General features: G+C 34.9%; 2 protein-coding genes across 3 annotated transcripts; one reads left to right on the forward strand and one right to left on the reverse strand.

Annotated features, from left to right (window-relative positions):
* Positions 1-15,648: 15,648 nt before the first annotated feature.
* LOC100372915 (patched domain-containing protein 3-like) lies at positions 15,649-19,025 on the forward strand. The gene is made up of 3 exons (XM_085498231.1): positions 15,649-16,645; positions 16,796-16,996; positions 17,614-19,025. Exons 1-3 carry the CDS (start codon positions 15,649-15,651, stop codon positions 19,023-19,025), a joined length of 2,610 nt encoding a protein of 869 aa, XP_085354357.1.
* A 3,252-nt stretch (positions 19,026-22,277) lies between these two features.
* Positions 22,278-53,581, reverse strand: LOC100374127 (ATP-dependent DNA helicase Q5-like). Of its 2 annotated transcripts, XM_085497733.1 has the most exons (17): positions 53,309-53,581; positions 52,044-52,684; positions 50,738-50,955; positions 48,412-48,598; positions 47,671-47,750; positions 46,041-46,256; positions 43,508-43,652; positions 43,319-43,414; positions 43,072-43,163; positions 39,551-39,647; positions 30,366-30,503; positions 29,491-29,978; positions 28,188-28,272; positions 26,086-26,277; positions 25,351-25,429; positions 24,461-24,561; positions 22,278-22,847 (listed from the first exon to the last, which is right to left on the reverse strand). In XM_085497733.1, the coding sequence occupies exons 1-16, from the start codon at positions 53,493-53,495 to the stop codon at positions 24,476-24,478; spliced, it is 3,027 nt and encodes a 1,008-aa protein (XP_085353859.1). In that variant the 5' UTR covers positions 53,496-53,581; the 3' UTR covers positions 22,278-22,847; positions 24,461-24,475. The 2 variants fall into 2 exon arrangements, with proteins under 2 accessions (XP_085353859.1, XP_085353858.1); XM_085497732.1 differs by lacking the exon at positions 22,278-22,847 and having other exon boundaries at positions 24,230-24,561.
* Between the last annotated feature and the right edge of the window lie 11,878 nt (positions 53,582-65,459).

Here is a 65,459-nt window from a genome sequence, read left to right on the forward strand (position 1 = left end):
AACATAGTTGAACTCCGGTGACTTGTCCTTTGTTATATAATATTATTGAACGTGGTCGATCGAAAAACCTGTGATATTTCTGATTTTTGGGGGTTATAACAATTCAAGTCAACGATACAACAACTAAAGACTTTATTAGATACACCAGTATAAAACAATGCTTTAATTTTTGTATATTGTCATTTCAAAACGTCGCCATTTGCATTTACAATCAAAAAGAGCATCCATAAAAATCGCCCAATTTAACATTAATAAAATGTGGTGTGTCAAATAACAAAACAGCCCACCAATTGTTAATGATATGTTTCGATCATAAAATGTCAAAATCGAAGACAAATATTGGCTGCACGCTTAGAAGAAGGGTAAATAAAATAGAGTTCAATTTAATTACACTAAAATCCGAACACGAACAATTTCTGGGTAAAGCTATGAACATTTGTTGCGAAAATGTGTCGCTGCTGGTAAAATAGATGAATTAAAGAACTACTCGCCGGCTAAAATATGACCTTATACAGATATCCTGATTAAAACATTATGTGAAAAAGCTCGAATTCTGGAATAAACAACTAAGTGGTAAAAACACATATAGCACTGACAATGTCAAAATCAAGAAAGCTTAGAAAGAACTCCCGTGTGTATTGGTGACACATTGCAAATTTATTTATAGTTACTTGTACTTGAGATATTGATGAAAAAGGTAATCAGGTAATTAATATAAACAAATTTGGGTGTAAAACTAATAAGGGCTGCGCAATGTAACAGAACATCTATGCACCAGGTTTCATTGAATCGTGATTAGAAGCAAAAAAATTATGAATTATTATGCTAATTAGGAAATTAATTTGAACAGATTTTAACCCACAATTAATCATGCCTCTCTATTGTCCTGGAGCAATTATGTACCAAGTTTTATTGAAATGTGATGATCAGTAATTGAAAGTAAGTGTGAAAGCCGAAAATTGCCTGATCATTATGAAAATTATGTGTGTGTGTGGTTCGTAATGAGCGTTCAGGCAGCAAATCTCTGCGCGTGCTGAGTTTCCTTCCCAAGCTTCTATCCGGAGATCGATTTTTTTCCCGGCACATGCCGACTAGGTCCTGAGTCTCGGCACGTACCAAAATCTCTAGCATGAACGTCGCTATTAATATTGTTAACTGCTATGTTCCAAGTACTAGTATGTTGCTAAGTTTATACGACAGCATTCTATCGGAGCCGAACTACTGCTCCTCCCACCGATTAACAGATTATCTCCAATGCGTTTACACGGTCGGACTGAACGAGAACTGAGATCCGCCCGAGGTCAATCCAATTCCTCAGAGCCGAAAGTAACAGCTTCCTCAATTAAAAAAAAACATGACGGAAAACGATTTTGGTATCTTGCTTGTGTGTCTTTTTTTTAAATAGCACGATGCATGTCAGAATATTAGCCTATTGAGCTGAAGGAAAAAAAGAAAACAGTCGCGAGTCTGAGACAATGCATTAGTGTTACGATTTAGGTATCTCAAATAAACAGGATACACGGCAGCTAAAATATGCTAAATGTGTTACAGCTTATGCACTTATTGTCATGCAAATTCACCTTCTTTTAATTATTCAACTGTTGTGATATGTGTTACAATTGTCAATTTAAACCTAGTCGGAAGTCATCGCCGTAATATGACCGCTTCCACGATTTTTATCCACGGTGTCTTTATAACAAATTTCTCCAATTTCCATTGGATCTGTTCAGACGTCCTTTCAAGATTTTGTCGCATAATTTCGTACACCATTTTTCTGTTTCCCATTGGGCTATCAATCTATCGCAGTATGTCTTTACTCTGCCAAATAAGTATTAGGGCATGTACCTCTTCGACAAACCAGATTATTACGCAACATTTACAAACGATGTTGTCTCCGACATAATTAAAATGAGAGGTTACTTGAGAATCGTAGGCTCCGATAAAATGCTGTCGTGTGAACGCAGCATGTGTACCTTGTGATCTAACCCCAAATCGTTGTTGATTTTTTGAAATAGTGATTCGTTCTGATTCCTATCTACAACCACAGTCCCGTGATAGAGGGACTGTGCTACGTACAACCAACTTCCAATCTGAACGGAAAGAAAACAATGTGCTGGTGGCAGCTTATTGTGATTCGTTAACACTAATGATTATTTTGGTCATGTTGACTAAAACCTGTACAGAACCAAAATGAGAGTAATATCACGGGGGAAAATTCTCTCTTCTGGGTTCTCTACACGTGTCAGGGGGAAATTCTTCCTCTCGTCTCTATGTCACGTCCCTTTGAGGTACGGGATCGGGAAAGTCACTTAACCTTTACAGTCAAATAATACACACACAACGAAATACGTTTCAACTTTCGTCTTTAGTCGGTCAATCGAGCACTCTATAAGACACAGCGCCCTGGGGAAAAGTCCCCAAGACTATCGCAAGGCTGACCCAAGACTGCCTCTAGACTGCGTCAAGACTCGCCCCAAGACTCTCCAGGACTGCTCTGTTCTGGTGTACTCGCCAAGACCAACTAAAACAACTTTATTCATTTTCAAAACCTTAACCAATTACAAAGAAGTTTAAAGACTCTAGGGCGTAACCTTCAATCATACAGTCAATCACACTAAGTACTGAACACGTCATATCTTTGATTAATCGTTCACTACATTAATAACTGCGAATACTAACTGTCAGAAATAGTAGTCTGAATAGCGACGGTTATATCGTAATTAGTTCCAAATCACTGAACCAAGTTCCGTCCAGAACATCAAATGGGCCAAAACGATGACAGACATAACACAGCCATTCGCTAGTAATCAGCTAATTAAGTCGATTAACAGATACGTGCAAATAATTTTATCATAGTACAAATAGAACTATTATTCATTCCGACACGTCGATATCACATCTTATATGTACGGTCGAGTTTGAGTGAGTGTGTGTGTGGGGGGGGGGGCATATCACACAATAAACAACGTAACACAATATCCGCAATGTTTCCAAAAGAACAGTCGTCATGGGTTTATGAAACATGGTAATAACAAAAATATTTCATTACAGTGGCGATTTATTTTGGCGTGTTTGGCCAACATAGAGACGAACACCTGTGCCATAGTACTGAGTTTATATTTATTGATATTCACATGTCATCGTCGCCATACATGCCATGTCTTCCATTATGTCGACAATTCCAAAGGGTAGTTTCAATCACAGTCTCTCTATAGAGGGACTGTGCCTCAATGTTTCTTGTTTTGTGTCACGGTGCATGCGCATAGTCCCATATGGTCCGTCTCAGAATCGCGAAGTGTTAAGTTAGTATACAACTATCTCATCGAAAAAGATCTATCTATGCAGAAAACAATCCAAGAAAAAATTAAAACTATGCAACTTTACTGGGCTTGGAATCTCACTAGCACGTTAAGTTAGTATCTAATCGCAGATGTGAATTCACATAACAGGCGATGAACTGAACTTTGCCTATCGATGTGTCGCATTCTAATCATGTTTTACAATAGAAATGAAATCCTACGAAACGATGAATTGTCTTAATTTAATTTAGTGATGTCATCATTTGTTTGTATATTATATTCATCGTAGCGAGCATGCCAGCAATCTAAGGGTGCCTGCATAAATTACTGGTCACCGCCGTGGCATCGTAATTGGCAAATGGATATGATACGTAACACGTTCTATATTAGCTTCGTTATTAGTGTTGTCGTTACGGAATGCCTATATAGCTCAGGTCAATGCTCTATGGAAGTGTTATTAGCATGTAAATAAACCTCGGAAGCAATCTTTGAACACAAAGATACACAGTCAATATTAGCAAGCTGGACGTGTACCCTAAAATTTAAGGGGAACTTCAGTACTCTTTTTGATTAAATTGCAGCTTAAAAACAAACAAAATACTATGTGTTAATGGGAGGATATAACATACAGTATATTACATACCGTTCTGGAAAATGCGAACAATTTGAATGAATTTTGCAACTATACATATCATAACATTATCGGTAGTCATCTTGTTACGTTATCAATTGAAAAAAAATCTATTACATTATCTGTCATTTTGTGTTACATTATCGGTTAATGATACATTATCAGGAATTTATTACATTATCGGGTCCAACATATATAGCTACGGTAATTGCAACCCAATCGATATTTGCAAGATTCCAGGAAACACGGTGACTAGTGAGAACCAAAACGACACAAACCGTTGTTAATTTTTATGGAGGACATGGATTCATTCTTATTACAGACTCCCGGGAACAATTCTTTATGGTGTAATTCACTCTGGTGTGGGAAAACGGAAAAGTCACAGTTAATTAAAAATAGTGACATTTACATTTTACATTTAAATGTAAATATATAATATACCAAAATTGTCATCTAAGCGTTAGGCCGTCGCTGATTGGCTGCTGTGCTGGAATGCCAATTTTTAGTTTCAAATACCCCGGCTTAGTGTTCTAGGTTCTTCGCGTAATTAGGTGTTCGTATGCAAGGGATTTTTCCACACAAAAACGACGAATTCGGCCGCATTTTGTTATCGGTTGGCTAAATATAACCCCAACGGACCGTATTTTTGTGAAAGATTGGTATTTTTGTCCTGATTTGTATGAATCTGAAAAACGCGTTTCACAACTTGTCTCTTATTTAGTTTTATGCGTCATTCAAGATAGCGGTCCCATATAGTAAATATCGTATTTATTTTATTATCACGTGTGCGCTAGCTGACTGTGACCAAAACAGGGTTGCTGTGCCCGCCCCCTCTTGCAACAACCACTTCCATACACCGCCCTAGTCCCCAGTAGCTTTTTTGAGTTTAATACACTCCACTTGAGTGCGAAAAACGGCAGAGAATGCTCGCAATAAGGGGTAGGATATTCTCAATATAAGATAGGATAGGATAAGATATTTTACTTGGAACGTACACAAAAACAGTGCTTGAGTAAAGTCCAATATAAGAAACATAAAGTAACACAACTAATCTAAAATAATTTTAAAATCTGAAAAACAAAATTAGCTAAAATACTACAAACATATTTGTCTACACTAGAGAAAACAGTAATTATTATAAACAATTCTCCATTTGGTAAGGTTTGATAATCAGATGAGTATTTGAACAGTGCATAGAGGAATTATTTCCTGTGTTCTGAAAAACTGTCACAATGAAAAAAGTAGTGTTTTTCATCACCCACACCATTAGAGTCACACTTGTTACATACCCTGTCAATTTTATTTATTCCCCTGTAACGGCCTATTTCAATTGGCAAGAAGTGGGCTGAAATACGGAATTTGGTTAATGTTACTGTTAATGTTTTGTTTTTATGTCATCCAAGTATTTTTCAAATTTATAATTATTTTTGAATGTTTTATAAGTACTTAGTTTATTATGACCACTTTTGTTCAACTGACTTTCCGCATTTATTGAGTAAATTTGGTTTAACCTTTCTTTAAACAGATTGCAAAAATTTGCCAGATTAGTATCCGTGTTTGTCATCTTTGTTTGTAGAAGTTTGTGGACAAATTTATACCAAGGATCGTATTTAAACCCACTACTTTCTTTAAAAGCAGCTTCGATAATTATAGTGTTTGTTTTCTTACATGACAACCTTTGATCAAATGTTATGACAGTAGTACAAACACCAAACACAAATGGGAAACGACCAAGTTCACCTCTACAAACAATATTTGATGCCTTCCTGTGTACTCCCAAAACTCTCTTACAAAACTTTATATGAAGTTTTTCTGGTAATATTTTGTCAGAGAATAGCTTTGATACAAAAAAAGTATTATCAATCTCTGATTTGCTATTGCCAGTTCCACTAAATAGATTAGTCAGAAAATTACCCCAAACCTCTGACCCATAAAGAATAACTGGTTTAATAACAGAATCAAACAGTTTACATGCTAGACTCACTGAATGGCATTCATTTGAATCACAAAGCATTTTATACATTTTAAATGATGCTTTGTGAGCTTTTACATACAACCTTGCTGTGGCTGCACTAAATTTCCCATTTGATTGAAAAGTGATGTCAAGTTATAAAAATTCACACATTCAAGTTGTGTTCCATTAATGTAGAATTGAAATTTGACTTCAAGGTTTTTACCAGTGCTGTTGAAAACTATAATTTTAGATTTGTTTATGTTAACCTTTAATTTCCATTTCTGGCAGTGATTTTGAATGGCATCAATGCCCCTATGTAGACCATCAAGACTAGTAGATAGCAACAGAAGATCATCTGCATATAAAATACAGTTAAATTTCACACCATTCAGGACCACTGGGTCAAAATTGTTAACAACATCACAGATACCATTGACATAAATAACCGGGGACTTGCTTTACACCTCTATTAGAATCAAAGTATGGTGTAATTCCACTATTCATTTTTATGCTATAGTGTGTATTTTTATAGATTGAGTCAAAGGCTTTGGAGAAGTTAATAAAGCATGAAAATCAATAGTTTTCTGTCTTTTTACGTTTGTTGTTCACATATTTTGTAATCAAGGATCTCAAAATATGGATGTTATATGTTGTCCTATGATTTAAAGCCAAACTGGTTATCCCTGCTTTGATTGTTTTCATACAGATAGTTTGTTAGCCACTTAACCTGCTGTTTAATACCATGGTATAAAGTTTGGATAAACAGCTGGAGATGGCAATGCTATAATTATTGCAATCCCCTGGGTCTCCTGATTTAAAAATGCAGGAAATTTGCCTGACTTTAGCACTGAACAAAATAATTTGGCAATTGAATTAATGAGATATGGTGCACCATGTTTTACCATTTTATTTGATATCATCTCATTACCTGAGGTTTCACCTAATTTGAGTAATTTAATATGTTTTGTTACTTTCTCACTTGGAATTTCATAATCAAGATTAGTTTTATTTACATTCTCCCTCTCCAGTGTACTGATACTATAATCCTAACTGTAATGGTAAAACTACTCTCATCAACATTAGATTCACTGTTTAGACTTTTAAAGTGATCTAACCAATCGTTTACATTAATGTTGTCATTGTTACTATTTATTTTGTCAACATTTCCAAGTTCTTCTAACAGTTTCCAGAATAATTTAGGATTTGTTTGTTTAAGTGCCATAATTTTGTCACACAGCTTATCTTTATATTCTCTTTTTTTAATTTTAATTAATTTTTTGTACTTTTTGTTGATGCTGTATCTTTCCTGTCTAATAAGGTTATCTCTTGGAAATTTGTCAACTTGACAAATTACTTGAAGTAAGCGCGAGCAATGAATTATTTTTTAACGCATTGAGGTAATATCGTTATCAAAGCATTTTTATTTTGGGGTTTATTATTTTCTTTAGCCTAGGATGAATTAGCTTTAATGAACTTTTGGCTGCACTGGTTATACTATCATTAAAATGACTAACAGCTTCATCCATGTTTTCATAATCATGAGACTGGAAGGCATCAATTTTCTTTTTCACAGTGTTATTTGAGATAGCTTTGACAACATTTTTACGCCCATTTTCATCCCAGATAAATTTGCCTGGTAATGGGGAAATGTTGCTATAGGTATTTTTAATGTCATGATTGAAGTTTGCAGCGAGAGGCAAGGCAGTGGTCTGAAAGGTGGTTAAGTGGCCAAACTTTGACATACTGTACATCTCTAAATATGCTAATTACTCCATAGTCAACAAGACTACTCCCCCATATTGGTGACTAGTAAATTTTCCCAAGGAGTCACCTGGAACTCTTCCATTCAAAATGAGACAGTTACTATTACGACATAACTCTACCAGTGCTTTACCATGGCAGTTTATATGGTTGTCCATATTGTTCTTTTTATACACATCATCTATGGGAAAATGGTCTGGTAATGGCAAGTTATTATTACTATCATTACAAAAGTCCTTCAGCAAGCCACTCATTGCATTCAGCCACCAATTAACACAATATCTCCAACTTTGTTAAATTTAGCAATATCCTTTTCTAAAATATCATGAATGTCAAGACCCGAGATTGTAGATGTGTTATAAACACTTGGCCCCTCTGGGGAAATATAACATGCATACAAGTCATTTTTTAGCCCAAAAAATATTTTTTGCATTTTTATCCATAAGAAATCGCTACGAGAACTGTTAATTTTAGTGATTCCTTTTTGCAGTTCTGATTTAAAGATGATTACAACTCCACCTGAATGTCTACCTCTACATCTACATATATACGCTTTGATCTATCACTACGGAAAAAGTTAAATCCTGGGAAATCTGTTCTACAATCCTTATCTAACCATGACTCAACGAATCCTATACATTCATCAATAGGGGGTGCTTTTTCTTAAATATTTCTGCTCTAGGGGGTACTAAATTTATGTTGCGTTCGCAATAGGGGTTTATTATTTTCGGGCAAACCGTTAGGTATTCGTAAATGAAGTCAATTTGTGTAATTTTCTTGATTTATTCTGCAGATATAGGTAGAATATAGGTAAGGCTTTGGCGAAATTTCAAAGAGCAACTAATAATCTTCAACCTGGTATTTTTTATAGATTTTATTTTTCATTCTGTTCGTCTGTTTTTTCGAGTTTAAAAAATGTGAGCTGGCTGAAGCCTTCATCCCTTGTCTATTTCTTACACTAGATACCAGCCAATACCCCCCTCCTCCCCACGCTCATAGGGAGTGTGTCCAGTCGATCATAGTTCCTGGGCTCCCTGTGATGAATCTAATGATGTCAACAAGCAACTTCCCCAGAGCATAGGATTAAAAGACCGTTGTTCGTAGGTGGCGTAGTTTAATAATCAAAAACGATTCTCGAGCCGCTGCAGATCAACAGTAAATTGTAGTTTTTGCAGTATTTTATGATTTATTTGATTGTAAATAAATGTGACGCCAGACGCAGAAATGTGTGACGACCTTGAATATATTTGAAAAGGAAGTCTGGCGGTTAAATTGTAACCATATATAATGTTACAATACAGCAGGATTAAAGAAATAAATCGTAAATCATCATGACGGCCGCTCAACCAGTCCCCACCAGTTATATAACACCTGAAAACACTTTTGAAGCATAAAATGCAGTGTAATATATAAAGCAATAAATAGTGTAAAAAAATAATTATCTTTACTGCCAAGCACAGGCGCTTGTGAGTCAGAACGCAAAGTAAAGTGGAACAGGTCGGATCTGTGAACATTGCAACTGGTAAGTTAGGTTTATTGTTACAGTCATGTTTCGGGGCAGCTGTTAATACAAGGGAAAATTTGGAATAGAATATCTTATATTAACAAACAAAACATCCTGCTTCACGACACTGGAAATGGCAGTAAGTTTATTTCAAACGTTTGTGAAGAAATAACTAAGAATATATTGGTAATTACGAAGATCAATGTCTTTCTAGATTTAGCTTTATCAAATCAACGTGTCCAGAAGTACGGCGTTGTCCTGGGAATGCCCAAAAGGGTTACAAATTACTGCAGTTCAAAACTCGATCACGCCTTTTTTCAGTCCTGCCCTTTTCCAGCTATACTGCCAATATTAAGTTAATTTTTCATTTTTTTCTTCTCAGCATTAATATTGGCATTAGATTATTATGTTAGTATTTTTGTTGAAAGTTATCACGTTTTTCCTTGAAAGAATTCTGCTCTTTGAGTTTGATCGGTTACGGAATTTTCCATGACGTCATTCAGCATGCACAGCTCACGATTTACTGGTGGAACGATCGTTTTCCGACTAGCATGTCACTTATAGGTAGAATTTTCTACAGACTGCAGATATACTAGTACTTGAAAATACTAAAATCTTAATTAATCTTTTATTCTTTTGACATTGAAGTCACTACTGTCTCTCCTGGCCATTTTTTGCATTAGGTGCGGAAGGGATGTCATCTGCGCACGCACGGGAATTGTGTCCCAAGCGACGATAACAACACACGCTAAAAATGCAAAGACTCACGGGTAGATGCTTGGTTGTAAACAACACGCTATGGCCATCTGACACATGCGCAGGTGACGACTACCCCGCTTTAACTTTGAGCAGATCTCCATGCAAAATTTCGTGCCGCCGCCTCTGGTAGGACACTTATTTATACCGCAGATTGAACATTCGTCTACGGGAATCGGACCCATAACTTCCCTAGTGCGCGACGAAAACGCTAACCACTGTACCAATGCCCAGGTATTCTGGGTATTCACTAAGCTATAGAAAAATGCATTAACTACGAATCTGATATCCGAGAACATTTTACATATTCTTTCATCTATTCTCCAAAGCTTAGCTTTGGTTCAATATAATTTCAGAACGCACCGCTTTTTGGAATATTTGGGGATTCGCTCCGCCAGGATTGCTCTTAAAATCTCTTGTGTGTGTGTGATTTCCAGTGTCTTCACATATTAATTTTTCTGTGTTTATTTTGGGGGGGGGGGCTTGGCCGATTTCGCTCAAACTTGGCAGGCAGGTCACACCTTCACTCTAATTAGTAGGTAAAATGTAAAAAAAATTCTGGCCTATCGTTGCCATGACAGCAACCAAAAAACTGATTTTTGAATAGCAATTCTATGATTAAAAAGCTCGGACATAGCTCATTCTACTCAGCTTGAGTGTGGGCACAAATAAACTATTTGTTTTTTGATATCTTTTTTCATTTCCCAAAAATCTTACCTCAACGGTAAAGGTTTTTTAACTCTTTTGTGATTTTTCTGGCTTGGCCGATTTTGTTCATACTCGGAGGCAGGTCATTCCGCCACTAATCAGAAAAAAAATCCTGGCCTACTAATACTTTTAATACTTTCGCAAAATGTATCACCTCCTACCAGTATTGTAATAGCAGTGCGTATACGGGACTCGATTAGTTATACAGAGGCGGCGTCTGTTCTCCATCCCTTGTGCCCCATATGCGCAAAGGGTCGTGTATTTTTTTGTAGTTAGGTGGAAAAACCTGTTGAAACATTCCTGGTCCACTGTTGCCATGGCAGCAGCCAAACATTGAATTTTTGAACACCTTCGCACAAAATGTATCTTCTCCACCTCCAATTTTTGAAGTAAAAATCTCCTGACATATCTCATTCAACTCAGCTTGAGTGTGGGCCTAATGTTAGTATTGTTTTTTTTTTAAGATTATGTTTCATTGCCGACAAATTTGACTGGAATTTCGAAAAAAAAAAATTCGCCAGGAACGATTTTTTTTTCTTTTCTGTGATTTATTGGACGGCAATATTAGTCTTACTTGACAGCCAGGTCACACCTGCAGGTAGACAAATATTGTTCCTACAGTTGCCACGACAACGACCGAAACTTTGATCTTTGCGCAAAACTTCGGGTAAAAATCTTAAAAATATATCATTCTAATCTGCTTGAATGTGTGCCTAAATTTATTATTTTGTTTTTGAATTGACGCTTTTACTGGATTGACACGCACAAGACGCGCGTTCAGTGCTAGTCTAAATCGTTATTCACACTCGATACGTTGTAGCTTCATGTTACCATTACCAGTTTAATTATTTGTTGCACGTAACTGTAACACGAAAGATAAAAAAAAATGGGGGAAGGATACAAACTACATCGTACAATTCGGTCGGTCGTTTATTTTGCCAGCTAATAATAAATTGAAACTCCTATAAATCAGCATAATATATAAAGCAATAAATATTTTGAATTAATAATTTTTACGTCAAACACACGCTCTTGTGAGTCTGAACTCAAAGTGGAGTGGGCAAGGTCGGATTTGCGAACAGCGTAAAGGTGAGTTACGTTTATTCAGAGCTCGAGGCGGCGGCGCGAAATTCTGCATGGGTGCGAGATCTGCTCACCAACCTCGCGACAAAGGCGCGACCTTACTAGGGGGTCTGGAGGCATGCTCGCGATAAAGTGTGGTTCTATTTCACTACGAATTCACTTAGATCACGACTGAAAAAAACGCAAGAAAATACAAGCTTGATTGCTGTCAAAATGTCATCATTTGATTGGCTAATACGAATCTTTTCTCGGGCTAATTGGCCAGTGCTAAGTCGGTTAGATCACGCCACTCGGTGACTATGAGAATTAGAACTCGGGCATACGGCCCTCGTTCAAATTCTCATAGTCACCTCGGACGTCACCGTGATCTAACCTATACGTAAAACGTCACGTATCCGAATGTCAAATATCCGAATTGTTCGGTTATCTGAACGTGCACTGTGTCCCCGACATTTTGTACAGTGTAATGTATATTTCATTGTGTGTTGAACGTCCTGTACAATATTTTCAACGTGTTTCTTTCTTTTAAAATGCCTGTGAAATGTCTGCTTTTTTCTAGTCCAAAATCATGTATTGGTACATCAATATTATTATTTTTCATGTTATTAAAATAAAATTGGGTTTCAAACTCAATCTACGCCATTTTTATTTTTGTGTATTTTAAAACGAGGCTCCTCCTAAGCGTACGCAGGTGAACTTGCATACTTGCTGGTCAGCGTGCATTGCCGATATTGTATATCAGACACATTTTTTAAAGAAATTTTCTAGTCTTTGACTAGATTTCCACTCATGTTCCACGAGGAAGAGTGGACCATAAATAACACATATCAAGCTTATCGTGTAGGGATACGAAATATGTCGCTTACGGCGCAACTGGTTTTCCAAGTTTGTCAAAAGTTGTCTGGCTTGTCTTCTAGTTAATTGTCAGGTTAGTGAGCATGTTCATACACTGATGAATGTTATCGAACGTCTGAGTAAAACAAAGAGATTAAAAATTAAAATAAAAAGAGAAAATGTTTAAACATTTTATACATTGAACTATAGCGACCAATGGAATAGAGAAATAATAAAAATTATATAATAAGTCGATGATTCGGTGATCCGTAAATCACTCGACGTTTCTCTCTCTTCTGAAAGCCGACGCGGTGAACAAACTTCCGCTTTTCCTGGTGTCATTTCGCCTCTAGAAGGCCAGTCAAATGACGTCATCAGTGAATCTGGTTCCTTAAATTGTTAGTATTGGGAAAGGTTTAATTTTTCGGCATGTTGTTCTTTTATAAATGAGAACAGTTGGTTTGGCTAATCTGCGATATGATGGTATAGGAAGAATGTCCATCCCAACGTTTTTTTTTTTTTTCATTGATTTTACTTCGTCCACTGATTTCACACCTTCGGATCGTTTGGAACACGTAAATACTCTATTACTATACCCATTACTGCATCCGCCAAAATACGTTTCAAAAAAGCGCCGACCGAAAAATTTATATCGTTAGTAGTATTATAAAAGTATTAAAGTATTAAAATACATAAGTTTGTCCAAATGTGTTGGTGGGGTATTTCACAGGTACTTTAAGTGTTGAATATAACATTCAAGTTCAATGTATTCAGTTGTCTGCATAGGACCAAAATCGCCAAAAGAGGGAGCTATCAACGGCGTTCTGTATGCCTTAGATATTTCCGCACTGGAGAATATCTTGCTACAGACACATTGAGAGATGGTCACAATCCCCAACTTGCTCACGTAAGCATAATGTAACTCACAACAGAAGCAAAATCTGTGCTGGTTTAGTCAGCCGGTGGCGGTGCATCGTAACAGCATGGTAATAACATCTATATAGAAGCTTTGATTTAGAAATAGCTATTGCTATTGACTTTTTCTGGCCACAATTTGGCTCATCTTGGAGCATCAGTCATCTTGAAAAAATACACAAAACAACACATGACTAAAAACAAATCTACAAATATTTTAACAATTTGGGTATATTGCAGTGAAATTGAGTGTGAGTGGAAATCTGGGCAAAACAAATTGCTATGCAAACAATAAAAGCAGTAACAGCGACATTAAACTTCAGAAACAACGTGCCCAATCCATCCATGAATGGGAATGGACAACAGCGAAATTGAATTATAATTAGTTGGTTTCTCCAAGATGCAGGTAAAAGTTTAGACGATATGGCGCAATAGTGAATTCCTTAATAAATCTTTTATACATTGAGGATATAAGTGTCATTAATAAATAAATCATAACATAATTGGTGCACCGCATTAAGGGTATGCAAAACGAGTATGAGTAATGCTTGGGCTAAATTTAACAACCGGAGGTAATTTGGCCTTGTGAAACTATGTGGAAGACTAGAGTGAAAGTCGACAAGGGTTACAGAATATTACACTCTTAAAATATGTCAGGACAATGGAATTACTTAAACATTATACCTAGTTGTGTTGGGGCATATACAAGCTCGTGGAAAACATGCTATGTATGAATATGTGCAATTCCAAGACAACTATAGTAAGCAGAAAACAAGCCCATGTCCAAACTGGGTGCCATAAATACCTGGTGGCCTAGGGAATGTTAATATAGACTTGGTAGTGGCTAACCCTTGTAGTGGACGAAAACTCAGCAATTGTATTCAGAAATGAGTTGACCTAAAGTCTGTCACTGCAAGTATAATGTACCTGGTACCTGCATACCTGCATACCAGGTCATCGATTTGAATGAATGATTAGGTCAATAGTAGTTAAGAAGAAATCAACACCATGAACACCATGATGATTTCACAATAAGTAGACCATCAAAGAATGACAAGAGATTAGAAAATCCATACCATCAAAAATAAGAAACTAAAATAATATATGAGTGACTCACAAAAAGCGAAAAGTTAAAACCAGATTAGAAGCTGGAAATTTCAACACCTAGAAAAATCAGTTTTGAAAAACACCTGATGAATTACTGAGGTAAGGAAAGTGAAGCAGAAATAAACAGGAGCAATGCCAGATCGTGAGCCCCAATATAAATTAAACATACTGAAAACAGATAAAAAAGAACCAGCCAGTGAATTCAATGGGAGGGTATGATAGCAAGCACCAAGCTTAGACTAAATTGCACGGATGAAATCCAGTTAAAAAGACCAAAAGTCAGACAGAGCTAAGTCCAGAAGCCAAGTTGATAAAGAAAATACTATGACAAACCCAAGAAGAAAATGATGCCAGTGGGCACAATAGTCCACAAACTCATGTGAACATTTGAAGCAGAAAATCTAAATGAAGATTATATGTGAGTCGTGAGGTTGAAGGAACTAGATGCATGAGATCTAAGTAGTAAGACCACAACACCCTTAATGTGGCATTGACAGAGGAAGTGCGAGAAAGGAGGAAATGGCAACAAATTGCCCCCTTACCAGAACTGCAATAAATGGAAATGGAAGATATGTCAACTTGGTTGCCCAGCAATGCCTGTTATCATCAAAGAAACCAATACTGAGAAGTGTATTTGATGGCATTTTGTTCAATTATTCGGTTATTTGACTGACCCTTGTTTAGATAGTTGAGCCAATATTGTTATTATCCCCCTAATCAACATTAAATTACTATCAATCGACTCCACAGGGAAGATTGGGTCACTACAGAACTTTTTAAAAGATAGTAGCGAGCTGCAAAAATAAAATGTCCTGAATTATTTCTGGTTGTGCATTCATATCACACACCTATCGCCAAGTGACCCAAGGTTGTGGTTGTAGGCAAAAAATTCGTCATTCTTAATGGTGCTCATGACAATATCTGTCCTACCTAGGAGGCAGCCTGAATCATTTACTTACAGCTAATGAGCTTAGCTATGTATGGATACTACAGTAATACTCTATTTGGTGGCAAATGATTACGAGCAAATTTCACCATTGCCACATATACATTAATACATGTACAAAAATGTATTATTGTTTCTTCCAGAAGTAACATGGCAGTGTATGATATCTTAGAGTCATACATGAGTAGATTATTCGGAAAGTATGGTGCATTTCTCTCCAAACATGCCTTGATAATCATGAGCATAGCCATTATAGCCAGTGGGGTACTTGGAATTGGTTTAATTTTCCAGGAAGAGGAAACTAACATTGAGTACTTATACACACCAGAAAACAGCCAAGCATCTAAAGACAGAGAAAAGGTTTTGAAATTATTTGCCGACATGAGTGCTTCAAACTTCTACTCACATCAGCAGGCCACTCTTGGTGTGTATGGCGAGAATATAATGGTGGGTCTCATGAATGGAGATAACGTTTTAACTGAAGCCATCTTGACAGAACAGAATGAGCTGGATGTGAACATCAGTATGATTTCAGTAACAGTAGATCAGCAGGAGTATGGATTCTTAGACGTCTGCTCCAAGAGATCAGGTTCTTGTGTTGTTGATGGTATCCAAAGATTTATAAATAACAATGAGTTCAATGGTTTCTTGTCAACACCAATTTTATATCCTACTGAAACTGATAATGATGGCAACGCTGTTTACATTCCTGACATAATGGGTGGTGTGACTGTGACAGATACATCTCATATAAGCAGTGCAGAATCACTAAGAACACACTATCATCTACGAACTGACGGCAAATTCCACGATATCAGCTTGAAATGGGAACGCAAATTCCTTGCAAACATGAAGAAATGGCAAGGTGAAAAAGCATTGACGAGTTATAGTACATCAGAAAGTTTGAACACTGAACTAGATGAAAACACTGATGGTGACATTCTTGAGTTTTCAATCACCTTTACCATCATGATCACCTATGCTTCACTAGTTTGCTCCACTGGAAACTGTGTGTCTACACGATCGTTTCTGTCAAACTTTGGAGTGATAGCAGCAGCACTAGCAATTTTAGCATCATTTGGTTTCTGTGGATTTGTGGGTGTTAAAATGGTTAACATTGTTGGAGTGATGCCATTCCTTATTGTTGGTTAGTATTTGTACATAGATATACGTTGTTTAAATATATTTTGCAATTACATGCATTTATCCATTAGATAATATACCTTAACAATTGCATCCTTCATGCAATATTTGTCATAACTGTGCACTATTAATTATTTGTTTTTTATTTTTTTAGCAATAGGTATAGATGATATGTTTCTTCTGCTCGCTGGTTGGCTAGAAACAAAACCCTCTGAAGATGTTGCTGAGAAGATGTCACACACATTCAGTATTGCAGCAGTATCAGTAACGCTTACATCACTGACAGATATTATAGCATTCGCTTTGGGTACCATCAATCCATTCCCAAGTGTCAGGAATTTTTGTATCTACACTGGTATGTATACACCATTTTCACTTGCAGTAGGAAGGTTTGGGGTCAGGTCTGAATGTTAAAGAATTTAGTTTATAAAAAGCCTATCGCAGCCCCCACACCTTTTCATTCAGTCATTCCATTATGCTACCTCCAGTCTTCTCCAATCTAAGACAAATTTTAATGGCATCATATTGCAAATCACAAAAAGCCAACAGGTGCATGTTACAAACAAATGCAAATAGTTGATTTAGGATATGACAGGTGAAGGTCAATTTTTCATGTCAGATACTCACTCACAGGTTTGTTTCGATACAGCACTAAACTGATATACAAGTCGATCCCATCATCATTTACAGTAAATATCCAGAAAATATTCAGCTCTGTTGCAAAATTGCTCATGGTAAAACGTGCATTACCGTACAATAACCTAGTGACCAGTTAATCAAAGTGCCATATTGCATATTGTTTTATTTTTCATATTATAATTATATTAATGGATACTTAAGTTCAATCAATGGACTTGCTACGTTTATTTTATGAATGTTGGAAGTAGGAATATATGTGTAACAGAACTTATGGGGTATTATAATACTGAACCTGGACTGTATTAATTGTCTTACTTTTCAATTTGTTTCAAGGTTTTGCAATTTTCTGGTGCTATTTGATGCAGCTGACAGTATTTGGAGGGGCACTTGTGTTTCACACACGCAGAGTAAAAGCTTCACGTCACGCAATCACTTGCCAGCCTGTTGCAACATTAGACGAAATGGAAAAACAGGGCAGGGGGAAAGCATACATATGTATGTGTATAGGAAAACAAGAAGAGGATCCAGATCATGAAAAAGAAACTGTATGCGAGAGAGTCCCTAAAAAATATCTTCCAAAAATGATTCTTAATCCTGTTGCTAAAACATTAATATTAATCATTTTTGCAGCTTATTTAGGGGTTGCGATATGGGGAGCAACCCAGCTTCACCAAGGGCTGTTACTTAATAATTTAGTGTCTCCCACATCATATCTGCATGACTACCTGAGGTTGTCAGAAAAGCATTACACTAATGATGGTCCAATGGTTATGGCTGTTATGGAAGAACCACTGGAATATTGGGAGACTAATATCCAAAATGATATCGATGCTCTTTTGAATGTTATGACTGATAATGAGTACATACGAAATAGCTATCGAGTTTCTTGGCTAGACAGTTTTTCCCAACATCATGGTGGGTCACTTCCAACTGACCAAACAACATTTGTTGATTCCTTGCAAAATTCATTTCTTCCTTTGAATCCAAGGTTTCAAGGAGATTTGAATATATCTGATGGTAACATATTGGCTTCTCGCTTCTATGTACGCTCACTTGGGTTTAGTGATACTTACTTGGAGGGACAGATGATGCTCCAAGTCCGAGAAATAGCAGATGAAAGTCACTTGCCAGTCTTTGCATATTGTGGCGCTTTCATTTACTACGAACAATATGTGCAAGTCATGCCAAGTACATTAATGACTCTTGGCATATCAATGGCAGTCATGTTTGTTGTATGTTTGATATTTGTTCCTCATCCGCTGTGTTCTGTCTATATAACTGTAACAACAGCAATGATTCTGACAGGTTTACTTGGTTACATGCATTTCTGGGGGCTGTCTCTCAGTTCCATTACAATGATGCATGTCATAATGAGTGTTGGTTTCTGTGTTGATTATAGTGCCCACATTTGCCATGCTTTCATGAAAGCAGATGGATTTACAAAAAATGAACGTGTTGCTGTTGCTTTGTCGCGTGTGGGTGTGCCTATCTTGAATGCTGGGTTTTCCTCGTTTCTGGGAATAATTTGCCTTGCCTTTTCAAATTCTTATATTTTTTTGTCCTTCTTCAGAGTCATGTTTCTTATTATTGTGTTTGGAATGGGACATGCTTTATTTTTTTTGCCTGTTATCTTGTCATTGATTGGTCCTTCAAAAGCAAAACCAATCCCAAAGTCTAAAATTGATCTTGGTAACGAAGAAGAAGTAAAAAATGACATTGGCAAGGTTGATAATCATACCATTTAAATATGCAGGTAATTGAGCATACTTGGCCCCTTGGTCATCAATTCCGATAACTGAATTGAGATGTGCATTATGCATTGAATATAAAAATTTGAAGACGATCAGATAAAAATTGTTTGTTTTTGTTGAGTCAGAAACATAGACAAAACAAATCAGAACTAAAGTATTGGAGGCATGAAGTACAAATACACATAAAAAAATCATTGAAATACGTCCTTTTTTGACCATAGACTAGTCTTGTCATTTATATTCACAGTAAGCACATCTGTTTATAATAAAGCAAATTCAGCATTTAAAAATATAACTGCAAGCTATAGTAAGAGTGGTTCCAAGTAGCTATGGTTTAACAATTATAAATATGTAATAAAATAATGACCATATATGATGACTTGATATTTTGATCATATTTTTGTCAGACTACACAATTATAGCACCGGTTGCATGCCCCTATCTGCAACAGTACTTATTACATTGCAGTTATGCATATTAAAAACACATATGAAACTTATAACAGGTAATTAATATGCTGCAGGGATTTCAGCCCTGAAGTAATCAGATCTGTGGATTATTCAAATGTCCTATGTACCTAGTTTCATTAAAATATGATCAGTGGTACTAAAGATATCTGTGGAGCACCTATATATTGATTAATTTATGAAAATTAGGTAATTAGTAAGCACAAAATTCAATACTAAACTGAACATGTATATGACTTATCCTTGAGCATTTACATTGTGTGTGTAGTTTTATTGAAATCTGTTTAATGGTTCTTAAGAAGTAAAAATATTGAAAATTTGCTAATTAATATGCAAATTAGGAAATTAGTATACACAGGATTTCAATCAAAACAAAACAGTACTTCACACTATCCCAGAGCATCTATGCAGCAAACAAGTTGAAATGCTTAAATTAAATTTGGGTAATTAATATGCAAATTACATAATTAATATGCACAGATTTCAACCAAAACCTAATTAGGTTTGCGCATTATCCCAGAGCATCTGCATTAAGTGACACTGAAATCTGTTCGAGTACACAAGAAACAAGTGAAAATGCTTAAAATCAGTTAATTAATATGCAAATTAGGTTATTAATATGCACAGATTTTAACCAAAATCTAATCAGGTTCGAGCATTATTCAAGAGTATCTATGTACCAAGTTTCATTAAAATCTGCTCAATAGTACATGAGAAACAAGTGAAAATGCTCAGTATCTGTTAAATATATGCAAATTAGATAATTAATATGCATGGATTTCAACCAAAAACTAATCAGGTCTGAGTATTATCCAAGAGCATCTATATCCCAAGTTTCATTAAAATCTGCTCAATAGTACACAAGAAACAAAAATGCTTGAAAATTAGTTAATTAATATGCAAATTAGATGATTAATATGCAACCAAAAACTAATCAGGTATGAAAGCATCTATGTACAAAGTTCCAATAATATCTGATAATTGGTTTTTGAGATATAAGTGGAACAGACACACTAACCGCAAAGACTCCCATTGAGTGCTTACACACTGGTCAACAACTCCGGTTTCATGAACAGATGAGGCTCAAAACTTGGCAAACAATTTTATTATGATGATTCTCAACTCCAAGATTTGTTGTTCATTGATTAATTTTTGTCAGCAAATTCCAGCAGATATTTGTGTTCACTTTCATTATTTGATATCTGGAATATATGTTATTGAACATTTTTGTTTGTGTATGTTATTGTTAGTTTTTCTTTAATATTCAGATATTAAAAATTTTAATATTTGTTGAAATTAATAGTATTTTCAATAATAAACTAAAATTTATATATAGTGTACTTTGAGATTTTTAATTAAAAGATTCAATTGTGCAAATTAAGAAGTCTCTTATTTTTACAAATTACAAATTGTTCAGGCCTACAAGATTTAAACAAGCAGCCTGTCGGCTGAGATAGCTCCGCTGTTAGCAATGCACATTTCAATTAAAGAACAGAAGATATCATTAGAAAATAAACAATATACATAGTATCAATGCAATGGGGACTTGCTGTTTTCAACAAGAATTCAAAAATATAATTTTTAACCAAAAATGATTGTCGAAAATATCACTTTTTACCAAAAATGACAAAAATATTCACCAAAATTAGAGAATTAAAGATGTCATTACAAAATGAACAAATCTGAGAGAGATTCACATGTAGTACCTATATATGTAATATCAAAGCAATTGAACTTGCATTTTTTAACAAGAAGTCGAAAATATCACTTTTTACCAAAAATGACAAAAATATTCACCAAAATTAGAGAATTGAAGATATCATTACAAAATGAACAAATGTGAGAGAGATACACATGCAGTACCTATATATGTAATATCAAAGCAATTGGACTTGCGGTTTTTAACAAGAAGTCGAAAATATCACTTTTTACCAAAAATTACAAAAATATTCACCAAAATTAGAGAATTGAAGATATGATCATGAAATGAACAAATCTGAGAGAGGTCTACCCAAGGTACATATACACCAAGTATCAAAGCATTCAGGCTTGTAGTTTTCAAGAAGAAGTCGAAAAAGTAAAACATTGACACGAACGACGGACACCGGACGACGACAGACAATCACTCATATGATAAGCTCCGCTCGACAAAGTCGACAGCGGAGCTAAAAAATTAATACACACATTTACCATCAGTGACTGTCTCAAAAATTCCCAAGTAGGAAAGGTGGTGTAGCACAAGATAATATTCAAAAGTAATATCAAGTGAAGACAACACAAAGCAGGAGTCTCTCACCAAAGTCTGTGTACAGAATGTAGTAGGGGTGAAACAAAGTAATTCGTGTTGTGTTGACTAAAACTAAAAAACAGATTGCTTAACACCAAAGGCAAGCGTAACTCTAAAGATGGGGAATTAGCTTTTTTACAACCTTAACAACAATAAAAGCCCTGTTGGGTAATGCAACTGTGAGACACTCAAAACAAAAACAAAACTGAAAACAGGTGGCCTAACATGGGGGGGGGGGGGGGGGCACCTAAAAGGCAGTATGCCAACAGTTTCTTCTTTCTCGCACTTTCCCAGATAAATAAAGATTTTTGACATCTATCAAAACCCTGCACTCTCCATTGACACCCCCCTGCATTAACTTGACAACCAACTTGGACTTATTTGGCTATGATGACTGGGAGACAGTCATTACGCTTACATGCTAATTAGTATGCAAATTACCTTGAGCTCTTTAATCTTTTCTTGGGGGGCACTGCATAAATGACAACAACATTTCTTGATCAGTTTGATATTTAGTATTTAATAAATATATTAATAACATCATGTAAATGACATTCACACTAGAAAGTACAAGAAGCCTGTTGACATTGCTTATGTCCATTACCAGTCTAGATGGACAACAGTACTCGGGTCTATAATTTCCAAGCTTAATGAAACACCTTTAGCTTTAAGCCATAGCTATTACAGAAATACGTGTTTAAGTACAAAGCCCAAATTAGGCCTAGGAACTGTCTAGAAAATGACAAACAAATGTACAGTACACTTTCTATTTCAAGCCTACCGCGATATCCATATAATGAGAACTTCCGGAACTTGCTGAATGATAACTTTTACCATGATTGATGAGCGTCTCGGCTGATAAGAAAGCAATGTTGACTTGACCTCTATGATGAAACACGAGTAGTGATGTCATTCTTAGCCAATCAGTAAAGCAGATGCTTAAAAAGTGATTATCTGTAAACAAAAGCATCGTGTACCATCGTAGAAGAACGACCCCATTTTTCCCCGTCTCTTATTGTGATTAGACTTGAATGAAAGTGCCAATCTGACAGACAGCGAAATCTGTGGATTAAAAGTGCTAAGTTCAAATTATGTGCAACGACATCGAAAAACTTCAGAACGAAGCTGTAGAGATTTTGTTTGATGGTGACATTGACGCCAACTTGAACTTTTTTTACTTTAACAAAGATGGCAATGAATGTACAAATAAAGATCTGAGCTATTACACAAATACGTGTTTAAGTACAAGGCCCAAATTAGGCCTAGGAACTGTCTAGAAAATGACAAACAAATGTACAGTACACTTAAGTTAAGAAGCTCAACTCAGTAAGGTGTACTGTATTGTACATTTTTTCTGTCTCTTATTGTGATTAGATATGAATGAAAGGTGCCAAGCTGACAGACAGCAAAATCTGTGGATCAAAAGTGCTATCTACAAGTCAAAGCTGTAGGCATTTTGTTTGACGGCGACAGTGATGCCGACTTGGGCTTGTTCGACTTTGACAATGAACGTACAAATAAAGATCTGAGAAGTATTTTCAAACAACTATGAACTTTCGTAATTTTTACTGTGTAAATGTTTTAATTATTATTGATCTTGTATGACAGTTGATCCATAATTTGTCAAGACCAAAAATAATTTTATGCAGTTTAACCACTAACATTTTTGTTCATTTAGAGTTCACGCGTATTGGGCATGTTTGTCGGCGAGGAAATCCTAATTCAAATGATTCCTCACCGTTGATTTTTATTATTTCTGGTTTATTTGTCACATTATAAGCAATAAATTATTTTTTTGTTTTACTTCTAATTGTTAATTTAGTTCTGTTGCATGTTTTCATTTTCCGCTCTATTCCCTGCCGCAGTTTGATCTGTGTGTTGTAATTTTTTGTTTGCAATTTTTTTTGGGGCAATTTTCCATGTTCAGGACCCTGGGCTCTTACCCGCATCAATACAGTATATTTAAATTCTGGGTCAATTTGAATTGGATTAAATATAAAAGGACATGCATCAAAAGCCCCTTTATGTTCTTTGTAAGTACTGAGTTTAGAATTTATGCATGGATGTGAGGTTATTACAAGGATACTCTGTAAAGTATGCACGAAGACATACAGAAGTATCGACTGTATAGCAGGAGTATCGACTGACACGCAGCGGAGGTCAATGCGAGGGAATAGTCTCTGAATGCATACTTTACAATATCCTTGTAATAACCTTATTATTATACATCTTTTCCTCACAATGATACATCATGGAAATGCCGAAACCCAAAAGTTTAGAACAGAATCAGTGAACTTCTTTGTGTGGAGTCCAGTCAAACCCTGGTGGCAGCCATGTTTGTTTTTATTATTAGAAAACACTTACGGGCGTATTCATTCCATATTTAGAATTTGTATTTCCTAATATGGTAGGATGAAAAATGCAAAATTACGGCACGCTGTAACTTATGGCGTTATGGTGACATATGTATAATAAAATACTTTATTTCAAGTTATTGAAAAACAAAACCATAACAGGAGACCTGGAAAGAGATCTGTGTACATTCATGTATCGCATACTTTACATGGTGACCTGGAAAGTATAACAGCAAACTTAAAAACAGTGCTCTTATACTGTTTGAATCAAATTGGACAATGCATGAGGAAAACCTGAAATACATGCATGGATGCAGATACCTTTTTTCAGACTATTTATTTTAACTGTAAATCAGAATCTGCTGAACATCTTTTATGGCTTCGAAAGTAATCTTTTACCATCTTCTTGGCATGATTCTTCACTGTAAAAAAAATTTTAAAATTAGTCAAAACTGATGATTAAGGAGAACTATTTGGGACTATCACCTTATCGTTGGTTGGGGTGGTCGCACGCTTCAGTGACCAGGAGAGCTGTGCCGTCTGAAGGCTTGTACTCTTGGTAGGATCACCCAAAGAGGAAAAGTTGATTGGTAGAAGCCGAATGAATTATAGTCCTCTGGCCCTCCAAGTTGGGGGTTGGGCTATATTCCGATAACAAAGTGATTATTACAGAAAACAGGAGCCGAACGAATACTACTGAACCTAACAATTTTGGGGAAGCCATGACCACTCCTTACCGAAGTGAGATTAGGATGCGTCTGGGTGAGAACCGAGGGGAATCTCAAGACTCAACATAATTAGATGATGCATTCCTGGCAAAAACATCATTTTCATCATATTTTGTAAAGAAAGACAAGACAAATTTTTTGATATAAAAACACCTCTCTATTCATACAATTTGATTGCAAAAACATCATCTTCAGCCTATTTTACACATCTGTGTCTGGCAGGGCTAATATATGACTGGTAATGTGTTAAAACCGCCCCCCTAATTCATGTAACATTGTGTCAAATATAAAATAGTAATAGTTTTTGATTTTTTTTACTCCATGCACAATGAAAGTTGGTTCTACATGCAAAATTGCAGCTCTGTTCAAACTATGTTTTAAGTTCCTTTTCATGATTTTAATAAATTAAATGAACTTCATCGCTAATGCAAATTAGGTCACTGGGTGCCAAGTTGATTCAAAGTAAATGTTATGTTTACTCACATTCTCTGATGTTTGTGGTCTGGGGATAATCTTCCAATAACTTGTGTGATATTATCCGGGCAAGAGACTTGAATAAATCCTATCAGAAAAAAAATCAAATGAAACTGTAATTCTGGCATGGCTGCTATCAGTCGTACTAAACTGTTATAATCAATGTGCACAATATATAAGGTAAATAATTTGTTGCATCATTATTGGTTAAATTTTTTGCCTGTGTTGTTTTGCAGATGTAAATTAATAATGTTGTAATTGACAGAAGCTTAAACAGAGACTGATAAATTTTAATATGAACAATACATTACTGTGAATGTAAAAAATCTGAAAAATTGTTTTCACCCCCTTTTTTCATCCATCCTTGACTCCTGCCAAAAAAACTCAACATGTAGCTGTATTCTCAGACAAAAATACATGAAAATGTAATAAAAATTGGTTACCAATACCACCCAATCTTAGATTAATTTATATTAACACACTTTTCACATACTGTAAAGGTTTAATTATTAGCTTGCTTTAATTAGCTATGTGTAACTGTGATAAATCAGTAACCTAGTGAATATACAAAGTTATAATGCATTGTTTTATTCACAAACTAATAAATTTAACATTCTTGTAATATCGAAGCCACTAAAATTATACCCAATGAGTTTTTCTTGAATGTTTTACCCCAAAGAGTTTTCCAATAATAATTGTTAGGCTTCATGGAAGTCAGTGTAGTTAAAGAGTTATGTTAATTACCTTGGAAGCAAACTTATCATCTGTATAGTATGGAGTCAAATATTTTACAACTACATCAGCTGCCACTTTTTTCCTGTCAGCTTCAGTAGAAATAGATTTCTTTTTTGGTATCGTCAATTTGACTTTTGAATCCTCTTTTGCAAGCACATCTCCGTTAAACCTTACTCTTTTCATCACCTTGTGTTCATCTGCCTGAAATATATAGTAATAGTGCTATTATTTGTCCACACATTAAAACAGCAATTCAGCTGTAATACTAGTAATGTTATTTATTGCACTGAATGTAATACATGTATGAAATTTTACATTAATACTACATTGTGGCAACTGGCATGTATGTAAATAGGTTTCTATGTGGTAGTTGAGTGCGGTAATTGAGCGTCTCAGTTTTCATGAAGATACGAGTTGAGCATACGCTCACTTTCAAAAGTAAACGTGGAGCCAAACAATGGGAAGCTTGAGTGCGCTCACTTTTAAAAGTGAGCATGGGGACAAACCATGGAATGCTGGTGATGTAATGAAAGCTACGCTCAGTTTAACATGAAGCTGATACAAGTTCGTTTCAGAGGTCTAACTTAAGTTAAGTTAACGAATCCAATCTAAATTCACATGAGCAGGACATTTGTTAAAAATGACGCAACCATATTTAATTAAATATTCACGCAGTTTGAACTCCATGATCTTGTAAGATAGACGCGTCTTGTAATGAGGGACTACGCTCTCACTTTTACGTGTAATAGTAGGCATGGGACCAGCAATGGAATGAGAAGTGCGCGTGTCTGATTTCAAGTAATCATAAGTCACTAGTGTATACATGACATTTTTGAGAGTACTATTTTGATTTACGCAAGATAAATGCCGGGATCGGCCACAATTATATTCAGTACCGGTAGTAATAAAGATGCAACTCTGACGTTTGACGTTGAGCGCTCAGTTACCGCACTCAACTACCACCTAGAGACTCATTTACATACCTCCAACTGGGGATCATTTTGCTGAACATCTATGATAAACTAGCAGCTCAATTTTATTTAAATTCTACAGGATATAACATTATAGATATTGATATGTCCATTTCATGTGATTGCATTTGTTAATACCAACAAAAGCCAAGGCAATAAACGAACAATTCAAGTGATTCTCTTTGCCTGACAGTTATAATATCTAGAGAGAAATGGAGCAAGAGCATGGATAAAACACATGCGACCGAAGCACTTATTATAGCCCTGAATCTATAAAACCAAAACTATAAATTTATTATTAATCTGATACATCACCCATGGGTTATGTTTTAGCACCTGGGCAATTTTTTCATGCAGCAAAAAAATAGCATAAAAACGTCACAAACATAAAAACAGTATTGTTCTGACAGAGCTTTGTAGAAAGTCGGCAAATCTGTCAAGAAATAACCATGTGACATCCAATTTAAGTTATGCCAAAAATGAACATTGAAAAAATTTGAAAACAAAAATTGTCTTCCCAAACATACAAGTTAGATGCAATCAGAAATTCTAAATTATGCTAAGAGCTTTGTCGGTTTCTGGCTGGTCTGGCGTGCTCGTACTGATACTGGGTCAAGCGACAATACAACTAAAGACATGAATTTGTGCACTGGATCATTTATGATATCCATGTATAATAGCAATAAACTTTCAACATAATTGTGCCAAAGTCATTCAAGTTGTCAAAGTGATTATTTCTAATTCTATCCTTGTTGACTGAGGAAATGTTCCTATCTACATGCATTGCTTTAAAGCACATTTTTTACCTTGCCACATACATGAAGTTACGTTTCAGTAGCGAGTCAAAAAGACTGAAGTTCACCTTTTGTTGAAATCATCACTGGTACAGTGAATGTGTAAATTTTTGATCAAACTACTGCATGAAAATAACACAAAAACATTTGATTGTACAACAAATGTTGAAAAAAAGTAATGCGCAATGATTTGGTTCAGTGATCTTCCTAAATATGACCCATCAGACAAAACATCACCCAGAGCGATCTTTCAGATAAATATGACACATGGATACGGTAACCTTGAAGATGGATCCATGAACGGTTCTTAGACTATCATGCCCTCTATCACGCACAACTTACTCACCTCATCTGGGAGTGGCCTCTTGGTGGCAGCACAATTACCATCAACATAATCGATCGAGTCTGTCGTACATTGTTTAGAATCCTCCCTGAAAACAAATCACAACAACAGAACTAACAATTCCTGATTCCCGAATTGATAGTGTTTGTGCATTTATTGTTATTGTTTTTGCAATTGCACATATTGCATGACCAGAGGTCAACAAACTAGAAGGTAGAACAGATTTTCCAAATTCGGAGTACACTGATCATCCATGTTTCTAACTTACAGCGTAAAAAAAACCTCAAATGAAAGTCCCACCATCTTTCAACTAACTATTTTGTGGGGGTATTTTGGGAGTCATATTTATTCAGCAAAACACACAGGTACCATTTCTTTGTCAGTAATTTTCAGCAATTGAGCTAGTTGTATTCAAGAAAAAGTCATAGCATTTTTTTTTCTACCAAAATTGAAAAAACAATTTGCCAAAAATAGAGAATTGAAGATATTGTCATGAAATGAACAAATCTGACAAAGGCCACCCAATGTACCCACAAACTAAGTATCAAAGCAATTGAGCTGGTAGTTCTCAAGAAGAAGTCGAAAAAAGCAATTGTTGATGGATGATGGACGAACGACAACAGGCAATCACCTATATGAACAGCTCTGCTTTGTAATCTGCGATGACATCGAAGCTAAAAAAAATTATGTTTTTAGCATGAGATTTGAACTCTCAATTTTTCACTTGCAAAGCAAAGGTTTCAACCACTACACTATCACAATTTTCAAATGATCAACTATGATAGCAATCGGCTGAACTTTAATAGAGTTTTCGCAGCAAGTACAGTTTACGACGATGACACAAAAACTGAATGACAGACATTTTTCAACTACTACAGTATTACTGTCCCTTCAGTTTATTACTTGCAAGCAAATAAAACTAATAAAAATTTGATAAATTTATCAATTTTATAAAATCCTGGGTCTAACTAGTAGCATGTTGTACTTTTTAAGGCGCATTTTTTTCTATCAGAACAGTGACAATTCAACATGAAATAAAGTAGTCCATAATATGAAATATGTAAAGCAATTAGCAATATTATCATAATTGGCTGGTGTAGCAAGAAAATGCATACTAGATATGAGCAGAAGTAAAGAAGCCATCAAAATCACCAACAGATCTAAACACAAGTCAACTAGAGTAGCCAGCTAGCTAGACCAAGACTGAGGGAATAAACACAGTACTGTTGTATAATTACATGCAGATGAAATGCCAATCTAAGTAAAATTACTCAGGAATATTAGTGGCTTTGGGTTTTTTCCTTACCTGCTTTTCTTCTCATCGCCATCCAAAGGATCAATTTCACATGTAAATTTCTTACTGTCCTTGTTTGCAGTAACTGTTTCCACAGACACAGGTGAGTCTATCTCCATAGCAACAGGTAAAGAGTCACTAGCTTTTGTCCTGTCTGCAGAATCTGTATCATCATTGCAAACTTCAACATTTTTGCTCACAGCAGATTCTGGAACCGAATCACTATCAGCACTTGCATCACTGTAGTATGAAAATTTAAACGTTTCTGTGTCTTTCAAGAAAGACACTTTCTTTTTTTGAACACCTGTTGATGCTCCATCTACTAACAATGACCTGGCTGTTTGAAATGTAACTGGATATTTTGTGTCTGATGAAGTGTTATTGTCACTATCAGTGTCCTTTGGAGAGACAGACTGTTCCTTGGATAATAACAATGAAGAAGCAGTCTGAAATCCCATTGTGGCAGGTGGATTTATCCTACTAAATCTTGGAGCTTTGAACTGCAATAAATTGAAATTAATAATAAAAATACATATTTTATGAAAGCTCATACTCTATCATTCGTTAAAATTTGGTGTTGAATTAGATGGAACTTTCACCTGGTCACCTTTTATTGACTATTCATATTAGTACTATGAAGAAACTGAGCAAAAAAAAACAATTTAAAAAAAAAAAGTAGAATGAAACACAAGAAACAGCGATTTTGCATTACTTTTTTTTTGGTTAATCTTTTTTTTCAGAATACGAGTTTTCTTTTTCCATTACAATTTTCATTATGTGTAAATTCATCGAAAATCACTGAACCTCTTGTATATATCTACAATTTCTGAAAAAGTGAAGAAACCGGGTAAGTGCCCACTGAGTTGTACAAGATAAACTGTACTTGCCTGTGGAACATTAACAGCTGAGACACCAACATCACTTGAGTTACTTTCTTCTTTTGCACTCTGTGTTACATTACCTGATTTACTTGTAAGTACATAATGTAATTCTTTGGATTTGGTGGCCTTATTAATTTCAGCGACCTACAAGTACAAAAGTTACCGTACACATTATGTAAACATGTAAGAAGGGTACATTTACCCCAGAGTGCATCTCACAAGTATATACTATGCCTTATACACTTTGTAAATATAGAAAATAAACAAGCATTGAGAATGCACAGTCCCTGTTCTGTATTAAAGACAAAGTCTATTACCAGTAGTGATTCACAATTATGTGGCTACAGTGATGTATTCTGTTGTTGAAGAAAATATTTGGTTCACTGGGTGAAAAATGTAATGGGCAATCAAATGCCAGCATTATAATTCAAACAAATAATGTGACATTCAAAATGTGAAAGTTAAAATGACAAGTTTATGCAAAACTACTGACTGCGAAACAACAAAGTTGTGGAGCACATTTTATCTCTTAATATATTATGTTTTTCAATTGATGGTAATGCTTAAAGCGCGGTAGTCGTCGCGTTGCGTATATGCGAGATATATGGGTCTCATATAAACAAAGATGGCGACTTTGACTGTTGCACAGATCAACGAGTACGAACTGAGACGTTTCCAAGCTTTAATTAGGCAATTTTCATGTGATTGGAAGGTATCGAAGGAGTCACCGGCGGTAATCAGTGCAAGTCACGCCCAGGTCAAACCTCATACTTGTGATTTCCATTTGAAGAGCGCAATGTATTGTGGGAAAATCAATATTTATCAACACAAATGTGGCACATGCCCAGGGCGACGACCTGTTAAACTGTAACAGACAATTGCAGAGATTTTTTCTCATTGTATAAATATAGTGTATTACCTGAACAACAACCCTGAACTGCAATTTATACCTTGCCCCCACATACCAAGGTTGTATGAAACAGGAGGGAGTGCGCATGCGTGAGTAGTAGAAACATCGGTACCGATCTGCTCCACCAAAATAAGAAACAAGCAGCCTATCGGCTGAGATAGCTCCGCTGTTAGCAATGCACATTTCAATTAAAGAACAGAAGATATCATTAGAAAATGAACAATATGAATAGTATCAAAGCAATCAGACTTACAGTTTTTAACAAGAAGTCGAAAATATCACTTTTTACCAAAAAATTACAAAAATATTCACCAAAATAAATTAATTAGAGAATTGAAGATATCATCACAAAACGAACAAATCTGAGAGAGGTCCACATGTAGTACCTATATATGTAATATCAAAGCAATCGGACTTACAGTTTTCAACAAGAAGTCGAAAATATCACTTTTTACCAAAAATGACAAAAATATTCACCAAAATTAGAGAACTGAAGATATCATCACAAAATGAACAAATCTGAGAAAGGTCTACATGTAGTATCTATATATGTAATATCAAAGCAATTGAACTATTGGTTTTTAACAAGAAGTCGAAAATATCACTTTTTACCAAAAATGACAAAAATATTCACCAAAATTAGAGAATTGAAGATATCATCACGAAATGAACAAATCTGAGAGAGGTCCACATGTAGTACCTATATATGTAGTATCAAAGCAATTGGACTTGCGGTTTTTAACAAAAAGTCGAAAATATCACTTTTTACCAAAAATGACAAAAATATTCACCAAAATTAGAGAATTAAAGATATCATTACAAAATGAACAAATCTGAGAGAGGTCCACATGTAGTACCTATATATGTATTATCAAAGCATTTGCACTTGCGGTTTTTAACAAGAAGTCGAAAATATCACTTTTTACCAAAAATGACAAAAATATTCACCAAAATTAGAGAATTGAAGATATCAACATGAAATGAACAAACCTAAGAGAGGTCTACCCAAGGTACATATACACCAAGTATCAAAGCATTCAGGCTTGTAGTTTTCAAGAAGAAGTCGAAAAAGTAAAACATTGACACGGACGACGACGGACGACGACGACGGACGACGACGGACAATCACTCATATGATAAGCTCCGCTCGACAAAGTCGACAGCGGAGCTAAAAATCTATCGAAAACCTCATCAACCAGAAAAATTTAATACACCATGGCAAGTAATAAGACCAGCTACAAGAACAAAGATAGAAGAGTAGACCAAATGATATCAGGATCGACCAGAAATACAAGGCGAACAACACCGGACCGAGGAGAGGAACAAGATGGCGGTACAGAAAGCGGCAATAGCCAGCAAGGTCTTAAAACACTCGTGAACCTGCCTACAGAACAAAAAATAACGATAATCCTAAAAAAAATCTTCGAAATAAAGTCTGATGTCGAGCAGATCACACCATTAACTAAGAAAATAGAAGAGATGGAAGGAAGAGTGAAAGATATAGAAACATCGATCGAAAATGTCCACGAGAAAATGGAAGAAATTACGAAAGACACAGCCACCAAACATGAATTGACTGAATTAGAAGAAAAACTACGAGAAGTCGAAAAAGAAATAGAAAGACTAAAATGGAAACAAGACGATCAAGAAAATAGAGGAAGACGGATGAATATTAATTTCAGAAACATACCAGAGGGGTCAGAACAAGGAAGCAAGGGATGTATAGAATTTATACGAACATTTATGGAACAACACATGGGGTTAGAATCAGTAAAGAACATAGCGCTACAGAGGGCGCACAGAGACCCGCCATTTTTGAACCCGTCGAAAGGAAAAACAACAAACAACAGACCAATAAAAGTGGCATTTGTAAATGCAGGCGAGGTCAGAAATATACTTATGTCGGCACCACGCATTCTGAGAAATCACCCATATAAAGGTAATCATATATTTATCACTGATGACGTCAGCTTAACAGTGCAAGCCGAACGAAGACGCCTACTCGAGTACAAGAAGCAGTTGAAGGCTGAACAACCCCAAAAACGATGTTTTGTGGCTTGGCGTGTACCCGCTACATTAATGGTCGAGGGGACGACGGCAAGATGAAGCAGATGACAGTTAAGGACATTAAATGAGTAATATTACATTAAATGGAACTAAAATTGATTTGAGCTTTGATGAGGTTTACATGTGAGTAACTGTCATTTTGGGGACGGAGGTAAGATAGGTGTTTTTTTGTAAGTAATTTGTTTCTACCAACATGGTAACACCTGCACTCCACCTTTTGGTTAACTCAATCTCTTGTTATGTATTTATGTGTGGATTATTTGTTTTAGCTTTTATATGTTTTTATTTAAGTTATGTTGTTGTTATACTTCAAAAATGGGCAAAATATTTCAACTTGACACCTGATTATATGTATAATCATGTGATTGATGGAACTTAGTATTTTAACCTTCAGTGCCAGGGGGTTGCGGGATTACAAGAAAAGAAAAAGATTTCAATCTGGCTGAACAAGAAAAAAGCTAACCTAATTTTACTACAAGAAACACATAGCACCCCATCAGATGAACAGTTTTGGTCATTACAATTCAAAGGCCAGTGCTGGTTCGCCCATGGTACAAGCGCTAGCAGGGGGGTGATGGTGATAGCTAAAGATTTGAATTTATCCATTAAAAAATGCATTATTGACCGGGAGGATGGTAGGTATGTTCTGCTCCATGCTGTATGTGGTGGAAGATCCTTTATAATTTTAAACACATATGCTCCTAACAGAGAAATAGAACATAACCACTTTTTGTCACAAATTGACCAGTTGCTGTTGAACAATCCCTTTGAACCACAAAGCGAGATAATTTGGGGAGGGGATCTAAATTTTGCAATGAACTTAAAATTAGATAGAGGAGGAGGTAACCCCAAATTTTGGCAAAAATCAGCAAACCAAATGAACGACATTATGGAAAAATACAATGTAGTAGATATCTGGCGTCTATTGAACCCAGAGGTACAGCGATTCACATGGCGGAGAGGCAAACCTTATGTAATACAAAGTAGGCTAGATTACATTTTCATATCGAATGACCTGCAAAGCCTGGTGAATAAAGTTGAGATTATTCCAGGAGTGCAATCAGACCATTCTGCAGTTCAACTTATACTTAACTTAGCCGAATTAAATCGAGGTCCATCACACTGGAAATTCAATGCTAGCCTTGTAAATGACCAAGTCTTCGTAAAAAGTTTGACAGAAAAAATTTCAGTGTGGAAAATGGAAGTAGAAAACAAGGATAAGGGACTTATTTGGGACTACATAAAATATAAAATAAGAGAATTCTCTATAAAATACTGTAAAAAAAAGGCCAAAAGCCGTAAAGATAAAATTAAAGAATGTGAAAAGGAAATTATACTCCTGGAAAAATTATGTTGCAACACCCCAACTGAAAATAATTTAAATAATTTAGAGGAAGCCAGACATGAACTAGAAAAAGAATACAACTACATCACAGAAGGGCAAATAATTAGATCTAGAGCAAGCTGGTATGAAAAAGGCGAAAAGAATAATAAATTCTTCCTGGGTTTATTAAAAACAAAAAAAAGTAGATCGGTTATAACGCGACTTAAAAAGAACAATAGAACTATAGAAAATCATAAAGAGGTACTTCTGGAAATAAAATCATTTTATGAAGATCTCTATAGGGCAATCACTAAAGAGAACCCAAACCTGCAGGAATTTTTAAATGACAAAATACCCAAACTGGAGGAAAAATCAAAAAATGTTTGTGAGGGACTACTATCCATTGGGGAGGTACATTGTATTCAATGTGTTGAAATCACTTCCAAAAAATAAGAGCCCGGGAAATGATGGATTGACTTCAGAGTTCTACAAGACCTTTTGGCCCATAGTGGGAAAAATGGTTGTTGATTCCCTAAATTCTGGGTACCATAAAGGGGAATTCTCAGTCTCACAACGTCAAGGTATAATAACTTTAATTGAAAAACAAGGGAGAGACCAACAGCAACTTAAAAACTGGCGGCCAATCACACTTTTAAACGTGGACATGAAACTTGCATCAAAATGTTTAGCAAAAAGAGTTGAACAAATCTTGCCGGAGATAATTGGTTTATCTCAGGTTGCTTTTGTGAAGGGAAGAATTGCAGGAGATTATATAAGACTGATAGACAAAATTTACAACTATACACTGGAGCAGGGTTTGCCTGGCGTCTTGTTGGCAATAGACTTTGAAAAGGCCTTTGACACAGTCAATTGGAAATTTCTTTTACATGTTTTAGAAAAATTTGGATTTGGGGAAAATTTCTGTAGATGGGTCAAAGTAATGTACACAAACATTCAAACCAGCATAATGAATAATGGTTATAGCACGGGATATTTTGAAGTCCAAAGAGGGGTGAGACAAGGGGACCCTTTGTCGCCAGCTTTATTTATATTGGTACTGGAAACATTACTTATTGCAATAAGGGAAGACAAAAATATTATTGGTACATGTATTTCAGTGGCAGGGCAGCATGTTAAGGAATCCGCATTTGCGGATGATATGACATGCTGTCTCTCTGACTGTAAATCTGTGGAAGTTCTATTATGCAAGATGAAAAAATTTCAGACATGCTCTGGGTTGAAAATAAACAAAGAAATCAAAGAAAGCTTAGAAAGAACTCCCGTACGCTGAGAGTATTGGAGACACATTAAAAATTAATTCAAAATTACTTGAACTTGAGATATTGATGGAAATGCAGAAAACTAATTATGCAAATAAGGTAACTAATATGAACACATTTAAGTGTAAAACTAATAAGGTCCGCGCAATGTAAAAGTAATAAGATCTGCGTAATGTAATATCTATGTACCAAGTTTCATTGAAATGTGATTAGAACCAAAAAATTATTAATTATTGTGCTAATTAAGAGAATTAATATGAACAGATTTTAACCCAAAATTAATCAGGCTGTCTATTGTCCTAGAGCATTTATGTACCAAGTTTTATTCAAATGTGATGATTAATACTTGAGATATCAGTATTAATTAATTAATTAATTAATTATGTTAATTAGGTGATTAAGAAGCATAAATATTTACCAAAACTAATATGGTGTATAGTCCTACACATGTAGGTTCATTGAAATGTGATGAGCACTCTTTAAAAGTTTCATTAAAATTCAATGAGTGGTTCTTAGGACAAATTAACTAATTAAGCAAATTAGTAGTTAATATGCACAATAATTTATCCTAAAATTAATCAAGTCTCTGCATAGTCCTAGAAGATCTATGTCGCAAGTCTCATTGAAATGTGATGATTAGTACTTGAGATATCAGGTGAAGGGCTGAAAATTAACTAATTATGCTAATAAGGTGATTAATATGCACAAATATTTCTCCAAAAACTAATTAGGTCTCTGCACAGTCCTCAAGTAACTATGTACCATGTTTCATTGAAATGTGTTCATTACTACTTGAAATATCAATAGCTGAAAATTAATTAATTATGCAAATTAGGTAATTAATATGTACTGATATTACCCTAAAAACTATCAGTGCAGTCTCATATGACATCTATGTACCAAGTTCTATTGAAATGTTATGATTAGTACTTGAGATATCAGTGGAAAAGCCGAAAATTGATTAATCATTATGCAAATTAGGTAATTAATATAAACAGATTTTTACCAAAAACAAATCAAATCTGCGCATTAGTTCAGAGCATCCATGTGCCAAGTTTCATCAAAATCCAATGAGTGGTTCTTCATATATCAGTGGAACAGTCATGGAACAGCTAAAAATCAGCTAATTATCATGCAAATTAGGTAATTAATATTCATAGATTTTTACCAAAACCTAATCAACTCTGCGCATTATCCCAGAGCATCTATGTACCAAGTTTCACCAAAATTTGATTAGTGGTTCTTGAGATAACAGTGGAACAAAAAAAGTGACATACATACATACATACATACATACATACATACATACATACATACATACATACATACAGACAGACATACGGACATACAGACATACAGGGTAACTGCAAAGACTCCCTTTTGTGCTTCGCACACAGGAGTCAAAAACTGAAGCGGTCTGGCTGGGAAAATGGAGAGACAAAAAAGATGAGAAATTCGGGGTAAAGTGGCCCACCTCACCTATTAAGATTGCAGGAGTATACTATTCATACGATAAAGTGGAAATGAGAGAAAAAAATATAGAAAAACCCCTAAGAAATCTGAAAAGAATCCTTAATCTATGGAAGTGTAGAAAACTCTCCCTGTTTGGAAAGATTCAAATAATCAAAACATTTGGGTTATCTCAATTTAAATATATTCTATCTAATACATATGTGCAAAATAATGTTTTGAAACAAGTTCAAAAACTAATATACAATTTTATATGGGAAGGTACAGATCGAATAGCAAGAAAAACTATGATAGGGGAGGTGGGCAGTGGGGGCATAGGAATGTTAGATATATTCATCACAAAGAAAACTCAAAGGATTCTTTGGATAAAACGTTTAATAAATGACGAAATACACCATTCCTGGAAATTCTTTGTACAAGAAAAAATTAATAAAATTGGAGGGTACATATTATTAAAATGCAACTTCTCAGCCAGACTGCTCCCAGTGAAATTTACGGAATTTATTTTAGATTGTTTAAACATATGGCAAGAAATAAACGAGCATAGAGGAATAGATCAGATTTTATGGAACAATAAATTAATCAAAATTGGGAGAAAATCAATATATTACCGCAAGTTTGATGAACTAGGAATTAGATACATATCTGATCTATACAGTGGTAAAAGAATGAAACCTTGGGTTGATTTTCAGAGGAGAGGTCTAACAATGATTGACAAACTAAAATGGATTGGATTGTGTAACACTATCCCAGAAGAATTAAAACTGGCAAGTAATCTGGAACGTAAAGAAATAACAATTAGAGTTGAAAATAAACAAATTCACCTAGAAAATATAACAAGAAAATCTTTAAAAGGAGAGCTAATCAACAGAATTTTTATGAAACCCAGAAGTCAGTCAATAATTGAAAATAGATTCACTGATGTAATAGAATGGAACCAAATGTATAAAATGGTCATCAACTTAACAACAGACACGAAAACCAGAGAATTTCAATTCAAACTGTTACACAATATTCTGTACACTAATTATCAACTGCACAAAATTAACCCACAACGCTTCCCAGAAGAAAAATGTACCTTTTGCAATGATCACCCAGAAACGCTTAAACACCTCTTTATGTTATGTAAGTATGTGGTGTCCCTATGGCAAGATATCTTTGTATTTAAAATCTAGGGGAAGCACTTCAGCTCAGTAGTGTGCCAAATAAACTTTGTTTGATATTGGGGAATCCTGAATATAGTTGGCAAGTGAACTTTATAAGTCTACTTGCTAGAAAACATATCTATTTCTCAAAATTCAAAAAAACAGTGCCAAACTACCTAAATTTCAAGCATTTGCTGAAAAGATATTTTGAAATTGAAAGACAAATTGCAAGACAAAATAATAAACAAGAGGCACATTACAAGAAGTGGTCCCCCTTGATTCCTTGTATCACATAATGTACACTTAGAAAATACTAAGGTTTCATAAGTTTTATATGCTATGTAACTTCATTAAAGAAGCCCAATAAAAAAATGTTGTAAACACAAAAAAAAAAAAAAAGGTTGTATAAAACATCTATGTATGTAATGTAATGTAAAGTCATTTGAACATTTTAATCATGAAATGACATTCTGAGTGTAGTTTAAGCATTAGACTAACTTGCTGCAAGTGTGTATGAAGTAAACTGCCTTGAAAAGAATCAAAGTTGTTTATACACATAGATAAAAATTCCAAAACTTTCTGTGGACAGGTGAAAAAAGATTTTAGAATCTCGCATTAGTGTTAGTCAAGAATCAGCACAGACATGAATAAAAAAAAATGGCTGTCAGTCAGCCATTTTTGTTTGAATCTCAAAAAACAAATTGACGTGCACCTGTAACCCAATAAGGTGTTACCACAGCAAATCGCAAGTATTGAACTGTGTATGTCATTTTTTTTGTTGGACACACTCATACTGGACGGCAGGAATGTCACTGTGCACCTATATTCATATAAACTAGTGAAGAAGGTTTTGAAAGTGTTATGGACACCTTTACTCAATTAGCAAAGATTCAACTGAAATTGAGGCCTAGAATATATCACAAATATCCCACTGCACCATGGACATACAACATCATCGCTAATCTGATGAGGAAATCAAAAGATTGGTACTTTACCTTGGAGAAAATCTTGCCTCTATATATATTACTTTGTTTACTGTCTTTAAAAATGATGTGTTCTAAATTCAATGCACAGTCTCTGGCTTCCATGTCACTGCAAGTAAAATTGAAATCCGTGACTTTAAAGCATGGTTCAACAATCCCTAGAATTACATCAGTGCAACAAGAGAAAGGTAATTTGAATAGCTTGTTTACTATGTATACAAATGTTACCTGATCTGTTAATCCTATGCGCTAACATTGTACACTGCATTGCCTGCAGTTCGGATATTAACAATTTGATCAGCCATTGAAAGTCACTTTGAAGACTTGTGCTTAAAGTGCCTGTGAAATGGCTGCTATTTTCACGCCTAAAATTATCCATTGATACATATATATTATTAATTTTTATGTTTCTAAGCATGAATTATTTTTTAAAAGTAAAAAAATGTGTTTTAAACTCAATCTACGGCAACCTTATTTTTGTGTATTTTAAAACGAGGCTCCTCATTAGCTTCTTATTTGCATACAGAAATTCCCCTTGTGACGTCAGAAGGGGAAGTCGCATGGCAGCTTGCATTGCCGATATGTGTAAATAAGGCAAATTTCTTCTGCAGTTTTCTTGTCTTTGACTAAATTTTCACTTATGTACTTGTTCGTCGAGGAGGAATGGACCATAATGAACACATAGTACTGTAGAATACTTTATTTTCGCTTGGAATTTATTTTCGCTATTTTCGCTGGAGGGATGATTCCGTGAAAATAAAATCCAGCGAATATACTTTTTTTCCTATATTTCACATTAAACTCATCAAAAATCAGTTAAAATAAATTCCATACAAAACGCCCAAAAAGCCTTTTCAGCGAAAATTAATTCCAGCGAAAATAAAGTATTCCACAGTATCAATTTTTGTTGCATGGGGTTGAGTTAGATGCGAAATATGTCACTACACTGTTTTTTTTCATCGATCGTCTGAGTAAAACTTTCAAAATTAAAATAAAAGAGAACATATTTTGACATTCCAAACATTAGACTATAGTGATCACTATAAAATAATTAAAAAAAACGACAAATCACAGTTACTAAATAAATGACAGCTGCTTGGAAATAAATTGAAATTTTGTTGAAATAGTTGGTCACCACGAAGGCAAGTGTGTTAAAAGCGGTGTTTAATTGGATAACAAAAATAATCGAGATCGACACACATACAGATAAATTCAGAGTGGATTCGTATTAGCGTGATCCATGGCATGATTGTCATAATTATAACATCATATTGAAACTTTATTTGGTGGAAACACATTGACCAAGCCCGGATTCTTATTTCATAAATTATTACGCAGATCAAGCTGCAAGCATGGAGGTAAAAAAAGAACAGAGGTGTGAATTCGACATTCAACACCAATCACCAAACAATTCAGAAACTTTTAGCCTTCGAAAATGAAAACAATTAGCAGTGTGTAAGGGCTGTGTAATTTCCTGTTTGTCCGACGCTTCGTTTTCGTGTCACTGTCAAAATTATTGCTACCTTTTACTTAACAGGGACTAAATGGTCTCTATAAAACGATAATCACGATCGCAAAAATAGTCAACTCATTTGAAACACTTGCCGGACGTCTCTCTCTCTTCTGAAATCCGCCTCGGTGATCATAGTCCGGAATATATTTTTCTTTCAAAAGTGTTGCGCCAGATTTATGTTGTCGGCGTTTCTCTTTAAACCTAGTTGTTTTTTCATGGACGAGGACAGTTTTTCCAAAAAAAGGAATCTGAGGTTAAGTGGCTTTCGTCCACTGATGTCGCACCTTCAGATCGATTAGAAACGTGTGAATACTTACACTATGACTATACGTTTCACTGCAACTGCCCACAACACAACATCTAAATACTCCTCTCAAAAAAAAGAAAATAGACAAAAAAAGAAAAAAACTGCCGACTGAAAAACGTATATCGTTTAAAAGTATACTGAATGACCGGTGTTATTACGGCTCAGGGCTATGACTCTCATATTTTGGCATTTGGTGGCGCACTTTCGGCGAGAATCGGAAATCCGGAAACAGTTGACCGCTTCAGGATAGGTGGGCGTGGCTACAACACGAGAAATATCCGAAATTTACTTGGATACGAGTAATCATTTTCAGCAAAAAAATCAATAGCTGCCCATTTCAGTGGGACACAGATCAAAAATGGGAAACGTGAGGGTGGGCATTGCACAGGCACTTTAAATCTTGCTCAATTAGTAAACTAACATCAAATTTGTATTTTCTATTAATATTTCTGATTGTACATGTATACGATAGAAAACATACTCAACTCACTCCCAAATGCACAACTATGAAGTGCGATTTCCATACTGAAAATTGTCACCATCATTCACCCAGTACTACATTTAACCACTACTACAAATGTAGAAAAAATTGTATTTATTTTAATCTGAATCCATAAAGTACAACTTATTTCCAATATAGAAACATGTCTGGAATTTTTATAAGTGCATATGCTATAACTTCAGCAATTATAGTAGGCAGATCAATTATCATGATCTGTAAACAGTTTTCATACGTACTGAATAAGGTTTTAACATTTATAGGTTTTATTTTAAATGTTGATCTAGAAAAATCATACAGAGAACGGATCTATATGCATGTATTGTTAGCACTAGGTTTTCACTTCACTCAATAATTACCAAAACAATACAAATAAAGTTATTGTCTTTATTTTACTGAGGCATTGCAGGATGGTAGACAAATACAAAAATTGGAACTTTTAAAAGCTTTTTTACTCTAGATGGAGGTGTTTAGAAAAATAATGGCTCACAATTATAGATTTCATACTGCTGAAATACGTGATACTGTAATGTGACAATTCATCAATGTCCTTTATAATATCAGTTGTAAAAACTATGCATATATAATTTTAATCTTCGATACAAGTTTATTTTTATATTTTAATTATTATTATTACAAATTGTATATTGTTCATATGAGATAGTAACATTTTCATTTAAATACAATAAACTATTTTAGCAAAAGTACTACACTCTAGCTAAATAAAATTTGAACATCAGATACAGCTGAGATGTTTATATTCAATCCGTTTTATTACCAGCACAAGCAGTAACACTTTTCCAGCTATTTATGTAGTAATTTGATTTTTGATCAAACCATAAAAGCTATGATAACTTTTGGACAATATTCTCAGGAGCAAAGCTATGTTACAGAAGGTTCTATGTTCCCATGCACAGCAGTACCATGCATGTACATGGGCTATGCGCAAGTTGCTGTGCCTGTGAAAACAGCTAAAGTCAAAAAAACTGCACAAACTCAACTATGAGTGAGATAATCCTGAAAATAATGTACATGTGCAGGGGAATTTTTTGTTCACCGTTCAGGAGAGTCTCAAAAACCAGCCCAAAGTACAGTTTATTGAGAGTTTTTGACCATAGTTTTCTCCGGTTCTAGTTGCCAGGCAGTGAAAATACCTGGATGTTCACTCCCAAGAACAGTAGCTCAAGAAATGAGTTTCAACAATATTGTACTACCTTGTTGCCATTTTTACTTCACTTCCCTGCATGTATTCAGAATAATTCTTTGTCAAGGCATCCTCTATCATTTTAAAACAGTGTTCTCGAGTCTAGAAAAACAAAAAAAACAAAGAAAAAGTCAAGAGAAGTTGATAAGAGAACCATATAGGAAATCATTCATTAAATTGTTGATGAAATAGATTTAAATGTAAATCAATCATTAAATCATTGAAATAGATCTAGATTTAAATGTAAGTAAACTTACTTTTACAGCTAAGCCAGAGATTTTTGAGTTTGCTGCATCTTGTAGAGGGCAGTCTTCATCTGGTGGGATGAAATCTTTCTTTACAGTGGATTCCCCCTACAAATATTCAAAGAAGTATTTCAGAAATCATGGTTCAAAAAAAAATTGAAATTACAAAGCCTATGCAATCTTTACAGATATTATACCCACCCCTCTTCGAAGTTTAAATTGTTTTCTTATAAGATCCATTCTCTCTTCTCTCTCTTCTTCATCTTCTTCTCTATTCCAGAACTGTTCAGGATCAAAATCACCATTTTCAATTCTTCCACAGTATGTATCTTCATAGTCTTCATCACTACAAAATGTACATATGTGATTCTGACTACAATATCTGATATTCTGAAGGAGGTCGTCAATCAATGTACCATATATTTGTTCTATTAGAAGTACAACTACACAAAGAAACTCACCTAAAGTAACAATAACTAGTACTTAGGATTGTTGTACATGTTTGAGCCAGCCAAGTTTTAATGAAATTCAAGAACAGACAAAAATCAAAGAAAGCTTAGAAAGAACTCCCGTGTGTTGAGAGTATTGAAGACACATTAAAAATTAATTCAAAATTACTTGTACTTGAGATATTGATGGAATAGCTGAAAACTAATTATGTAAATCAGGTAACTGATATGAACAGATTTAAGTGTAAAACTAATAGGGTCTGCACAATGTACCAAGTTTCATTGAAATGTGATTAAAACCCCCAAAATATTAATTATTATGCTAATTAGAGAGTTAATATGAACAGATTTTAACCCAAAATTAATCAGGCTGTCTATTGTCCTAGAGCATTTATGTACCAAGTTTTATTCAAATGTGATGATCAATACTTGAGATATCAGTATTAATTAATTATGTTAATTAAGTGATTAAGAAGCATACATATTTACCAAAAACTAATATGGTGTATAGTCCTAGGTTCATTGAAATGTGATGGGTACTCTTTAAAAGTTTCATTGAAATCTAATGAGTGGTTTGTAGACATCAGTGCAACAGCCATAGAACAGCAAAAAATTAACTAATTATGCAAATTAGGTAATTAATAGGCACAATTATTTATCCCAAAATTAATCAGGTCTCTGCATAGTCCTAGAAAATGTCGCAAGTCTCATTGAAATGTGATGATTAGTACTTGAGATATCAGGTGAAAAGCTGAAAATTAACTAATTATGCTAATAAGGTGATTAATATGCACAAATATTTACCCAAAAACTAATTAGGTCTCTGCACAGTCCTCAAGTAACTATGTACCAAGTTTCATTGAAATGTGATCATTACTACTCGAAATATCAAAAGCTGAAAATTAATTAATTATGCAAATTAGGTAATTAATATGTACTGATATTACCCTAAACACTACCAGGTCTGTGCAGTGTCATATGACATCTATGTACCAAGTTTTATTGAAATGTTATGATTAGTACTTGAGATATCAGTGGAAAAGCCGAAAATTGATTAATCATTATGTAAATTAGGTATTAAATTAATAATATTAACAGATTTTTACCCAAAACTAATCAAATCTGCGTATTGGTTCAGAGCATCCCTGTGCCAAGTTTCATCAAAATCCAATGAGTGGTTCTTCAAATATCAGTGGAACAGTCATGGAACAGCTTGAAATCAGTTAATTATCATGCAAAATAGGTAATTAATATTTATAGATTTTTACCCAAAACTAATCAAATTTGCGTATTGGTTCAGAGCATCCCTGTGCCAAGTTTCATCAAAATCCAATGAGTGGTTCTTCAGATATCAGTGGAACAGTCTTGAAACAGCTAAAAATTAGCTAATTATCATGCAAATTAGGTAATTAATATTCATAGATTTTTACCAAAACCTAATCAACTCTGCGCATTATCCCAGAGCATCTATGTACCAAGTTTCACCAAAATTTGATTAGTGGTTCTTGAGATAACGGTGGAACAAAAAAAGTGACATACATACATACATACATACAGACATACAAACAGGGTAACTGCAAAGACTCCCTTTTGTGCTTCGCACACGGGAGTCAAACATCACTTTCACCTAGTTATTTTTACCCTTTGAATAGATTTGTATTGTGAAAATGGGTCTATCAATATATATTATATGTAATACTCATATGTATAGTGTGAGTAAAATTTATCAATGCATTGCCAAAAAATGGCAAAGATGTATATTTTTGACCCAAAATGATTTGATTAACCTACAAATAGTCCTAAATGTGCACTAATGGTAAAGAAACTTGCTGATCCCCTGTGCATCACACAAAATTTTTTTTTTCCAATTTTTGCATTTCAGGGGCGGATGCTTACACAGGTGGATGCACGGATGTAACCAAATTTCAGTTTGGACTATGTCCTGTGACAAGAGCTAATGAGATTGCAGAGATTCTGATCTGAAAGCATTCCACCTTACTGTATCAAATTAAAGTTCATCCCCACAAAGGTAATTTTCTGAGCTGGTGATGAATGTGACTGTGTTGACGAAGAATGAGGAGACATGGTATGACAATGCTGTCTTGCTTGAATTATGAACCAGCCAATCTTCAATAAGAGCATATAGAAATGAGCTGCGATGACCTCTAGTACCCTCGTGTACAAACTCTGAGGAATGATGACTTTCTTGGATAGAGACTCCATCAGAGTAAGCATTACCGGTATGTAATATTGTACACAATGTAATAACATATTATGAGACTTACCCTTCCACTCCTCCTCTACCACCTCCATACATTGAATCATCATATCCAACATGTTTACGTTCCATGTAAGATCCACCATGACTTTTAGAAGAGCCAATCCTTTGCAACTGATCTAACTGCTGAAGAAGCCCCTTTGTATTGGTACAAAAATCACAAGAAGTCTTACAGGCAGGAATGTCATCCCCAAAATACTTTGCAATCACTGCATGACGACATCTATTAATGCAAAAGAAATAGTTAATATATAAATACATAATCATGTGTACTATAGCTGTGTAAATAGCCACAATGTACTAGTAATGTCACCTCAAAGTGTTTTGTATACCAAATAAGCAACATTGTCTTTAACTTTAATACTGAAGGTTTGATACAAATTTGAACTCGTTAACGAGGATGTGCCAAGTACAAATTACATATTCCCTGTTATTTCTCAAGTTCAAGAAATATACATTTGAACATGAACAGCCAGAATTTCAGAGATATGGCTCCAACACAAAATGGACACCAGTCGGCCATTTTGTGTCTGATCTGACAAACTAAGTGACATTCATTAAGGTCCTATAAAGTTCTATGTACATAACAAGTTTGTCAATGAACAAAATCTTGTTATGCATGCCTGAGATACAGAATTGCAAAACTGCTTGATTCTGATAATTTTTTAAACATTAAAACAACCCCAATTTGGCAATCCTGAATCAGATATTTCAATAAACATAATAAATATATGCAAGATGATGTATATGGAAAGTTTGAACATGAATGCTCTAGGCATGTCAGAAAAATGGCACTTTAACAGCATTCATTAAAACAAAATGGCCACCAGTTTTTAATCTGATCTGAAAAACAAAATGGTGTGTGGAGGTCAAAACATAAGAACCTGTGTTCTATCAGGGACTAAAAATGCAGGTAGTTTTGTTTACTGGCCAACTGCTATATGTAAATTAAAGATGAAGGATTATCACCAGTGCATGTGTAGGAATTGAGTCCTAAGCAAGATAACAATGCATGATAAAAACGCGAAGGCTTATGGGTAGACGCTTATATTCATATTTATTTACTGGACACATGTAATTAAAATGACACTATCATTAAAATTGTGCATGATCATATTTTACAGCTTTTTTGTTCTATGATGGGAACTCAGCTATGTTGCACAACTACTGTATGTGATATATGCGCAGTTTGAAAGATAAACAGAAACGGGAAGCCGAGTAATAACAGTAATTTATCATACAAAAAAAATTTTAAAACTATGAACAAGCGTGATACATAATTGTTTGTATTTATTGGATTGCAGTATGAATATGCAGCTGGCTTTTGACAGATGTCTATAAACAGGTCACTATCAATATGTAAACAAGTGTAGTTGTGTGAGCCTCCCCAATGCACGTGTGCAATTCTGACAACAGAACCACTTTAAAGCACTACAGTGCTCACTCTGTGCTGTGTTCGATATGGGTCCCATATCAACAAATACCACACATAAACTTTATACAATGTGTTGATATAAGATTAGAAAATGCACTGCACAACGACTGTAGTGCTTTAAGTGATTTATATTCTATTTACAATGAATATTATAGAATACTAAATGTATGGTAGTTTCTGTGGTTGTACAACTTAAACTTACTTGGGTTGCTCACAGTAACTCACCAAGACTTCAAAACCAGCCATAGATGCTTTACTTTGAGTCGAGATTCCATCCTTAAACTGAAAAAGAAAAATCACACAAACACCTTTTGTTTAAACTGGGCACATCAGTCAGCATTTTCAATAGCGAAAACAAACCTCAAATTTAAATCAAATTGGTTATACATGTCTCCAATGCAAACATACATAGTCCTTGTTCCCCATATATGCTAGAACACAATTGTTTACCAATTTGTGTAAAAGAAATCAAAAACAATGGTTGTCAGTCGGCCATTTTTGTACAACTCATTGTCTCTATACCAAAACTGAGTACTGTAAAATACTTAATTTTAGCTGGAATTAATTTTCGCTTGTTTTGTATGAGTTGAATGTAAAATATAGAAAAAAGGTATATTTGCTGGATTTTATTTTCACTGAATCATTCTTTCAGAAATAGCGAACGATTTTGTTACATGTAGAAGGAAAGATGACCAAAAATAAGTATTGGATGTATAGCATGGTTGCCAGTCGGCTAAGTCTTAAAGAAAAATGATTTGTCTCAATAAGTCTTTAGTTATTACCTCTTTTTTAAGTTTGAACAGAATCAGTGTGTGCAATTTTGAAAGAAAAACATCCCTGAACTTCTGATGAAGAGTGAATGAACGAACAGACCGGATGTGAGAAGCCAGACTGTTTCCAGCCGGGACTACCGGTAATAACTACAGGGATAATAATAACATACCTTCTTAGACTTAGCCTTAGATCTTAATTTCTTTGCAGCTTCTTTTTGTATAAGAAAAGCAACAGTATTCCTGTCATCTTTAGAATAATATATTCTACAGTGTGATAACTGACCATCTCTGCCAGCTCTGCCAGATTCTTGGTAATATCCAGCCATAGATTTGGGTACATTCCAATGAGCTACAAACCTAACATAAACAAGCCATGCATGGCAAAGTCCCAGTTAGTTATCAAATTTAAGATATATAGTTTTGTTTATAGTAATATAGCTAGAATATAACCATGACAGGAATATGATTTTTTAACATTAAAATGATTGACAGTTGTATCTGATCGTCAAACAAGTACATGTCCATATTGAGAGATATTGCTCTGGAACAGCATTCAAAATCAGCCATTTTGATTACATGTATATATATAACGTATAACGAATATATAAAATTTAAATATAATAAGTCAAAGCATTTAAGAGATATGGCTCTAGAAGCCCAATCATTAAAACAAAATGGCCGCCAGTCAGGCATTTTGAATCCAATCTGAAAAATAAAATGATGAGCATCAGGAACCCGTAATGTCTAATGTATGTCCCAAGTTTGAACGAAATCCACCCATAAATGCTTGATATTTGATGATTTTTTAGCACAAAAAAGGCCACTATTTGGCCATTTTGAATAGGATCGTCAAACCAGTATATCTGTCTATCTATGACATGATATACAATGAATATTTAAAATTTGAACATAATCAGTGAAAGCAAGTCAGAGATATGGCACGAGAACCACATTCATTAATACAAAATGGCCACCAGTCGGCCATTTTGAATCTTATCTGAAAAACAAAATTATTTGCTTCAAGGTCCCATAATGTCTAATGTATATACCAAGTTTGAACAAAATCCATCTGTAAACAGCCGAGAAATGCTTAATTTTGATGATTTGATGATCTTGAATCAGATCGTGAAACAAATTGACGTGCATCAAGGTTCTATAATGTCTAACGTATATACCAAGTTTGAACAAAATCCATCTGTAAACAGCCGAGAAATGCTTAATTTTGATGATCTTGAATCAGATCATGAAACAAATTGACGTGCATATGTATAATATCATGTATGATGTATGTGTGAAGTTTGATTGTGATTGGTCCAGGCATTTCTAAGAGACAGGTCCGGATGCACGCACAGACGCACGCAAGCACGGAGGTTAAAACATAAGTCCCCGTTTTCGGACTGCGTCCGAACGGGGACAACAAGTGCAAGAATGATGGCGATGTAAAAAAAACAGCTTTCACGATTTCATGTAATACTATCTTAGACTGCACATATATAAATATATAAATCAGCTAAAATCCCATTCTCAATAGATATCATCTATTGCCATTTAAAGGGGAACCGCTCAATCCCATGGATTGCACCACGTGCTCATGGGTAATTAACTCCGTCTCTGTCCACTAAGAAATTAAATGCTTTTATGCTCGCTTACTCAAACTGTGATTGACAGGCATTTTGCATACATTAGCCGCCATTTTAAACTCAGGATTGTTACTTGTCGCGGCACGTTTTGACCAAAAACAAACATTTATACATCAAAAGCCCAACCAGATGAGTGTAATCGCCTGCGCACATACTCATATTCCCGTAAAAATGTATTTGGAATCACAGCTTGATCTCTAAACATCGTAAATGACACATTTCCCGGAGCTCCCGCCATGATGTAAGCGGCTTGGTTCTGATTAGCATACTAATTGCGGTGCCCCTATTAATAGTATTGGTTTCCCTTTAAAGATTCACAACTAACCAAGGAAATCAAAGGATCACTTGAATACTATGGCAAAATGAGTAAAAGTCTCACATGTGTTCTATAATTTCTGAAAAGAGGAGTGGAGTGTACTAATGGATGGCTGCGTATGTAAAGTCTGCCGTGTATCAATACTATTTAATGAGAACTGATTTACATTGAATTATTTTGTGATATGATATCTTCAATTCCTTGATCAGAAGATTCTGTGTATGATTTGAGGCCACCCTAAAATGCTGAAATACAGCCATTAGCAAGAATTTCCATAAAATGTGTTGAATTTTGTAGATGATACAAAAAAATATTATTTCACGTTGGGGGCATTTAAAAATTAGTTGACTATAAGTTATAAGGCTATCTGAAAGCAACAATTGATTTACACAAATTTTTCCCAAATTAAAGAATCGATAATCACAATTATTCTTGTACAGTATAAACCTTCACCAGCAATGAATCCTCATCCTACTACCAACATTCAAACAATGTGCATGTTCTAATCATCTAATGTTCCTATAGAATATTTATTTGTACCTTACAGTGGCTTTGTCTACTCCCATACCAAAACTAATAGTGGCAACAATGACTTGGACTTGACCTTGCATCCAGTCATTCTGAGTCTCCGTTCTCAGGTTAGACTGTAAGCCAGCATGGTAAGCTTTAGCAGCTACACCTTTTTGGTTCAACCAATCAGCCACCATGTTGCACGACTGCCTAGTCCTACAGTATACAATTCCACAACCTTTCTTGCTCTGACAAAATATAGAGAGAAAAAAAACACTAGAGTAAAGTTCTGTCTTAATAATCTGTCTCAAAATGTTTGTACTGCATGTTAGAGTTTATATAGGCATAGAAAAAAAATATTCATGTTCCAGTCATTTTTTTGGCAAAAAGGTTTAATTGAAACAAAAACAAATTGACGATTTTAAAAATTAAAATAAAAAGCTGCATTCATTTTTTAACACAGATTCACTGGAAACATTTTCCTTTTTTTTATTCTAGATCTTACCTACAATTTGTATGAACACCTTAATCCATGTATGCTTAAGGTAAACACACATAACCCAAAGATGAAAATGTATGTATTTGTTGGTTTAAATTCTATGTACAATTACGTGGCTAGCCTTCTACTATGTATGAGACACAAGCCATTAAGCAAATTGAGAGAAGGTGATAGTATTTTCAGATTCATATAGTAAATAAACAGTGTCCTGTTTTCTGTATTTTTGCTCAAATGTGTCACATATATATTCACTGTTTTATCGTCGCAGATAGTAGTTGATCATTAAAAAACTAAGATAATCTAGTATCCATTTTATATAACACCGAGAACAACTTTTAGTTTGGGCTAATGGTTGTGAAAATGACATAATTTTTTGAATCCAAATAAGTAACTCATAATAAACATATTTTGATATCTGTTATGTAATAAAGATTACACACAGAAATTGTTTACAAGATCCGTCCAATCCCCTTTACATCGCCGTACCATGTTCACATCTGTTTTTTGTGTCCCTTTAAGAGAAACAGATGTGAGCATGTTACGGAGATGTTTAAGGGGTTTAAAAATGACAAAGTTTGATTGATGTGCATATGTATAATATTATGTACTGTATGATGTATGTGTGAAGTTTGAATGTAATCGGTCCAGGCATGTCCAAGACATAGGTCCAGACACACACACACAAATCAATCCATAAGTCCCTGTTTTTGGATAGCGTCTGGAAGGGGACTAAAAAATATGGGGAAAATGTACTTCTTTTTTTTTTGTGAAAGGTGACTAAAGTAAATTTTATACTCTTAATTATGCACTAGATAGTACAATAATCATATTCCTTACACCTTCCTCAGTTTCATTTGCAAGTGCATATTCAATAAATTCCTTCAAATCCTTGAACGGGTTATTCAGCAATTCTTTCACTTTCACATCATAGTTGAGATTAGGTCGGAATGTACTACTCCTGAATACCGCAACTGGTTTCTTCAGTTTCAAAGTAGTCAATATATCCTCCTGAACATATTTAGTTGCTGTTGCAGTCAGAGCAATGCATGGAATGCTGCTAAGTTTGGTCCTTAGATTGCCTAGTTTTAAATAATCTGGTCGGAAGTCGTGCCCCCATTGAGACACACAATGGGCTTCATCTACAACTAAGAAAGATAGTAGTTCACGTTTCTTCAGTGATCCGATTATAGACTGAAATCCTCTAGTTGCTGCCAATTCTGGAGTAATGTACAGCAGTTTTGTCTTTGGTTCATCACTTTCAAGGTCACTCAGGATACGCATGCGATCTTTGGCAAGAATTCTAGAGTTCAGAGATTCTGCAACAATGTTCAGTTTTTGTAAATGTTCAATTTGATCATGGATGAGAGCTATAAGAGGTGAAATGACAATGGACAGTCCTTTAGATAATACTGCTGGTAACTGATAACATAGGGATTTTCCAGCACCAGTTGGCATTGCAATAAATAAATCTTTCTGCCCTGAAAAAAATATAGAAGTAAAAATAAATCAGTATTAGGGTAGAACTTGCCATCATTGGTCTTCCAATGAATGAATGAATGAATGAATGAATGAATGAATGAATGAAAGGAGGGATTGTGGGAGGGAGGTAGGGCAGAAGGAATGTCTTGTGTCAATGATTGCTTAATAAATATTTCCAGGTCTAAGGTATAGTAAGCATATTTATTATACTCGCTGTTACTTTTTCCACCAGTCACATGCGACTTGAATGAAATTGCATGACAGTAAAGTACATTCTATCATGAACTGCACTGCAATCTGAAAATCTAAATAAATCACTTGGCAAAGATAATGAGCTCTTCAGGTCACTACAATCGCATGATCACCTCTGATGGGGCGAATTTGTGTATATTGCTTATTCAGAAGAGGGTAGATATTGACAGTTTAACTACCAGCGTGTGTCCTATTAATAAAACTTCTAACACTCATCTGTCACTGACCAATCAGACCAATCTGGTTAGTGTCAAATATCTATCTACAAATGCAGTTGATAGAAAATGAGAAAAATAATTAACCAAAGGTAACATTACATAAGCGTGTAATCAGAATCAGGTCATAGAATACTGCCAATACAACAGTTTTACCTTCAGCAGCGGTTTTTGTGGCTCGTCTTTGTATCTGAGACCGAAAATCAACATGGCCGAAGACAGATTTCAGCGTGTCGTCCAGGGAGTCTTTGTCGTCGTCTGCCGAAGATTCTGGTCTCATTAGAAACTGCGTTATTTTCTTCGATTTCACAGAGCTTGTTCTTTTCACAGGCACCTTCGGCATGATGAAAATGAAAACGAAAACAACAATGCACGGAAATTGTATGAACCAGCACGAACTACGAACAACACACGAGCTTTAAATTAGTACTCCCTAGCCCTTTGGAGGAAAAGACTGTAATACATTGGTTTGATGGGCCTAGGGGTCCCCGAAAAAAAATGGCATACCGCGGGGAGCACAGATCGAGCGAGATCACGTGACACTGATAGTTGCCGTTTGTTTGGTTTTTTGAACTGTCAGAGCGTTATTTCAACATTTGTCTAGATCACGTTTTTTTAGTAACCGTGTCTGGATTAAACTGAATGTCAGTCCCGTGTCTGAATAGAGAGCCATCCGCGACACAATTCGTGGTACTTTCGTTTATACTGAAAAATGTATATAATGTCAATGGCGGGAAAAATATATGAACAAGTGAAATATATATATATTATTCAATTAGCCATACAGATAGAAAAATCTTTCTCAAAATAAGCCAGATTTAAATGTAATTGGCCAATGTGGAGGTTTTCTGGTGAAAGATTTCTCGGATAACATATAGTCCTTAATTTGCACACAGTTGTAGTTGGATACCGTTAAAACACATTAAAGGGAACCTCAATCCAAACAACATAATGACCCCCTAAAGAAAAAGCTCCACAAATGTAGGAGAATGCAATTTACAGTTTTGTTGTATCACTTTTCATTCTCTAGATATTCCACTTTTCATCAGTATTACGTAGTCAGCCATCTTGATTTTCAAGCAAAGGATTATGGGTAAAGTATGACATCATAGAATCTGTTGTCAGAAATTGAGAAAATGATTTCATCTATAACTTCAAAAGTTGATATTCAAATTGGCTGAAAGTTTATAAAATGGTAGCATACATGTACTGGTGCCATCCATGCTTATAAAATAGTTGTCATGGAAACAGAACTGAAAATATTTATTTTTATGTTTTTCTACCAAATGCTAAAATTTCCTTTTATTGTATACAATATACGAACGTGAGTAGGTTATATAGGTGATATATCACATGTTGAGCACAAAAAGGGAACAACAAAGTGACATTCTATAATGCACAACTAAAATATTGATTTTTATTTTTTTAACGTTTTTAACAATATCTTCACTTTATGTGTATTTGTAAAATTCCAATTTCCATTACTATAATTATATACATAAGTAATATGCACAACGAAAATTTGAACTAATTCGCATCAGTATTTCTCATGTTATAGATGAAATAATTTTCTCAATTTCTGACAACAGATTCTATGATGTCATACTTTACCCATAATCCTTTGCTTGAGAATCAAGATGGCTGACTACATAATATCGATGAAAAGTTGAATATCTAGAGAATGAAAACTGATATAAAAAAAACGTAAATTGCATTCTCCTACATTTGTGGAGCTTTTTCTTTAGGGGTCATTATGTTGTTTGGATTGAGGTTCCCTTTAAGTGTTCAGATTTCCTTGACGACACGTCTTCTATGAATTTCATTTGATGTTGGTTACAGAACCAAGATGAACAAAATATGTGCACACCGAAATACTTTTCGACAAAAGACGAGTCAAACATCCATGAAAGGGGTGATGCTGGGCTATTTACATTTAGTTTTTATGGTGAAAAGGGTTTCACCATATTTCAAAAAGTCGTGGTTGCGGTTTTTAAGAATTATTATGACTTTCTGTGGTCATTATAAATATTTTAAAAATATCTATTTTTATAAATCAAAATGGGTGTTACAAATCAAATTGACCAATCCTGAAGAGGTATTGTGACATCGTCGTTAGCTCTAATTAATATTAATGAGATATTAATAATTCAACATTACCAAGTGCCTTATTTTGATATGCACACAGTCGTAGTTCCTATGTCACGTGAAAGCATGCGCGTACAATATGGATGACGACAATTTTCAGCTTTTGAGCCATTTTTATATATTCGAATTTGAATGAAAGCTGATAATCGGTACTTACAAATTTTCATAACAACGTTTATAAGCAAAGCCCCCAGCTTTGTGTTTCTCGTTGTATTCATTTTTCATGAAATAATGGTTTAATATGGTTTCTGTGGAAATTATTACGAAAATATCAATTGTTTGCATCTTTTTAAGCAGTTTTTCACCAAACAAATATTTTGGTATAAACATGGATATAGTTTTTGTGCCACGTCAGTATAAGTATGGTCGCGCTTTTGGGGTAAGGTTGATCCCTCGCCGTTTTACAACAGTCTTATAACTATTGCCATTATCAATAGTTATAACATAGATTCTAACAACATTTTTTTTTATAATCTACTTCTTGTTCTATTCCTGAAAATATGAAATACACTAATTTAAAAACAAATTGTTCAAATTAATATTTCCCTTTTTTGGCAAAGCAATTAAAAAACATTTAAGCGACACTACAACCTAGATGGGACTACTACGCCAGCTGTAGGATCTCATTTCAGACTAACAGCTAATACCATACGTTAATGCTTAAGACATGTGACCGGGGGCCAACGTCGATGCATGTTTGCTACACACATAGGTCACAATGACAGACTGTCACTAGATATATCCGACGTTCTACCGGTGAGTGTGAACACACAGGACATGATATTTGCAATATTGTATATGTTATGTATTACAGATAGTTTAACATGTCGTGTGCAGTAAGAAATTCGCACAATCGAAGTGTTACTATAAGCTGGTGTATGCTGTTCACTTTGGTCTATGTTGCTACTGCTATGACAGCACCGCGGCCTTTTGATCTTTCGAAACAAAGAAATTCGAGTAAGTATAATATTATTTCCACCTTATGCATGTATAATTTGAACCAACTTGGGTTGGAGCTTGGCAATAACAGCGCTCCTTTTCACTTTCCCGGACCTTATCTATGAAGCCAAGAAACGAAGAGTTTCTTTATTAGAAAGTGGCGAAGAGAGAGAGTACAAGTTTCGCATCGCTTTTTTCGTTTTCGAATCCTGTTAATAAATCATAATGACCCTAAAATGGGGGAAATCAACGTAACGATGGGATTGTACAAGTATTAAAAGTAAACAAAACGAGAATTAACAAATTTGTGGTGTAACTGAGATATCGTATTCGCATACAGGTGTTACTAGTATTTTACCGTTGGTCATTGTTTATGTCGAAATAGCTCCACTTTGTTTGATAGGGTTTCAATTTGTTAGAATAGACCCGAAAGAGGTTTACTTTGATAGCATCCAGTCCGAAAGAGGTCTGTTTTCTGGCAACACCAGCAGGGTTCTACATTCAGCAACTACAGCCTATGTATTACATTCAAATTCGAGGTCATTGGTTTACAGGATTATCGTGTTGTTTTTGGTGAGAATGTAAATGGTATTCGGTCTACTTTGAAATTCTGATACAACAAGAAACGATAAAATTAAAAGATTCGGCAAACAGAAACGTTGACCGGCCATAGCGCTGAACTGAGATTGATTTACATAAATATAGATGTACGCTTTGTCAGTTTCTCGTGGATAATTCAATTTATACCACATGACATTTGAATAATCATTATAATATTTGCCAAGAACTCCCATGTTTTTGTTTTTTTTAGATTAGCCTAGCTGTAGACTCTACTGACCTGGGAATGCAACGTTGTACTAAATTTAATTCAGTAAATCTCCTCATATCAGTAAAGTAACTTATACAATGCCGGTTTACAATTTATCTGTAGCAATTTAACTCTGCACTGTAATACAACATAGTGATTTAAACTCTGCACGTGAATACAATAAGATACTATAACCAAGATGCAGATATTGACTTATTATAATGGAGCTCTCAGGCAGTAGATATGCTTGAAAGAAATATTTAAGAACTTGAGATACAAAACGAAATAAATAAACAGAAAGCTGGAAAAAGCCCAGGTCTGGATAAAATTAAAAATTAAAAGGCTGAAAACAGGCAGACATATTTTAATAAAGCCTTTACAAAAATTATTCAATATTATCTTTTCTAGTAGCAAGTATCCAACCAGCTGAAATACAGGTATCATTAAACCCATCTATAAAAAAAAAAGGTGACAAAACAGACCCTAGCAACTACATGGGAAACACCCTTCTGAGCACATTAATTAAACTATTCACATCAATTCTAAAACAACATCTAACCAACTATATACAGGACATAATAATTAAAGAACAAATTTGCCAAAATTTGGAACAAGAGATCACATATTTGTATTTAAACAACTGCTCACAAAATATCTTAACAACAAGAAATTCATTTTTGCATGTTTTATTGACTTCAAAAAAGCATTTGACTCAGTGTGGCACCCTGAACTAATGTACAAATTAAGAAAAACTGGTATCACAGAAAAATTTTACCAAATAATTAATAGTATCTACCAAAATTTAATTGCGTGCGTAAAAACAAAAAAGAAAGAGGCATAAAGCAGTGAGTGGCCTGAGCCCACTCTTATTTATTATATACGTCAATGACATTAAAGAACATATAAACATGGGGGCGAACAATCCGTCATCTTTGCGAAATATAACACTGCCATGTTTACTATACGCAGATGACTTAATTCTATCAGAAGGCAACTCAAGTTTGCAGAATACACTAAACGGTCTTAAAATATACTGCAAGAATGGGAATTAAGCATTAATATTAATAAATCAAAAACCATGATATTCAACAAAAGTGGCAAACACATTAAAAGTCCAAATTTTCACATAGATGGTGTAAAATTAAGAATTAGGAAGGTTGACAACATACACTTATCTGGGAATTAAATTGTAAAAACAAATGTTAAATTTGACTTGGCGCAAGAAGATCTTTAAAATAGATCTCTGAAAGCATGCTTCAAAATGAAACAGTTATTATTCTCAGATACATATATACCAATAAAGCATATCTTAAAATGTTTGATACCATGATAAAACCAATACTTTTATACTGTGCAGAAATCTGGTAAGATAGTATAAAGTAGCAAAAGCTGTATATGAATATCATGTCACCAATGGAACAATTATACAAGAAATACTGCAAATATCTACTCAAAGTTAACAGCAAAGCGATCAATGTGACATGTCTTTTATAATTAGGAAGGTACCCATTAACTACAACAGGTATAAAACAGATGATATAATACTGGTCTAGAATAAACAAAATGCCTAAAAATCTCTGGTATATGAAGAATACAGTCTCGGCTTAGAACTAGACAACTCTGGCATCTACAACTGGGTTTCCGGTTTAAAACTTATACTTAAAGATCTAGACCATTTGTGGCATGAAGAAAAAAGCAAAACGCGAACAATGTAATTATAGATAAAATAATATCAGAAAAACTAAAAACAAAATTTGAAAAATAAAACAGATTTTTAACAATGATAACAAAGGGAAAAATCACAAAAATAAATTGCGCACTTACAGAGAACTGAAAACAGACTTTGGTTTTAAAAACTACTTACACGTAGTCAAAAATACTCATCACAGATCATCAATGACAAAATTGAGGATTAGTACTCGCAGACTACAAATAGAGACTGGGAGATATAACAACACACATATATCTGACAGAAAATGTCTATTTTGTAAAGAAGACGAAGAACATTTTCTGTTAACATGTGATCTTTACGCGGGAGAAAGAAACAAACTTTATCAGCTGTTATCATCCCACATTTAGCAAAATATAAAGAAAAACTAAAATATATTTTAAATAATAAAGATGAGAAAACAATAATACAAATTGCAAAATACATAAAAACAAGAGAAGGAAAAACAATATAGTCAGCTATCTCAAGATAAGGTCATGTACATGCATTAGTAAATCAAATATTCACCAACACAAATATGGAAAACAATCCAATTTATTTTACAATTATATTTGTTTTTCTACTTTTATTTACTTGTCAGTTTTTTTTATTTTCTTATGTGTATTTTTATTCTCGCTTTATTTGTTTGTTTATCTTTCTTCAAATATGTATTGCATTTCATTCAAAATCCTAATAGGGATACGAACGCAATGAAAATAATTATTACAATCGTGTCGGTATACAGTTTGCATGAAGGCAGGAGACATGAATTTACTTGCTTTCCTAATGTCCTGTTGTGTTACCTACTTACTGTTATTATTTTATTATTAATCGTAACTAAGTACAATAATGCAGATCATACACTGGCTGCTTCAGTTTAATTAAATTAGTATGCAAAATCTTACCCCTATCAACAGATAATTCTTAAATTTCCATCATCTGTTGACGCTTGCCAGATTAGACCACACCTGTTTTACGAGTCCACTGCCTTAAATTCTTTTACCATTATGGACAATTTCGGGCCAGCTGCAACGCACAGCACTACAGACTACACAGAAATCTCTATGATGTTTACCATATGACAACAGTTGTTACTGGCTTACCGTTTTGAATGCTATTAAATTAAGGAGTCCATTGCAGTTTTTTCCAAAAGCACGTCTCGCAATATGCGATTAGAAAGTCAAATTGTGGCGAAATACAATTCATGGAGCTGATAAAAATACTGCCATGCTTTTGACGATATATTAGTAATATTCATCCATTCAAATACACAACCATATTATAGAGTTAAACGAAATTTGGTTTACTCTTGTCAAAAGCATTACTATTGTAGCAAAACAGCGAACTGTTTGAAGAAAGGGGAAAAAAAGATGCGTTTTCAAAAACCATGAACCATACCCGCAGATATTTGTCCGCTGATGACACTTACCAAAGTTTTACCAACTATAATATCTTAGCAGAAACCACATAGGATTGTGGGTAATCATATGTACTGTGCTTCGGTGCGAATATTGTTAAACCAAATAAATCAATAATGACGATTTAAATCCAAATAGATTTAAATATGATGCACTCACGTATTTTTTAAAAAAAACTTTCATGTTAAGTCCGAGGTTGATTTAAATCATCAATATTAACGATCTAAATCGAAATTACAACAGTTTTCTGGTTTGGGTAAAATAGGAACACATGTATTCCCAACAAATCGCCATACATATCCCATGTGTTTCTATATACATTGCATTTAACACCTTCAACTTCATGCAGCGGCAAATACAAATATAGCCAGCAGCGCAATGGCTTGTCTCTCATTTCCGCATGGAATCACCAATCGCCGACTGACTGACTGCGTGCGCTATCATTCACTTAGCCGGTGTATGGGTAAATTTTGTGTTACCATACCAAAATCACTGTTTCTTGATAGGGGGTGAAAAGCGTTCTTCGAATATAAAAATCGATTAGCTATTAAATACCTAGTACCACAAAAAAAAAAAAAAAAAAATTATACACAGAAAACATTAAATTTAGTCTGTGAATATTTTAGCCAAATTCTGTGAAACGGGTGTTTTTTCGCAGTTTTCCTGTTTATGAATGAGGCAAGGGAATGAGGTCAATGCGAAGAACGCTGCTGACACCTTACATTCGGGCTAATCAGAATGCAGTTAAGTTTGTTTCGTTATATCCAATTTTTCAATGTATATGCTTCGACTCAAATGCAACCATATCGAATATCCCGGATTCCCACTGGCAGGCTGTTCGAACAATGAGCAGAAATGTAAAATGCTCGGGGCTATGTTTTCTAATATATGTTTCCAGACGACCTACCCCACCCCCTCGCCAAAAAAGTCATCTCGATCCGCAATAGTGAAATGAATCGATATAATTAGAAATTTTGGACGAGCAGACAATAATTATGGAAATAGTGTTTTTTTTCTGGACTATATTTTTCAGGTTGATATTGCAGTACCTTTGTTTGCTTTCCAATATAAAATAAATGTTAATTGTTTATAATAAATATGCTTTGTTTTTTGTTATTTTCCCTGTATGTCTCTTTTCAGATATTTCTTCCAACCGTACCCCGTAAAAGTATAATCGTCATTAAACTACTATTTATTTTACTACTATTATTTATGTTATGTAGTTTCCATTGTGTAGGACTTGGACATCCTGCCTCCATTACAACATTCACATTTTTTAAAAATTAATTCTGACAAATATGATTTCCCATTTGCCATTTCGGCTTTTAAATGTAAAACCACTTTAAATGAGATTAAAATAGCGAAATGCCTTGAGCCAGGGAGTGGCTGCTGAATAGAAGTTGTAACACATGTTGTTGTAAGTGTGTATTCTCCAACCTTACATCATTCATTAGCATCTCACTCAGGGCGCCACCTACGCCAACTTGTCATGCTAACTCATGGGTTGCGTGACAATATGTGGAACAATGGTGCTTGGGTGGGGTGGTATTAAGCATGGTGGTCTTTCATAGTAAAGGTGCAGGATTGATTATAAACAATCAACGCGCATGCGTGGTAGATAATTTAATTTATTTCATTTAGCAGATACTCAACTGAGTACTACAACGTTTTTGTTCGTGACGATAAACCACAATCACATATTTTAATAATTGCTATTAATAACACGTTCACTGTGAAACGAGAGACGATTTAAGCTAGCAAGTATAATAGTCTGAAAGACGCAAGACACAACATCCTATTTTTTTGGTTTTTCTAATTTATCAGTATTATATGTTATTCCACAGTGTACAAATAACATTATCAGAAATAATAGGTATGCCTTTAAGTGTACTATAGAAACAATGATATCGGATTTAGGGGGAGACACCAACCCCCCCTCCTTCAACCCGCAAAAAAAAAATCTAGGTCTACGTCGGCCACGTCAATAGGAGCGCCCCCCTTGCCGAATTTCTGGATCCGCCAGTGTATCGCCACGACAAGGAATTATGGTTATTCGCAAGATTAACAAATGACGTCACCAAGTTTTACGTAATATGATTAATTATTTAATAAAGATGTTTGAAAAAACACAAATAAATGAATACAAATTAGATTAGCGACACGTATTTTTTCAATGTCTTTGTCTGGATAGTCAATACCCTGGAACATTTCATTGAAAAGCACTGAAAAACGTTATATAATTACGTCATCATTTAAAGTTGATATGACGGTTATAGTTGATACACCTTTTTGGGGTTTTTGCATTCTCTCCCGCCAGAGTATTTCTTCCGCCCACTCAAAAAAATACTTCTTGGAGGCAACCATCAGTTGCCGAAAGAGAGCGTGGTTTGCGACGATGGGTTTTTGGAGCGCGCGATATTACGTTTTGATACGTCATGCCGTCATTATTGTAGGCTCGTCCACAGATGGTTATTGACGAGCTGGGTCACCATCTCTGTGCATACGAACAAATAAGCCAAATGAATGCAAATTACAAAATTTCTTCCTATTCCAAATCAAACATTTACAAGTTGTCCTGCAGTGATGTGATAAACATGCCGCGGCGTTCACATATGCAGGACTATTGTACGACTAACTGTTAATTAAAGTTCGAATTTCTAAATGTGGACATTCAACAAAAACAAAAATATATGTTGCCCGTAACTCGAAGTTCTGTTAACTATTAATTGAACATCGAGCTACAATTTGGGCGTGGTTTAGCAAAAATTGGGCGTGGTTTCTAAAATATGGATGTCATTTTTGTGGCTCGACGCATGGGACCGGGAACAGCCATTGGTGGCGCTATATACAATCGAAACCTATTTAGGCTTGCCTACGCTCATTCAGACTACAGTGTAAAGGCCAGAAACAGTTGTTAAATTTGGTGACCAGTTTAGTATGGTAGAAAGCGCGTACAGTCTTCAAATTATCACAATAGACAGAGTGTGGGTCAAGACCGAATATACATCATTCCAGCGTTTCATAATAAATGCTTTCAAATAATATTCATGAGATATGTCTACGTCATAACCTCGTTAAAGCTCATTAGTATATTGTGTACGCAGTGCGCATGCTTCGGTCTCTTTTCCACTATTTCACGACCAATGCGTCATCACAGTGTGGCCAATTGCAATTTACGTTTTATGTAAGTGACGTTCAGCGCCGTTAATGAGGTTTGTCAATCAAAGTTCATTGATGGTGCGTTGATGAACGTTCTGTTTGTATTCTGGCCTATTCTGTGCCCACACCAACTCAGCGACCGTGACTGCATGTTCAACAAAAGATTTGTACATACTCCTACCATGTCATACTTTCTAATATGCAATTACAATTCAGGTTCCCAATAACTCTGGATATATTCGTAACTCGATCAGATCATTTGAGCATTTACTTTATTTCTTTTCACTTGTCTGTCTTCTTTTCAGGCGTTGCTTTATTCGTGTCACAGTTTGCAGAAAGTAGCGGCCATCAACGTGGAAAACGCGACGCGTCCGAAGAACAGGCATTTATAGTCGGTTCTGATAATCAAGTTTATTTGTGGAAATACTATTTAAGTGAGACAACAGGGCCAATTATTAACATGTGTTGCGTTATTGATTTATCGGTATACCCTGGCGGTAGTCTTTTGCTTGGTATTGGAACGGACAATTCACTACATCTGGGTTCAACTTATGGTTGGGACCAAACGCCTATACAAGACAGTTGCTGTGTACTCGGCATCGCTGCTAAGCCCGATTCAACAGCCCTTGGGGTGGGAATGCAGCATGCTGTATTAACGAGAGTTCCTTACCAACCTTGGCAGGGTCCGCTTCCGAACAGTGGAAACGTCCTCAAAATTGAAATCTTTGCCCGTGGAACATTGCTTCTTGGTATTGACGAAGACGGCCATGTCGTACGGGAATCCAGGCAAGGCGAAGCAGGATTCTGGACCAGAATCGGGGGAAGTGATTCAGAAACTGAATATGTTGATGTTGTCAGGTTACCCAATGATACTCCGTTATTGGTCCCGAAAGAGATGCGTGTTAATCATGATGGTAGCGAAGTACGTGTTATTAGTGCCGCGGGGCTTGACGTCAATGACGAGCGGTACCAAATATTAAAAGGTGGGTAAAAGAATATAAAATGCATGGAACTGAATGACTAGTTTCATTTCTCACATATTTATTAACTCTGCATATCATTAATTCTACCTTTCAGTTATAATACATCATTTTCTATTATATATACAAAGTGTTTACAGCTCTTTAATGGTAGTATATCCATAGATTGGTACAGTCTGATTAAAATCCGATGTAGGTATGATGCTCCACATTTTTTTAGCTTGAATATGTCGAATATATATGGTTTTCCTTGCCGTTAACAAAACTGATTAACGGCAAGAAAAAACAAAAAATCGACATATTCAATACAAATAAATATAATATAAAGGGTTATAACAACAAAAATAAAAAATAAATAAAAAAATTGGAGCCTCATACCTACATCGGATTTTAATGAGATTGAGAATGGTAGTATATATATATTTATATTTATGAAATTGATGGTCGCCATTTGCAACATTCTTTGGAGATAATGCAAACTGCATTTATAATGTTTGGCAAATTACAAGTATCGCTCTGGAAAGTTACGTCTTTCTAGAATGCATTCAACTCTCCGACGTCGACCGTGGATGCCACATAACTTAGTATTTTACACTAGTCCAGTTTTCTTAAAATGTTCATCATTGTATATATTATATATGGAATTCTGAGCACATAACACATTTGTACGTACGAAGAAATCCACTCCACATTAAATATATCATACAATTATTGAATGTTAACACAATGATTACTGGGGAACAAGCATGTAGTGAATTTTAGAAACTCCTCGTTTGTGTTTGTTCATTATATTATTTGTAAATACCGACAGTCTCAATGTATTTTAACCAACTGTTATTTCTACCTGAAAGATGACGTTAAAGCGCGTTGGTCGTCGCGCAGCGCGTGTTCGAGTTTCAAGTAAATAAACAATGTATTTTACACGCGTTGTGTACGTCGCAATGAGTCTCATATCGAACAGGACGCAACACGACGACCACCGCCCTTTAAAGAAAACCAAATTACTCTCTAAAGTGTAGCCAAAATCTTTGATAGAATAAATCACCTTTTTTTCTAAAAAATCACTTCATTTAATATTTCCATTTAATTGATATTATCATTATTTTAGGAAATACACTACCACGAGCACCCTATGACGTGTCTACATATC

Source organism: Saccoglossus kowalevskii, chromosome 4 (genome assembly GCF_978046115.1).
Source record: "Saccoglossus kowalevskii chromosome 4, keSacKowa6.1, whole genome shotgun sequence".
Classification (NCBI taxonomy): Eukaryota; Metazoa; Hemichordata; class Enteropneusta; family Harrimaniidae; genus Saccoglossus; species Saccoglossus kowalevskii.

Excerpts from the sequence above, each read along its gene's own strand:
- LOC100374127 (XM_085497733.1), bottom strand. The coding sequence starts at position 53,495 with ATGCCGAAGGTGCCTGTGAAAAGAACAAGCTCTGTGAAATCGAAGAAA. Across the intron at positions 48,599-50,737 it reads GTAGACAAAGCCACTGTAAG|GTTTGTAGCTCATTGGAATG; the intron begins GTACAAATAAAT and ends TGTTTATGTTAG. Across the intron at positions 43,415-43,507 it reads AATTTAAACTTCGAAGAGGG|GGGGAATCCACTGTAAAGAA; the intron begins GTGGGTATAATA and ends GAATATTTGTAG.
- LOC100372915 (XM_085498231.1), top strand. The coding sequence starts at position 15,649 with ATGGCAGTGTATGATATCTTAGAGTCATACATGAGTAGATTATTCGGA. Across the intron at positions 16,646-16,795 it reads GATGCCATTCCTTATTGTTG|CAATAGGTATAGATGATATG; the intron begins GTTAGTATTTGT and ends TTATTTTTTTAG. Across the intron at positions 16,997-17,613 it reads GAATTTTTGTATCTACACTG|GTTTTGCAATTTTCTGGTGC; the intron begins GTATGTATACAC and ends ATTTGTTTCAAG.